The sequence below is a fragment of the Triticum aestivum genome, chromosome 3A, assembly GCF_018294505.1.
Source record: "Triticum aestivum cultivar Chinese Spring chromosome 3A, IWGSC CS RefSeq v2.1, whole genome shotgun sequence".
Taxonomy (NCBI): Eukaryota; Viridiplantae; Streptophyta; class Magnoliopsida; order Poales; family Poaceae; genus Triticum; species Triticum aestivum.
The window spans coordinates 25,496,525-25,568,613 of NC_057800.1; the positions used below are offsets into that span (position 1 = coordinate 25,496,525).

Genomic DNA, 72,089 nt, shown 5'->3' on the forward strand with positions numbered 1-72,089 from the left:
CGGTATGAATGGCATATTTTCTAATCTTTCCAATCTTCAAGCGCACTGCATCCATCTTGATCTTGTGATTATCGACGACATCCGCAACATGCAACTCCAATATCGTCTTCTCCTCCTTAATTTTTTTTCCTTCAACAAATTGTTTTCTTCTTCAACTAAATTTAGCCTCTCAACAATAGGGTCGGTTGGCATTTCCGATTCACATACATCCTACATAAATAAAATCTATGTCACGTTGGTCGGCATAATTTTCATAAACAATAAATGAACCAATAGTTATAAAGACAATATATATACCACATCCGAATCATAGACAGGACGAGGACCGACGGGGGCGGATACCAAAACCATCGCACTATATAAGATGCAATAATAAAAGTAAGAAAATAATACAAGTATCTATGTAAACATACAAGTAAGAATATTTTTCCTTTCAGAAAGAAGATAAGAACAAGAGGCTCACCACGGTGGTGCCGGCGATGAGCTCGGCGCGGGTGATCGACGGCGGTGAAGACGGGGACGGGGTATGACGGACCGCTAGATCTAGACAAATATTTAGGAAAATGGAGTTTGGAGGTCGAGCTTGGAGAGGAGAAAGCTTAAGTAGTGTGACTCGGGCATTCCATCGAACACCTTGTGTGCATAGGAGGTGAGCTAGAGCACCACCAAGCCCTCTCCCCATCGGCCAGAAAAAACAGAGCAGTGTGCTCTGCTCTTACGTGAGGGGGTATATATAGGCACCTCATTGGTCCCGGTTGGTGGCATGAACCGGGACTAAAGGGGAGCCTTTGGTCCCGGTTCAAGCCACCAACCGGGACCAATGGTGGTGGGCCAGGAGCGAGGCCTATTGGTCCCGGTTCGTCCCACCAATCGGGACCAAAAAGTCCAGATGAACCGGGACCGATGGCCCACGTGGCCCGGCCGGTCCCCTGCGCTCACGAACCAGGTCCAATGCCTCCATTGGTCCCGGTTCTGAACTGAATCGGGACTAATGGGCTAACCCGGCCCGGACCAAAGCCCTGTTTTCTACTAGTGCCACCTCATCATTGCCGCCAGCGAGGGAGGCACCGACCACCGCGAGGATGGAAGGCAAAGCCCAGCCAAGAGCGCCTCATCGCCCCCCTTGACTTCTCCGGAAACAAAGGAACAACATGTCCAAAGCCACTAGGGACGAACTACTAGTAGTTAACCTACAGCTATAGGCGGAAGGGGCCCTCCCCGCTCACCGCCGGCGAAGGCGGATCTGGGGCATGAGATTGGGCTGAAGGGGAGGGGGCGGAGAGAAGGAGGAAGAAGAAACTCCCTCTTGGCATCTAACGGCAATTGGGCCAATGAAACCTCCCTCCTCCTAGTGCTGCTGCTGCTGCTGCTTCTTCTTGGTATGTTCCTCGAAGCGCGAGGCGAAGTCTGCACATATACATGCACTGCGTGTAGTGCTAGGAGCCAAAGCATTCGGTTTGGCACTCTCCGATCGACCTCCCCGCAGCCGCCGTCACGGCGACGAGGACGAGCAGCAGGACGAAACACCGCACAGCAGCGCTGCGCTTCCAACCCATGGCTTAATTCTACTATGTGTGTACCAACTGGCTTCAAGCTGATTGAGATATGCTACCAGTACGTGTGTCTGGTATTGATAGAGGAGTGGCTGGAGCGGAAGAGTGGATGAGGCCGGCCAGAGGAGGGGAGACATGCATGTACGCATCGCATGTCATGTGCATGGCCAACACACACCACGTGTATCATCCATCGAGGCCGGCCGATCCGACATTTGCGCGCGCGCATGCATGTGCACGGGCATGGGCGTCAGCGCGCACAGAGCTCGGTCTCCTCCTCCTCCTCCTCCTCTCAACAACACAGTATCAACTCCCTCTGTAAACAACTATAAGACATTTTAGATCATGGAGTACTAATTAAGGAGGAGTATCAACTTGCTATAGGAAGAACAAAATAGTTTCCACTTTCATCAACTGGCTCGGTAGCTAGCAAGATAGATGTAGACAGGTCTTTTTCCTAGAGAAGGGTAGAGAGGAGATGGTCGTGAAGGCAGAGAAGATTTTGCAGGTGGCCGTGTGGAGCATTCACTCTTAATTTCCTTTCCACTCCGTGGCGGTGTGGAGCATTCGTGATGGTGGAGGAATTGCTCTGCTGTTCTTGCTCCCGCACAACCTTAATTTCCTTTCCTGTATGAAAGGTTTTCGGTTTGTATGACGTTGGTCCTTGTTGTAGATCTATACTTCTCTCTTTTTTCCGGAAAATTCCAATGTAGTACAGAGCACCCTAGAAGTAAAGAAAATTACATAAAGGTCCTCAGACCACACAACAACCACAGCTGCCGACCGAGCGAGTTGAAGGTGTGCCATGGCCGCCGCCACTGCTCCATAGCTGGAGCCAGCACCTTGTAAAGATGACCATGACGACCGTGAAATCTTCGGCCATAAGACCAACACCCCGATAAAATCATCGTTGCCTAGGAATCTTTGCCAGGAACCACATATCCAGCACCCCCTGTACACCAGTACCCCACCATCATTGGAGGGTCTTTCAGCGCAATGGCGAAGAGGAGGGGTAAAAATTTGAGATCGTTACGACAAAAACTTGATGCACATCGTGTACAAACATGACACTCTTCCACCACGTGTAACCGTTTCTAACAAAAAGAACCGCCACACACACAAATCATTTTTTAGAAATATTTAAACTTAAAACATTTTCCATGAGTAATAGACGCTACTGGAAGCTCTATGCTCAAAATTTGCAACTTTTTGAGCTGGTTTACTATTTTCGCGGCATTGATTGAATTTCCGGCTACTAAAAAGGGCAAAAAGATTTGGGCGTGCGAACAAGTTTCGGAATGGGATGAAAATTTGCATTGTGTCTTCATTGGACACCTTTAGGGTGTGGTAAAATTTTGAGATCATTACAACAAAAACTTGATGCACATCATGTACAAACAGGACACTTTCACGTCTGAAGTAGCAGCGTTAACTTATATATACTCTCTCCATTTTTGTATACAAGACCACTATCGAAATTACAATTTGCAGCTATACAAGGTGACTAACATCAATCAAGGTAAAATTGATAACGTTTGCCGGTATTTTTTGGTGGCAGGTGTAGAAAACGACCCGCCTCACAATATTGTGTTTATGCTCCGAGGTGGATGTGAACAATGATAAGTCTCGAATGTCTACCTGCTATTGAGATTACGAACCGCTCAAAACAAATCTATGGACATTACGTCCGAGTCTCTGTTGGTGGTAAAAATGTGGCCCATCTCGAATGTCACTATGTTTGAGTTGGATTAAGCTATCTAAGACGGGGGGGTTAGCCCCACCTTGATAACTTGCTTTGTAGTGATATCTTTTTTGTTTTGTGGGTTTTTTCTAGTGATATCACATGTCGTTACTTTTATATATTTCATAGACGAACGAAAAAAGATCGACGCTATTTACCATCGTATGTGAACATTGAGCATGCATCCTGCAAGTTACGAAGTGACAAGAATTTTCTTTTTCGTTTGGGTGCTGCTCAAACCTGCGCAGCTTTTCTATTTTCTCCTCCATCTTATTTCATGTGTAGCCACAGAACATATATAAACAAAAAGAAACGAAAGCACGGCGACGCGCGCTACACACGCGGCATCACACGCACACAACCATAGCTCGGCGCCACGGCGACAGTGACGGCCGTTATCATTGCATGAAAACTGAAAAAATCAAGCTAGTGAAAAATTTGGAGGAAGAAGTACGAGTGACGGGAGGGCACTAGGTAGCCAGCAAACCTAGCAAGTATTTCGCGGAAATACGGCGCCCCCAAGCTTGAATAGGCTTAGAAAGGCACTCAGCGTAGCAACGATCTTGTGCTGGCTTGGCCAGATTCCAGCAGCACTAGTAGAAAACAGGGCTATGGTTCAGGCCGGCTTAGCCCATTAGTCCCGGTTCAGTGTAGAACCGGGACCAATGTGGGCATTGGTCCCGGTTCGTGAGCCCAGGGGACCGGCCGGGCCACGTGGGTCATTGGTCCCGGTTCGTCTGGACCTTTTGGTCCCGGTTGGTGGGACGAACCGGGACCAATGGGCCTCGCTCCTGGCCAACCACCATTGGTCCCGGTTGGTGGTTTGAACCGGGACCAAAGGCTCCCCTTTAGTCCCGGTTCATGCCACCAACCGGGACCAATGAGGTGCCTATATATACCCCCTCGCGCAAGAGCAGAGCACAGTGCTCTGTTTTTTCTGGCCGAGGGAGAGAGGGCTTTGTGGTGCTCTAGCTCACCTCCTATGCACATGAGGTGTTCGATGGAATGCCCGAGCCACACTACTTAAGCTTTCTCCTCTCGAAGCTCGACCTCCAAGCTCCATTTTCCTCGAGATTTGTCTAGATTTAGCGGTCCGTCACGCCCCGTCCCTGTCTTCACCGTCGTCGATCACCCGCGCCGATCTCATCACCGACACCACCGTGGTGAGCCTCTTGTTCTTATCTTTTTTCTGAAAGGAAAAATATTCTTACTTGTATGTTTAGATAGATACTTGTATCATTTTCTTACATTTATTATTGCATCAATTATTACCGTGGTGAGGCTTAGTATCATTATGCCGTTGGATCAATTGTTACCTTGGTTGCGATAATGATCGCATTTGTTTTCGCATTGAAATGTTTTTCATAGTTTCAATGTATGGTTTAATTAATTAGATGCTCTGGAGAGCTATATGTTGTTAGATAAGAACTATGTATGCACTTTGGTTTTAATGTGATGATGAACTTCTATTAATTTGGACACTTAATTATATATAATGCACGCAGATGAACCGGCAATGGATGTACGGTGACAGAAACACCCGCGAGTACATTAAGGGCGTGCATGAGTTTCTCGATGCGGCTGAGGCAAACAAGCAGAATGGTTTTATGTGTTGTCCATGCACTGAATGTGGGAATACGAGGTCTTACTCTAACCGGAAAATCCTTCACTCCCACCTGCTTTACAAGGGTTTCATGCCACACTATAATGTTTGGACGAGGCATGGAGAAATAGGGGTTATGATGGAAGACGGCGAAGAAGAAGAGTACGATGACAACTATGTGCCCCCTGAATACGGTGATGCTGCAATGGGGGGAGCTGGTGAAGATCAAGAGGAACCAGACGATGTGCCCAATGATGCTGCCACGGGTGAAGCTGCTGAAGATCAAGAGGAACCAGACGATGTGCCCGATGATGATGATCTCCGCCGGGTCATTGTCGATGCAAGGACGCAATGCATTAGTCAAAAGGAGAAGCTGAAGTTCAATCGCATGTTAGAGGATCACAAAAAAGGGTTATACCCCAATTGTGAAGATGGCAACACAAAGCTCGGTACCGTACTGGAATTGCTGCAGTGGAAGGCAGAGAATGCTGTGGCTGACAAAGAATTTGAGAAGCTACTGAAAATATTGAAGAAGAAGCTTCCAAAGGATAACGAATTGCCCAACAGTACATACGCAGCAAAGAAGGTCGTATGCCCTCTAGGATTGGAGGTGGAGAAGATACATGCATGCCCTAATGACTGCATCCTCTACTGCGGTGCATACAAGGATCTGAATGCATGCCCGGTATGCGGTGCGTTGCGGTATAAGATCAGACGAGATGACCCTGATGATGTTGACGGAGAGCCCCTTAGGAAGAGGGTTCCTGCGAAGGTGATGTGGTATGCTCCTATAATACCACGGTTGAAACGTCTGTTCAGAAACGAAGAGCATGCCAAGTTGATGCGATGGCACAGTGAGAACCGAAAGAAAGATGGGAAGTTGAGAGCACCCGCTGACGGGTCGCAGTGGAGAAAAATCGAGAGAAAGTACTGGGATGAGTTTGCAAAGGACCCAAGGAATGTATGGTTTGCTTTAAGCGCGGATGGCATTAATCCTTTCGGGGAGCAAAGCAGCAATCACAGCACCTGGCCCGTGACTCTATGTATGTATAACCTTCCTCCTTGGATGTGCATGAAGCGGAAATTCATTATGATGTCAGTTCTCATCCAAGGCCCTAAGCAACCCGGCAACGAAATTGATGTGTACCTAAGGCCATTAGTTGAAGAACTTTTACAGCTGTGGAATGGAAACGGTGTACGTACGTGGGATGAGCACAGACAGGAGGAATTTAACCTTAAGGCGTTGTTGTTCGTGACCATCAACGATTGGCCCGCTCTCAATAACCTTTCAGGACAGACAAACAAAGGATACCACGCATGCACGCACTGTTTAGATGACACTGAAAGTATATACCTGGACAAATGCAGGAAGAATGTGTACCTGGGTCATCGTCAATTTCTTCCGACCAACCATCAATGTCGAAAGAAAGGCAAGCATTTCAAAGGCGAGGCAGATCACCGGAAGAAGCCCGCCATGCGCACCGGTGATCACGTGCTTGCTATGGTCAATGATTTACACTACGTAATCTTTGGAAAGGGTCCCGGTGGACTAGCTGTTCCGAATGACGCTGAGGGACACGCACCCATGTGGAAAAAGAAATCTATATTTTGGGACCTACCCTACTGGAAAGACCTAGAGGTCCGCTCCTCAATCGATGTGATGCACGTGACGAAGAACCTTTGCGTGAACCTGCTAGGCTTCTTGGGCGTGTATGGGAAGACAAAAGATACACCTGAGGCACGAGAGGACCTGCAACGTTTGCACGAAAAAGACGGCATGCCTCCGAAGCAGTATAAAGGTCCTGCCAGCTACGCTCTTACGAAAGAAGAGAAAGAAATCTTCTTTGAATGCCTGCTCAGTATGAAGGTCACGACTGGCTTCTCGTCGAATATAAAGGAAATGATAAATATGCCAGAGAAAAAGTTTCAGAACCTAAAGTCTCATGACTGCCACATGATTATGACACAACTGCTTCCGGTTGCATTGAGGGGGCTTCTACCGGAAAACGTTCGATTAGCCATTGTGAAGCTATGTGCATTCCTCAATGCAATCTCTCAGAAGATGATCGATCGAGAAATCGTACCAAGGCTAAGGAGTGATGTGGCGCAATGTCTTGTCAGTTTCGAGCTGGTGTTCCCACCATCCTTCTTCAATATCATGACGCACGTCCTAGTTCATCTAGTCGACGAGATTGTCATCCCGGGGCCCGTATTTCTACACAATATGTTCCCCTTTGAGAGGTTCATGGGAGTTCTAAAGAAATATGTCCGTAACCGCGCTAGGCCAGAAGGAAGCATCTCCATGGGCCATCAAACAGAGGATGCTATCGGGTTTTGTGTTGACTTCATTCCTGGCCTTAACAAGATAGGTCTCCCTAAATCGCGATATGAGGGGAGACTGACTGGAAAAGGCACTCTGGGAAGAGACTCAATAATATGCAGGGACGGATATTCTTGGTCTCAAGCACACTACACAGTTCTACAGAACTCTACCTTGGTGACCCCGTATGTTGATGAACACAAGAACAGTCTGCACTCCAAACACCCGGAGCAGTGCGACGACTGGATTACATGTGAACACATCAGGACTTTCAGCAGTTGGTTGGAAACATGTCTCAGAGGTGACAACACTGTTTGTGATGAGTTGTACTTGTTGTCCAGGGGACCATCTTTGACTGTATTGACTTACAAAGGATACGAGATAAATGGGAATACATTCTACACGATCACCCAAGATCAAAAGAGCACCAACCAAAACAGCAGTGTCCGCTTTAATGCAGCAACCGAGAGCAGAAATGACACATATTATGGTTACATAGTGGACATATGGGAACTTGACTACGGACCTGATTTTAAGGTCCCTTTGTTTAAGTGCAAATGGGTCAATCTGTTCGGCGGCGGGGTACAGGTAGACCCACAGTACGGAATGACAACAGTGGATCTGAAAAATCTTGGGTACACTGACGAACCGTTCGTCCTAGCCAATGATGTGGCACAGGTTATCTATGTGAAGGACATGTCTATCAAACCGAGAAAAAGAAAAGATAAGGAAGCGAATACATCATACGATGAGCCAAAGCGCCACATAGTTCTTTCAGGAAAAAGGGACATCCTGGGAGTGGACGGCAAGACAGACATGTCTAAAGATTATGAAAAGTTTCATGAAATTCCTCCCTTCAATGTCAAGGCTGACCCAAGCATCCTGATAAACAATGAAGATTATCCATGGTTACGGCACAATAAGCAAATGACACAAGTGAAGAAAAAGTGAAGACTTTCTCCCGCCTCCTCCTCCGGCGAGTGACGATCAGGGCCCTCGGCCGGCTCCTTCTCCGACGCGTGGCGGCACTCCGCCTCCTTCTCTGCCTGCGCCGACGCGCCCGAGCAGCCAGCTTCCTCCTTCTCCGCCTCGTCAGCAAGGGCGGAAGAGACCTGCCGCCGCTCCAGCTGCTCCGGCGCGTCGTAGTCCTTCTCCTCAGCCTCTTAAGCAAGTAAAGAAGACAACCGCTACGTCTGCTCGGTCGGCGTCTAGCAGTACAACCAGAGGCGGGAGGACATACAGATTCGGTCCTTCGCTGAAGACTCCAGAGAAGTTACCATACGAGAGGACCCAGGAGGAGAACGCCGAGATCGCGCGAGAAGAAGTGAAGAAATTCTTTGAAGGGGTGAAAGCAAAGAAACATCCACCTTCGGAGGAGAAGGTAGATCGGGTGAAAGTGAAGCGCACTCTGGCTGCCTTGACAAAACCACCGAAGTCTGATCCGCCGAAAGGAAACTATGACCGCATTATTGGAAAGGAATTTGCCGGAGCGGAGCGGTCGAGAAGTACTGTCAGTGATCAAAGGCTGAAAGAACGACGAGCTGGGAAACAAATTGCCCAACTCGGCGAACAAGCGAAGCAATCGTGCCCCCCGCTCAAGGTGCCTAGCCACAACGTCGATAATGATCCGAGGATGGTGCCCGGTTATAGCAATCTTGCAGATTACCTGCCCGACGAAGTACATTATGAACCCATGGAGGTGCAGATACAAAGATACGAGTACGGGAAGCCTCTCGTCAAAGATGAAAGATCTCTATCAACGATGATGCGAAGATTGCATGATTGGTACTTGAAAATCTGCAGAGACTCTGGGGGAGGAGTACTTTGTATGTGAAAGTTAAAAAGGAGCATGACCTCGTTGGAATTGATCTGTTGCCTGTTCCATTTGAGGAGTTCTATCAGTTTTTCAATCAATTGGCCCTCGATAAAACAACGGTCGCCTGCTACTGTCTGTAAGTAGTACTACTTCTGTCATTAAGTTTCTCTATATAGCTTAGCTCTTTCATTGCATGTATTTATAATCATCCTCACTATATTATGCAGATTGAAGATCGCCGAATTGAAGAAAAGACAAGTCGGTGATATTGGGTTCATTAACACATATCTCATAGATGCAACTCATGTTAAACTTGATGCCGCAGCTACCGAGGCCAACTTGCTACGATCGTTCGTAATAAATCAAAACAAAGATATAATGCTCTTTCCTTACAACTTCAGGTGAGTGTTACTGTCTTGTGCGTATTCGGTTTCCCTTATATATTAGTCAAGGTTATAGTAATGTAATTCATGAGTTATGCATGTGTGTGCAGTTTCCACTTTATTCTCCTAGAGATTAAGCTTGAGCAGGGAGTAGTAACCGTCTTGGACTCTAAACGAAAAGATCCCAAGGAGTATGCGGACATGACTGAAATCCTCAAGAAGTAAGTTAAATCGATCATTATCCACCATATCAGCAACTTTGTTCATTTCCTGATATCAAGTAATTGTTTTCTTTGTCCGGCAGGGTTTGGAGAAAATTCACCAAAATAGTTCCGGGACTGCCGAAGGAGCTGGAATTTAGACATCCGAAAGTAAGTACTATAGTAGCATGTTCCGCGCATCTCCTAGTGATTCAAGCGCTAGTTTCATCAATACCATTTAGCACTCTTGCTTATCAGTTTGATTGACCTCTATTTTTTGTAAAGTGGTTGTGGCAGGAATAAGGGAATGATTTCTGTGGATACTACATCTGCGAGTCCATCCGCCACACGACCTGTGAGCGGGGTGGGTACTCTAACGAACAATATGAAGTACGTAAATAACAACATTCACAATTTTATTTTATTACCATCATTTGTGTTGAGTTTCATTCATTCATATATATATGTATTGACCCCCTTCTTCAAATTAGATGTTTCGGAAGCGGGATGAACTCCTAGCACCAGCTCGCATGCGAGCAATTCAAGAGGAATTGGCGGCATTCTTTCTTGACCACGTGATCCCTGAAGACGGAGAATTCTATGTGGACCCTGAGTCCGTATGATTATATTTGTAAGAGATAATTATTGTATATATGTAGCCGGTAGTGTCAGATAGATATACGAGAACTTGTTGTTCGACCAATCTCTCGGAGAAGGAGAGGTGGTCGATATCACTTCTCTCTGTATATATGCATATATGTTCATGACGATCTTCTGTTTCCTTCGTTTGCTTACTAGCTAGCTAGCGTGTCTAGTCCTCTCTATATACGTATGTATAGTACGTAGCGTCGATCAAGCACGGACATAACAGAGGACACTTCTCTCTATTAATTATAACTAGCTAACACAATATATGAAACACCTAAATTAACCCCCCAAAACCCCCCAAACCCCCCGCCTTTAAAAAAATAAAAACCCCAGCCACAGAAGTGCTGACGTGTGGATGCCTATTGGTCCCGGTTGGTGCCACCAACCGGGACCAAAGGGTCTCCTGACTGGGCTCTGCGCACTGCCCACGTGGAGGGCCTTTAGTCCCGGTTCTGGATTGAACCAGGACTAAAGAGGGGAGGTATTAGTACCGACACTTTAGTCCCGGTTCCGGAACCGGGACTAAAGGCCCTTACGAACGGGGACTATAGGCCATTTTTCTACAAGTGCAGATCCGCCAGCACTCGGAGAACGACTTGGCCTCAGACGCCTTCGCGACGAGGAGGAGCAGGCCCAACACAACGGCGATGCGCTTCGATCCCATGGCTGGAGTATCAACTGGCTACGAACTGATTGAGATACACTAGCACAGGTACGTACCTACGTAGGACGTGTGGTATTTATAGAGGAGAGGTGGCCGGAACTACGGAAGAGTGGATGAGACCGGCCGGAGATAACAGGCATATGCAACATGCATGGCCACGTGCATCATCCATCGAGGCCGGCCGATCCGACATTTGCGCGCGGGCCGCATGCATGTGCTTGGACATGCATGGGAGCCAGCGCGCACGGCGCTGCATCTTCTGTGTCACGACTAGACCTGCCACGTCTCACCGCCGGCCGCTTAGAGCATCTACATCGGCAATGGACAAATCTAACCCTCAATATATATGTCCGCGTGTACGTCCGGACTTGTCCATGGACAAGAGCAGGCTGTCCCTAACTTGTCCTCGTCCGCAGCAGACATTTCGCTGATACTCAAACCCTTAAATTCATACACAAACATGCAACGTGAATCAGCACATGTAATTTCATAGTTCATACGGGACATAGGACGTTGTTCGTGCATGGCGTATGAGACTAGACATAGGAGTGACTAACATAGGGGAGTTCATCATATTTTTTTTGTAGAAAGGAGGCGATTGCCCGGCTTAGAGTTCATCATACATGACACTGAACTACCAAAGTTTTGCATCTTCTACTTCATAGGACTGTAGAGAATGTTCAACCACGGCCACCCTTGCCCTTGACCTAGTCCTCGTGGTCGAGGAAGTGACGGTCGAAGAAGCAATAAGGGTTGAGGCGGAACTACTCGATGCCGTAGCTGGATGTGTCGGACGTGGCACTGGGCATGTTCAGATCCTCCTCTTTGGTGGAAGTCCAGTGAAGGCACGAACGGCCCGGGATTGCTTGATCGCGAGGGCCCGAGCAGCCCGGGCTTTCCGTTGGACAGTATGCGGGCACGGTAATCCTCGTCGTCGGCCGCCACTACGCGACACACCTTCTCCCTATCATGACCGGCATGCCGAGCCTTGACCACGGACGCGCGTCCGCAACTTTCACCCCTGGAGCATCTATGGCACTGAGCATTGCTCCCACTGGCCTCAGAGTCCAAGCCCAACGTCGCGGGGACAAGTACCTAGAGCCTAGGATACACTGAGCTGGGGTGTCGGAGCCTTCTGCCGGAGACAAGCTCAGCCGCACTCGCCAGCTGCAGAGACAAAGCGTCCGCTCGACGCGCTGTCACCGTTGGATCCCACCTGGAGTGGAGATGGAGGTGACTGGCTAGTGGATCCGTGGTTGGGCGGCTCCCAGGCCAAAGCTCCGTTATCCTCCAGGGAACGGCGGACTCCAACCAGGAGGGCTCTCTCCTCCTCGTCTGAGCACGCCATGGTGGATGGATCCTAGTCAGTGGATCTGTACCAGTCAGACTCAGGTCTGCTATCAGAGCTGGCCATCATGGAGCGGAAGGGGGGACTAGAGAGTGGAGTGGAGTGTTCGAGAGTGAGGACTAGAACTTTGTCCAGGGTGTCGACGGGGTGGGGTATATGTAGCATCGAATTGGTCCAGCATGCGCCGGTTCGGTGTGACAAACGGGCCTAGACATCTCCAAGCCGCCCCATATCCACCCTACATATAGGCTGGACATGAGGGTTTCGGACAACCGATACATTTAGGAGGGAAGGCGGGAGGGTCCGTTAGGGTGGTCTTTTTGAGTCTGGGCGGTGTCAGAGGAGTCCGTCTCGACGTTTAGGAGAGAAGTTGGGAGTTCGATTTAATGCTCTTACTTCACGTACTACTCCCTAGAGGAGAAGTATAGGCTATCAAGTAATTAGCTAGCTAGCGAGCTAGATGCACACAAGGTATTGTGAACTATCCATTTGTAATACATGATAAGTCAATATTCTTGTTAAAACAAATACATAAATAGATGCTACAATCAACTATAACGTGTGCAAAATAAAATGTAAGCATGTTCTTCATTTACATTTTGAAAACAATAAAACATATGAATCATGTGCTAATGTAATGTTTAAAAAAGAGAAAAATTATTAGATTGAAGTCAAGAGAATGCCATTTTTAATAAAAGAAAGTGAAGCATGAATTATATAGATTTGCTCCAAGTGTCCAACACATATACCATTCATGCTCATGCAAAAAGTTTGCGTAGCCCAGAGACTGATAGGTACACATATTGTACTTATAGTTACCAGATTTCTATGCCAATTCATTGAGCTGTGAAAATTCCCACAAGATCATCAAAGCTACATCAATCACTTGTTTAGTAACCATATTCTATCTAATCATGCTAAGAGGATGCTTGGATACGTTTTAGTCCCATGACTAAAAGTAGTGGGACTAAAACTTGTTAGCATCACCCATGCTTGGATCCAAATACTAAAGAGACTAAAATCAAGTTATTGAGCATTTATTATCCTCCAAACCCTCCAATCCAGAACTCGCATGTGTTAAAGGAGAGGAATTAAATGAGGAGAGAGAGGGCTAATACATATTTTAGTAGGTTTCATATGACTAAAAAAATTTAGCCTCAAGACTAGTCCTAGCCTCTCTTTAGTCATGGGTGCTTGGAACTTTAGCCTCTAAAAAAGACTATTTTTACTCAGACTAAAAATAATACCTTGGATCCAAGCACCCTCTAAAGGTAACTCTTGACACTTTATTTAACAAAATGTAGAGAAGACACACAAACATAGGGAGACTCGACTTTTGTTTGACAAAAAAGAGATATCCCTCTCCGATTTCCATTATTAGAAATCTCGTTTCGGCTAGATCACCAAGGAAACAACAGAAAACTAAACAACCTACTATCTAATAATGAGACAGGGACTGAACTAAATAAAAAAACACAAGGTTGTGCAACGTGAGCGCTTTATTTATAGCCACATAACTTTGTAAGTCTTTCATTTCATTGCTTACCTAAGAGCATCTCCAACGGCCGTACAAAAATCTCGCGCCCAATAAAAATTATAGCACGCCACTTTAGCACTTTTAGTGTGCCGGGACCAACATTGCTTTAACATACGCCTAAAAATGCGCGTCTAAAAAGCATACAGTGCAAATTGTGAAGCGCGCGTAATCTGGAGCCCAAAATATGCTGCGCGCGATAGCATTTTTCAGCGCGCGCCCAAAAGTTTTTAGCGCTATAACATCTGCTGGAGTTGTTGGGCACCCAAAAAAAACTAATTTTTAGTCCGCGGAGCTTTTTTTGGGCGCCTGTTGGAGATGCTCTAAGCTATGGCTTTAGCTTTAGTACTGTTGGATAAATCATGTAAAGTTCTTAGGATTTCATATAATGAACGATTATCATATTTATAAAAAGAACTTTCAAAATAGAAGTGTGGTCCACAAAGTAAAGTATTTTAAGATCATCATCCTCTACTTCTCTAATGCATGGTATAAAATTGGGTAGGAGTATTAGCAAGAGTAGTTCATATCTGAACTTTTGAAGGAACACATGCATGAGCATTAAATGAAGAGTAATGAACTGGCTGTGATGGGATCAATTCAAACTTGTGAGGATTAGTTTGTGCGTCATACATATATAGTAGGTTTCAGTGTGCATATGCATAGTACAATAACAGGACTGTCTCTTACGGTACAGAAACCATCGACCGAAGTACAGTATATATAAACACCAGGTGATTACCGATCAACCGATGATATGACACCCTCCAAATTAAGTAGACGCACTGCTCGGCGTAGACAGGGTGAGCTCCAGGTTCAGTTCAGCGAGGAACCAGCTGCTGTCGGCGTCCGATGATGCGCAGGCTCTGCGGCTTCCGGCGTCCGACACTGCACTGTCGTCGTAAGGACGACCGGGGCGCTCGTCGCGTACTTGGTTTGGCACCGCCCTCCGCAGATGCTCGCCGGGTTGTGTTGGTTGATCATGTGACGAGGCTAGCAAAGCCTGCAGTAGCACACGATGGCTGTCGGGATCGGCGCCGCCGGCCGCGCGCCTCCTCATCGCCGGCGAACCCCAGTGGGCCTCCACCTCCTCGCCCGTCCTCCCAGGCAGCCTCCCGGCGATGATGGACCAGCTGGATAGATATATTCGTGATTCGTCATCAGCAGAACATATACAGAAGCTAGTACGTAGCTAGGATCGATATATGCATGAGTCTTAGGCACGTAGATATATACCGGTTTCCGAGCAAAGCGTGCAGCTTGATGAGGAGGTCCTCCTCGTCCTCGGAGAAGCTCGTCGTCGTCCCAGCGAGTAGTCCCCTGGTAGCCGTAGTCGGCTTCAGCGACCGCGCATCACTACTAGCAGTAGTCAGGCGCTCTGTGACAAGCTTCGGCCGGCGGCGGCGCCATTGCCGGCCGCGACTCGCCGTCATCGGCTGCCTGCTCGGACTGCGTCGTGGCTCCCTCATGGCTAGCTAGTAGCTGGTACGTGCTAGCTTGCGATGGTTAGGTCGACTTAGATATAGGGTTAGATAGCTAGGGTCGAAGGTGGAGAAGATGAGGTGTGTGTGGCAATGTTGGCATATAAAGCGTGCGTGCATGAGCTTATTTTTGGCAGTTGACCGGAAGTAACAGCAAGACCGGCCGGTTGGATCGCTGCAGCTGTACTAAGCTAGCTAGCTAGCTAGCCACGCCCACGCGCGTGCGCTGCCTCTTTTGTTAGTTGCGGCTTGTGGCATCGTGTGCTGCGTGCATGCGCGCACGTACGTACTGGTACTACTGTAGCATGCATGCCGCCTTACGGTCGGCAGCACCGTACCTACCCGCAAATATCACTCACAGGTCCCCTACCATATGCCTATAATATCTGGTACTGTGCAACCACAATGCCGCTTTATTTTCGGCCACATATGAGATAGCCCAAGTGAAAAAGGAAAAGAAATATATGTTTTTGTCTCTCAATTTATATTTTATTCTCTTTGAACTGAATATCTAGGAGTTGGTTCCTATAATATATTTTTCTAGTTTTTTAAATAAAGTCAGGTACAACACCAAAAGTATTCAGAACTAGCTAAAAAGTAAAGAAAAAGTTTGGTGGTTTCGGAACCTCGATTTAGTTTTGCTCGGCTGACACTCAAACGGATGATTTTGTACTAGATACATCCGTCTAAACGTCAACTAAATCCGGACGGAGGGAGTATTATGTTTGAGATGCTCTGTGTCTTCTGGTGGTGAACGTTGCTAATATATCTGGATACCTTTCACAAGAGAAGTAAGAAAGACAATTGTCAAAAAATAAGTAAAGAAAAATAAAGTGCCAAGTACTAAAACACCAAATTCCTTTCTAAAGGCACCCATGCCCATCCAGCCAATTACGCACGGCCACCTCACCCCGTATCCCTGATATAGCAGACAATTCGGTTTCCTGTTTGAGAATCTCTGGTATTTCTCTCACCTGGTCCCACCAACTTTTTGTCACACAAATGTACGCATTGCCCATGGTTGCACATTCTCTCTCATATATCCCTCTTTCATAGCATTTTATTTCTAACGGGCTTTTAGATGCTTCATCTATTTTAAATACAATTTTGTCTTCATTTGTTAATACATTTGTAATCCTAGCGACAAGACATTTCCAACAAGACCAATATTGGATATATTTTTTACAGTCTTGTAAATTTCACTATTCCAACCCCGCAAAAACAAAATTTTCACTGTTCCAATAAATTGATTGAAATAATGTCACAACCTAGCTAGTCATGCATTAGAGTGTTGCATCATGTCTATCTTTCATCAGAAACTTGGAATCGGGGTCCTGACAGCGTTGGCATCAGAGCCGGACTGCCTGCCTATAGGTTCGCTAAGCCAAACTGGTCGATGTCGAGTCTAGAAATGCTTTAGTTATATGTAGGGAAATTGATTGTGGGAGGGACGTAAGGCTCTTTTACTCCTTTACCTTATGCCCTCTGATCTGTGTCATTCTCTTCTCATTCTACGTGGGTTAAGGACTAGGCTCTCTTCTCTCTATCAGGTTCACGTGTTACTAATCCGTAGTAACTTATAGGATTGTTGATTACCAGCCTCAGTTTAGTTTCTACCACTTTAGTATGTTATCAGTTGAATCAGAACATTGACATGATGTTGTTGAGTAGTTTTGCAATCTGTTGTGAATGTCTCAAATCTGTTCCTGAGCATTTATAGTTGTTATGCTGTCCGATTTTCCCTAGAAATTCTAATGTCTTTGCATTGTGGTTGTGCTTTCAGATGGCCACTCGTGGTCAAAACCAAGTGGTTCGCCTGACCCGGTGCCTCGATGTGCCCGGTCATACGGCTATGTTAGTCCGGGTAATGATCGAGACCGGTTACCGTTGGTATCCTGAATACACTGTCGAAGAGCAATTCCGAGACTTTAATCAAAGCCAATATTTCTGCACTGTCAGGATATTTCCTTCTTATCCTGGATCTACCGAGCCCCTCCACTCTTCCTATGGACTCGGGGTTACTGTTGAGATGGCTGTGCAGGATGCTGCCTATTCCATGATGACCATCATGCGAGTCAGGACTGGCCTGCTTCGGAACACCGACTTCCGTTATATGCCAGCTTCACTTCCAGGAGCGCAAGGGTATCTCCAGGCTATCTATGCTGACTCCACTTAGGAGGACTCACTAACTCGCACCACTGCCGAGATGCTCGAGGATAAGGGCCGAGAGAATCGGGCCTTGAGACTGGAGCTTTTCAACACCCGTGCTGATCATTGGGCCACGTTGACTCGGTTTGCACCGGCTGTGCAAGCTGGATGTATGGATACGAGGGATCTGTATCCTGTGAGATCTGCTCTGCCACCCAGGTTCACTCCGAGGCCATCCTTTGAGGCGCCTCGCCCCAACCAGCAGTATACACCGCCCAAGACCTATGGTGCCCCGCTGCTAATGCTGCTCCACGCCCCAATGTGATAACTTGTTTCAAGTGTGGGGAGACGGGTCACTACATCTGCGAGTGTCCCCAAAACAACCCCAACCAGTTCGAAAAGTCTGTTGGCCGTGGCAAGCCAGTGGGAAAGGTGCTCTACGCCAAGCCAGCCACCACTGCTCGTGGCCATGTCAACTACGTTTCAGCTGAGGAGACTCATGAGGACCCCAACGTCGTTCTCGGTACGCTCCTTGTTAATTGCCATCCGGCAACTGTTCTCTTTGATACTGGAGCATCTCATTCATTTATTTCTGAGAGCTATGCTCGATTGCACAACACCACATTTAGTGACATGCCCACCTCCATGGAAATTCAAACTCCTGGTTCTAGATGGCAAACCTCTAGAATAAGTAATGGAAATGAAATTCTTGTCGACAGATTGGTCATCCTTGCATCACTAATAGCTCTCAAGTCCTCGGACATAAACATCATCTTGGGTATGGACTGGATGTCAGCCCATTACGCTAAGATTGATTGCTCCACTAGAACTGTTCAACTCACCCATCCATCGGGCAAGACAGTCAATGTTTTGACTTGAGTGTCTGAGCGTCAGCTTTACTCCTTAAATGCCAACCCCCTTCCAGACCTTGAAGATATTCCGGTAGTCCGTGACTTCCCGGATGTTTTTCCAGAGGAACTGCCAGGTGTTCCACCTGACAAAGATGTCGAGTTCGTAATAGACCTTGTTCCAGGAACCGTCCCAATCTTTAGAAGACCTTATAAAATGGCACCCCTAGAACTAGCCGAGCTTAAGAAACAACTCGATGAGTCCTTGCAAAAGGGTTTCATCCATCCTAGTTCTTCTCCATGGGCTTGCCCCATCCTCTTCGTCAAGAAGAAGGATGGAACGGATCGGATGGTTGTAGATTACCGACCTGTCAATTTGGTCACCATCAAGAACAAGTATCCGCTCCCCAGGATCAACGACCTGTATGATCAGCTCGCTAGATCCTCAGTCTTTTCCAAGATGGATTTGAGGTTGGGCTACCATCAAATCAAAATCAAGAACGGGGACATTCCTAAAACGGCCTTTGTTACTCGTTATGGCCAATACGAGTACACAGTCATGTCCTTCGGCCTAACCAATGCTCCAGCCACCTTCTCTCGGTTAATGAACTCGATCTTCATGGAGTATTTGGATAAATTCGTCGTGGTTTACCTCGATGATATACTCATCTACTCCAAGAATGAGGAGGAACATGCCGAACATCTAAGGCTAGTATTGATGAAACTTCGAGAGCATCGCCTTTATGCCAAATTCTCTAAGTGCGAATTCTGGCTGCCAGAAGTGACCTATCTAGGCCATGTAATCTCTGGTAAGGGCATTGCTATCAATCCTGAGCGAGTTCAAGCCGTCCTTGACTGGACTCCACCTAAAACGGTCAAGCAAGTTCGGAGTTTCCTTGGTTTAGTGAGCTATTGCCGCCGCTTCGTCGAGAATTTCTCCAAGGTTGCTAAGCCTCTAACTGAACTGCTCAAGAAAGATAAGAAGTTCGAGTGGACCCCCCAGTGCGAGTTCAGCTTTCAGGAACTGAAAAGACGCCTGACATCTGCTCCCGTACTTGTACCACCAGATTTCTCTAAGGACTTTGTTATCTATTGCGATGCCTCGCGACAAGAACTAGGTTGCATACTCATGCAAGATCGTCATGTGATTGCCTACGCTTCTCGACAGTTGCGTCCACATGAGGATAACTATCCCACACATGATCTAGAGCTTGCAGCAGTGGTCCATGCACTCAAAACCTGGCGACATTACCTTCTCGGTAATCGTTGCGAAATTTACACCGATCACCAAACTCTGAAATATATCTTCACCCAACCAGATTTGAATCTCAGGCAAAGACGTTGGGTCGAGTTGATTACGGATTACGATTTAGGAATAACTTACACCCCAGGCAAAGCCAATGTCATGGCTGATGCACTAAGTCGTAAATCCTATTGTAACAACCTGATGTTACAACAAAGTCAACCACTTCTCCACGAGGAATTTCGTAAGCTTAACCTTCACATTGTTCCTCGAGGATTCCTTTCCACCTTGGTGGCGAAACCTACCCTTACGGATCAGATCATCAAGGCACAGAAGGTAGATCCGGGAATCTCCCGCATCAAGAGAAACATCAAGAAAGGAGTCGCAGATTGTTTCTCCATTGATGACCAAGGTGTCGTGTTCTTTGGAGACCGTCTAGTGGTTCCCAAGGTACGCAACTTGAGGCGATTGATCCTTAAGGAAGCTCATGAATCCCCTCTCACCATTCATCCCGGTAGTACCAAAATGTATCAAGACCTACGCCAGAGGTTCTAGTGGACTAGGATGAAGAGAGAAATCGCTCAATACATTGCTAATTGCGACGTCTGTCATCGTGTTAAAGCAGAGCATCAACGGCCTGCTGGCACCCTTCAACCGTTGGCTATTCCGAATGGAAATGGGATAAAATTGGCATGGATTGCATTACCGGGTTTCCCAGGACCAAGAGAGGGAATAATGCTATGTTCATCGTTGTCGATCGTCTTTCCAAAGTAGCCCACTTCCTACCCGTTCGTGAGAGTATAACTACTAGCCAACTAGCTGACTTGTACATCTCCCGAATAGTGTCTCTTCATGGTGTTCCATTGGAGATTAACTCAGACCGTGGAAGTCTCTTCACCTCTCGATTTTGGGAAAGTTTCCAAAATGCTATGGGAACTCGTCTCTCCTTTATCACCGCTTTCCATCCTCAATCAAGTGGTCAAGTAGAACGAGTCAATCAAATTCTGGAGGATATGCTCCGAGCTTCTGTCATTGCTTTTGGTATGAATTGGGAGAAGTGCCTTCCATTCGCCAAGTTCGCTTATAACAATAGTTATCAAGCTAGCCTGGGCAAAGCTCCTTTCGAAGTTCTCTATGGACGAAAATGTCGAACGCCTCTTAACTGGTCAGAAACCGGGGAAAGACAACTCTTTGGCCCGGACATGATTCAGGAAGCAGAAGAGCAGGTTCACATTATTCGTGAGAAATTGAAAACAGCCCAATCTCGTCAAAAGAGCCAATATGACCGCAAGCATAAGCCTATGTCTTATGAAGTTGGCGAGAAGGCTTACCTTCGGGTTACTTCTTTGAAGGGAACCCATCGATTCGGTATCAAAGGCAAATTGGCTCCTCGTTACATTGGACCCTTTCGCATTCTTGCCAAACGAGGGGAAGTTGCCTACCAGTTGGAACTACCTCCGCATCTTTCCAGAGTTCATGATGTCTTCCACGTTTCTCAACTCAGGCGTTGCTTCTTGGATCCTATCCGTGGAGTGGACCACGAAACGCTTGGCCTCCAAGATAATCTCACATATCGAGAATATCCCGTTCGTATCCTTGATCAAGCCGAGCGTACCACTCGACGCTAGAATATCAAGTTTCTCAAGGTTCAATGGTCACACCATTCCGAGCAAGAAGCTACTTGGAAAAGGGAGGATTGTCTTCGACTTGAATACCCCACCTTCTTCCCGACGGATCCTAAATCTCGGGACGAGATTCTTTTGAGTGGGGGTGAGTTGTCACAACCTAGCTAGTCATGCATCAAAGTGTTGCATCATGTCTATCTTTCATCAGAAACTTGGAATCGGGTCCTGACAAATAAATTTGGAAAATACTAACAAATATTTTTTAAATCATTAAATTATTTTCAAAATGTATTGCTGTAAATTCAAATGATTTAAAAATACACATCAAAAGTGAACGAAAATATTGATTTCAATTAGTAACTATTAAAAAATGAATTCATATTTAAAATATGTTTTTTTATAAAAAAAGATTGCAAATAATTGAAACACTAATTTTAATTATCATTTTCCTAATTTGGAATATTTTTGAAACATATATCTTAGCAGTATTACCACATTTTTCCAATTTAACATACTTGAAATATTTCATAGCTCACATATTTGAAATATTTCTAAAAGATACTTCTCCATAACTTCAGTACATATTTAAATTTCACTTATATGAAATATTTCATCAGTCATATATTTCAGTACTTACAATATATGTCTCCTTAATTTCATTTATACTATTAGCTATCTCATTTTTCAATTAAAATGATCTCAAAATTCTAAAATGGGTTGATTCTACTATTGAGAAACAATAATTTTTATTATTTCCATCTAGTGATTTCAATTACTTCCATCCAGTGATTCCATTTGTTTGAAAAAGGGTGATTTCCAAATTATTTCACACCTGTGTTTCCATTATTTAAGACAAATGTGTATCAATAAGGTTAGAATGATTTTAATAAATGCATTTTAGTGAATTTACTTTTTTGGAATATTTAAACTATTTCACATCACTAAGATTTCACTTAATTTATTTATCAAAAAAGGTATATACTAATTTCAATACCTATTTTAGTTTCCCATCTTTAAATAATTACATAGATTGCATTTTTCACTTATTTGAAAATTTTCACATATTTCATATCTCCTTTTTTCAAATATCTCTAAAACACATATCTCAGTGATTTTAGTTCCTATTTCAATTTCAGTTATTTGAAATATTTTAACATACCAAATATTTAACTTATTTTGGAATATTTCATATATGTGAAATAAGTTTTTTTTGCATTATTATGAATTTGTTTACATATGTGAAATAAAATATTTTAAGTATTTCACTCCTTTAGATAGATCACTATTTCACCATATAACAAATTCACTTATTTTGAAATATTTCACATTGTGAAATAAGTTTGCCACTTCTTTCCTCTATTTTAATAGTTTACCAGATCATTATTTCACTAATTTGTTAATAGTTCACTTGTGTGAAATAAGTTACATCACATAGTTCATTATATCGCTAATTCCCATTCAAAATTTTGAAGTATTTAATATATCTGAAATAAGTGAAATATTTTTGTCTTATTACATCCATGTCCATTTATGAGTGAGATCTATTTCAGTATGTCACTTATTTCAATTATTTCATACCAGATATTTTAATTACTTCAAATGATTCCAACAAGACTTTCAGTTACTGATTTCTAGTTTCATTAACTTCACATATTCCATACATTAGTTTCAATGATTTTGGGATGGCTGACTAACTTCACACATTTTATGAACTTCCTTATGTCAAAGAATTTCATTTCTTGATCAATTTAATAATTGAAACATGTGTTCAATTTCATTTGAGATAATACAATGTATATGAAACTCATTTCAAATATTACTGAAACATAAAATTAAAATTAGTTCAAATGTATCCAAGATTGATCTTATTCTGAAGTTTTTTTGGTAAGAATTAAAATATAAAAAGGGGTTCAAAATCTAACTTTTGCTCAAAAAGATATCAATCAATCAAAAATATCCCAGGGTTGGGCTTTGGTTAGGGAGAAAGGAGAATGATTGTACATGCAAATCTCTCTCTCTCTCTCTCACACACACACACACTCACACACACACACACACACACGCACGCGCACAGACACACACACTTGCTGACAAAAGGAAGTGGTATGTGCATGCAACTGTACCCTTTGTGGGGCCTAGTAGTACCATTCTGCAAAAAAAATGGATACATGTGAGGACGAAAGTGTTCTTCTAATCCCGAGCTCAGATGCTCCAGGTATGAAAAGTAAAATCATAGAAAATAGAAAAACTACTCAAAAGGTTCTGATTTTTTTGCAAAAAATTGTTCAGTTTTCTACATGCATGTATGTTTTGGTGATGAAATTACATTTGTGGAGGTCTAGGCCAAAATAAAATAAAAACACTCCAAAATGCTTTCGAAAATAATCTTATTGGAGCATCGGATTCGCTTTTTCACACATGACATTAGGAATGCTTTTTATTCACGACAATTTGCACATATGTGCAATATTCAACAATGTTTGTGGCCAAAATAATTTTGAATGTTTTGGATTTTATACTTTTTTTATTTTACTGTACATGATGGTGCATCTGAGCTCGAGTGTAGAAATTCTATGTCCAATTCTCTTTGAACGTGGATATTGTGCTCTCGGGAGCACATGCTCCGTTTATTTCAGGAAAAAAAATGGAAGTTTAAAAAGTACAAAAAACTGGTATGTAGATTAGAATGGGTCATGTATCGTCAAGTTTTTTGTGATTTAAAAACATTACGTTTGTTGTCTAGATATAAAGTATGGCATTTTCCTGGTTTCAAAGAAGTGGTTGGTTTGTTAATTTTCTGCAGCGATCAATGAACAGTGATTTTCAAGAAATTTGAATGGAAACAAACTTGTGTCATTTGCATGTGAGATTTTATTGGGATCGTTTGGATTAGTGTTTCTATTAAAAAATGTAGTGCATGCTCCTTGAGCGCAGTCAGGAGTCGAAAGGTTTGTGCATAAAGGAAGCTTTGAGTTTCACAATGATGGCAGATTATTACTTTGCTCGCTGGTAAAATAAACAGTGTAAGTACAGTAGACCAGCTATATGCACTCATGATAGATGAAATTAACCCCCCAAACAAAACTCGGTATGTTCCGTTGGTGCACACATCTCAGTCAGGAGAATATCTTGTGCACCAATCCTTGTGGTGCTACTGGTGCACCAGTCATCGAAAATACACACTATAAGAGTCTGAAAAATCTAAAACTAATTTGGCACATACAAGAAACATATATCTACCGGGTCCTAAAATTTCAGATTCAAATCAGAACTAAAAATATAGAAACAAAAAAGTCAAATCATGTTATGAATAGTACCCATTTCAGATTGGGTCCTGAATTTGGCCCATTTACACAATCAATGTTGTATTTTTATTTTGTTTCTCAAGCTGTGACGTGGTTAATATATGTTATTGTGCACACTAAATTATTTTGAGATTTTTCTGAAACTTGTAGTTTGACATTTGAGAGTCCGGTGCACCGGTAGTACCACAAGGCTAGGTGCATCACATACCTTCCCCCTCTCAATCACCTACGCTCCCTTTTGCCTCCAGTATGCATGTGTTGCCAACAAGGGTTATTGCTACCACATGACACATGTGGTAAGCAATCCAAACAATTCAAAAAAAAACAAGGGTTGTTGCTATAGAGATGCTCACACGAGTGACTGTGTGTCAATCAAGGGCAAAAAAAAAACACCATGCATCCGTTGAACCACTTTCAAGGTTGAAGAGTGACAAAAAGTGTTTTGTTTTGCATATTAGGAGGTCAAGGCATCGAAGTTGGTGGACTGAAATTTGTGCCCAACAGAAACATGAAACAAGAGACCATGTTTTTTTTTCTGATTTCATTTCGCTATATTAAACTAGAATTACCTCTACCTGGGATGGGCACCTGTTCATGATTCGATTCACCAATTTAAACTACATCTTCAGGATCTGTTCTAACTAGAGTTGAACATTCCAGTGTCAGGCACTTTGAAAAACTCATAATGACTACATTTTAAAGCGATTGAGCCGAGCATGTGTGCCTGCCGAAAGAAATTCAGAGAGGAGCTGAAATGGACCCTCCACCGCGATCATAGAACGACCTTCTAATCTTTAGACGTCTCAGTGCAGGCATTCAAGATAGTTCGGTTGTGTTGTACTAGGGAAAATGTAAATCTAAAGGCAAGGATATGTACCGGGTAAGGATCCACCGTTCGTGTCTTCCCGGAGATTGGTGCAGCCAATTCGGGTATAAACCCGCAGATCCTTTTCCCCAAACAATACACCCTATACATCCTGACATACCAAAGTAATCCTCACAAGGGAGGTTGTTCATCCTGATAGCTTTTTGACCTTGACAAATTAAGTACCCAGTAGTAAATCGAAGTCCGGAGTAAATTAACTACTGAAAATAGCAGCTGCTGTACTCATGGGTCTTGTTTTTCTGAGAGTCAGGTTGTTCTTCCTGATACCAGCTGTTCTAACAAAGGTTGAAGGAACTTCAGGAAGGGCTGCCACCAACCCATCATCTAACTTGAAACTTCTAGAACCCAGAAAGAGGATATATATAACCACTGAAAAGCATAAGGTATGGTAATGACAAAAAAAATTGCTGAAAGAAGATCTTACTACTATTTACAGCCACAAAATCTGCTTGTGAAGTACAAATCAGGTAGATATGCACCAATGTCAACACAACAACCTAGCATAAACAAACATGCATCTGGCAAACAGCAAGTCATAAGCTGCACCTCATCAAAAGTTGAATGTCCAGTTTGATTGGTAGTTGGAGCAAGCAAGCAAAAGCAGCACCTACTCACTCTGGCAAACATGTGTATTCTGAGTAGATGCATATGTCACTCAACGCCAGACAGCAACATCAGAGAACCGACGATTTGAAAGCGCACAATGGCACATCAAGACATAAATGCTCTCAGAAATCAGCATAACACTTGTGTGGTGGAAGGAGAGCATCGCACCACCCCGTCTCAGAAACTGAAACAATTATTTGTTCTGAAAATGGCTTCGAGTACACATGCATCACTGCGTGTGTGTGCGTGTATGTCACGGGTGATGACGAGATAAATTTTATATATGTATGCTACGATTGTTGTGGAATATGTACCTGGGACTTCAAAATTTGCACGCTCCTATTTGTTAAAACTGATCTCTCCTGTACTAAATTGTCAAGCTAACTGGTGTACATATACTTTATCTTGCATTGGAGAAGAGGCATATGGCCGGCGACCAGAAGATCGGGCAGAATACAATCGTTGATGGCTCTTAAGATGATCAACTCCTTGTCTTCTTAGAGCATTTGGATTGATGCCTGCCTTGTGAGCAGCAATAACTCCAATAGCTTCCCAGTAGTTCTGGACATTGAGCTGGAGAGAAAACATTTGTCCATTGTCTAAGGATTTTTCAAATACAGATTGCATGGTATATCAGAAAGAAAATATAGAAGGACAGCAGATATATGCTACGTACCGCATCTATACTGAATTTATCAGGGGTGTCATCAAGCACCGTCTCATTTTCCTGAACGGTAATGATTAAGGGCTGCAGAATTAAAAGAAGAAAAAAAATCAAATTTAGATGACCTGATAAGTACAAAGGGTTGCATTGGGGTTCTATGATTAGCTTCACTAATCGCTTTGGCATACAGTGATGAACTAATCCAAACACTACATACATAATATACTGCATATGCAACTTAAATGGCAAGATACATCATGAGTAATATGAACAGGAGAAGTGTACCTTATTCTTTCTTGCAGTTCGAGAAAAGGCAAGTGCGCCATCACCTCCACAAGCATCTCTCGGAAGAATCACACTATCAACATCATTAGCCACTATGCAACCACTGTCAGAGGTTCCCTGCCTCCTTGTCACATACTGAGGAGCACTGCTTAACCCAGCAAGCACACATGGTAGAAAGGTATAACCAATCTGTTACAAAATAAGATCAAGAAGACAGGAGATGAAATTAATAAGCACTGCTTACTCCTTAGTATGAACAGGGATTCGCATATGTACTATAAAGTTGGTAAACTAGCTTATAACAATAGGGAACCATCTACAGTGATTGAGTTCTACCATTGTTATGCCATCAGCCTATCACTAAGCATATCACTTGTAATTATGTAACTCAATTATGCACAAACAATTCAGCATAACGGCATCAATACCTCTTCAGCAGCAGATCTTGGGGACACTGATGGGCTGAGTGGTGGGGACAACACCGCCGGAGCGTGGGCAGCAGGGATTTTGAATTCTTTCACAATTAGGTGACTGCTGATTGCCTCAACTCCTGCTAACAGATCAACTCCCTGCACGCATTGATATGGCCACATACAATCTGAGAAAGTTGGAGGTATATTTAAATTCTTGCTAGGAAACAAATCCATGATAGGTAGGAAGTGTTTCCCGCAAAATATAACCTCAGCAAGTCAGCATATATTTCAGCCAAATAAGCGGGTAACAACTTTGACATGTATGGAGAACATATGTACCAACATTATGAGTGTGTCTTAGGGTTCTAACCCGCAGGAGATATTTTAGATGAGTCAAACTATAAATTTACAAATCAAATCAATTCTCTAAGCAAGAAAAAAATGAGCAAAAGGATAATAATGCTGAACGCAAATATAAGATACTGCAAGGACAGTAAATATCATGAAAAGGAAATAAACGACTACTTGAGTAGACAAAAAATACCTTCCCTTCCCGATAGCAATCTGAATCTTCAGGATCATCGTCTGGAAAGCGCGCAACAACTGCCACAGCATTCACGCCAGCATGGTTCACTAGCGCGTCGACCGCTCTTAAAAGAGAATCAGAGTTCCCAACGCTCCCAGTTGATTTCCCACACTTTGGATCAAACCATGTCTTGATCTACACCATACATGAGTATTTCATCAAGCAACATTGAAGATTAGCAGATACCAAGGAATTAAGTTTGCCTTCTCAGCTACTACTTTCAGAACAGAATGTGCACCTCCAAAGGAGCGTCCGTGACAGTGTACTCTACAACAGGGAGGCCGAGCGAAGCCCTCGCCGCATCCGCGACCTGCAAGTGGCGGAGCTGGAGCTCTTCCTCGATCCCGGAGTCCAGCACCAAGCCTACCTAGGTTAAATGAGTTACAATGCGTCAATGTGCGAAGAAATTCATATCTCACACAGTTGCATCAACCTTGTTTCTGTACTCTTGTGGGTGTGTATGAGTTCAGTGTTCAGTAGTTCAGTGCCACTCACACTGACCTTGTTCTGGTGAACTGGCTGGAGAGCCCAGGCGCCCTCGGCGAACCGGTCGAGGGCGTATCCCTCCACGTAGAGCGTGTTGGGCATCGGCCAGTAAAGCATCGCGGCGTTGAGCACCTAGGGTGGGGTGGGGAGTGGAAGCAAAAAGCATCAGACTTTGAGCAGTGGAGCTCCGGCGGAGGAGCGATGGCAGGGTGTGGGAAGGGCCTGAACTTACGTTGGGGTGGGAGATGACGCAGTCGGAGACGGCGGCGAGGGCGCGCGCCACGGGGAGGGCGTCGCCGGCGAAGCCCCCGACGGCGGCGCCGACCCCCGTGGGGACCACCAGGACGGACGTGTAGGGCCTCCTGAAGCACGGGGGCCGCGCTTCGGCGGTGGGGCGGAGGGAATGTGGTCGGGCGCGAGCGCGGCGGCGCGGCGGCGGCGGGAGGCCGGCGGGGTGGAACGGTCGCGCGAGATGGAGCGCCATTGTTTTACCATGGCGAGTGAGGGGAGAGCGGGGAAATTGCAGGGGATAAGGTTGGACCGAACATGGCCCACCAGTTCGGCCCAGTAGTCGGCCTATCAGTCTTTACCTACACCACTCGGACCGTCAAACTAGGTGATTTCCCAGCGCGTTGCGGCGGGAATTTAAAGGTTAGTTTTCAGATATGAAGAAAATTATTTATCAAAAGCTACTTTTTTTAATGTAGAAATGTTTCATATTTGCACCGTGTGTAAACAAAGAGTATGAATGTGGTTTGCATGGGGCTGTAAAATAGTGTTAGCTTATGTTGACATGGCACAGTTGGTGAGATGGAAGGCCACATGTTGAGAGAATTAGAGTTAGCGATGATAAACTATTTAGGAATATTATATGATTCCGTGCTTGTTGCAGTGGAATACTATTACTGCATCCTAACATTTATTTTTTGAGTTAGCAACTCAACAGTTTCAGAAAATTTTAAAATAATTAAATTATTTTTGAATAAAAAACATCTCAAGTCAGACTGTCAGATTAATATCTGGTATTTTCCTTTTTTTCATTTCAATAAATTTATATTTAAAAAGTCTTGTAGCATTGTAGAGTTTTCAAGAAAAAAATGCTTTAGTATTTAATAATAGACAACACACAAGCCAATACTTGTATCCATGTAATGCCTTCTTCAATTCATTTTTTTACTCTTTAATAGTACATCCTCACGATGAATGTCTATAACCTATTTTAGTCATTTTTTCTTACCACATGAATAAGAGGACATGCTAATGACATGAGTTTGTTTAAGATGTATGACATGCATAATACGTGACTAATTATGATGTGGCAGACATGCATGACTCGGTGAGGTGAGAGAGTGCATGTTGTAATAACTACAGGTAGTGGATGTGGTGCATGGATGAAAAACAATGTTAGTGGATGCTGATATGGCACGCTTGTAGAGGTGAAAGGCTATATGTTGAGATAATCACTTGTAGTGGGGATGAACTATTTAAGAATAGTAGATTTTCTCCCATCTCTCCACCGCTCCATTGCCATGAGACTATCATCTTTTTTTTCCTCTTTTTTTAAGAAAACCAGATGATTCATCATCGGCCACTGGAGCCCTCGTTTCCTACAGTCGGCACCACGGCAACCAAGTGGACAACCGCCGAGTCAAACGCAAAGAATATAATTTTTTTTATAACAAATAATATATTTATCAAGTTGATTCAATACCTTCAGCCACACAAAGGCCTAGAGGCGATAACGAACTTTGTTCATGGCGTAATGTCGAGGGATGCAGGAGGAGGAAGATTGTTGTATGTATTTTTTCAATTTTTGTAAGGCTATTATTGTGACAGCTTGTGCTACTTAATGTATAGTCTTTTGCCTTCTTGAGAAAAAAAAATACCTTCAGCCAGTATCAAGCCAACTAAATACCTCCGACTAAAAATTTTACACCCCGGCCAGTGTCATTGTTTCTTCTGGTAATTTCTTTGCAAGTTCTATATGGCGTTAGTCCCCGGCCATATTTACCATTACAGTATGGACATCTGTTATGTAATTTATCACTGGTTGTTTCACCAGTACATAGCTTTGTGCTGAACGAAGAAGCATACAAACAAAGGGGGAGATGCCATGCATGCACAAGGCTAGTGAAGGATATGCCTCATGCACCTTGCACCATCGATCAATCATTAGCTCACGATCCAAAACTCTACAAGGAAAACTAACGCCTGCAAACCCTATATATGGCGCCAGTCCTCTATGACGTACGTACCAATTACTTGCAATATGGCTTCATCAGCAATTCTCTCTGTGCACTTCGGGCTCCTGCTTGTTCTTCTTGCTCCAAGTCTCGGCGGCTCTTCACTCCCTTCATCTGATATCAGGTCATCGCCCATACTCTCCGGTGAAATACCCTAACCCATGGTGTCTTAACTCTTAATCCCTACGTACAAAAGAAAATTGTACTTCCGTAGTATCTAAACCAAATTGCAATTGCAAATACGCATGCACAAGAGAAAACTAGAATGCTATATTGCTTATGCTAATGCAAGGGATGAATTATGTAGTCATTTGTTTTTTTAAGATGAATTATATGTAGTCATTTTTTTTGAAGGGGTGAATTATATGTAGTCATGGTTAGAAGTTCCTTTGCATTGACTAACATGTCTACATTTTTTAGGAGATGGCGGTGGAACAGCGAGACCGCTGTCAGGAGTAGTCAACCCGTCTACCCCTTCGGGTGAGGAACCTTGCGCTAATGCAAATGATATCGTTTTGTTCATGCTTACATGCTTACCTAGGCATTAATTTACTAACTTGCTATTTTGCAGGAGATGGCGGTGGAATAGCGAGACCTGGAGTGAATCCCTCCATTCCTTCAGGTGTAGGGCCTCCTGAAGGACAGGGGCCATGCGTCGGCGGTGGGGGAGAGGGAATGTGGTCGGGCACGAGCGTGGCGGCGTGGCGGCGGCGGGAGGCCGGCGGGGAGGAACGGTCGCGCGAGATGGAGCGCCATTGTTTTACCACGGCGAGTGAGGGAGAGCGGGGAAATTGCAGGGGATAAGGTTGGACCGAGAATGGCCTACCAGTGCGGCCCAATGGTCGGCCTATCAGTCTTTACCTGGGCCTCATTCAGCACTCGGGCCGTCTTCCATGTAAGTTTCAGTGGAAAGAGTTTTCTGGGAGCGGACATAGCATGCCACCTCAAAAAAAAATAGACATAGCATGCATAGAAGCAACAGCTAGCAGAGAAGGCCTATGTTTCACAAGATATTCAGGCAAATACTACAGTTGTGGCATTGGACCGCGCTGGATTTGTTCAAGAAATACAGGCTGCTAGGCTCATCCTGACGAACACTAGCCTCTCCTCACTCCCCATGCTTACCATGGGCATGTTCCTCCTAGCAGACGGCGCCCACACCAAGCTCGACACCCCCCGATCCAAGTTTTTTTGGGAAGGAACTGGATCCAAAAAGAAATACCACTTAGTTAAGTGGGCTGCGATTTGTAGGCCTAAGAAATATGGTGGCCTTGGGATTATAAAGTCCAAGCTCATGAACGTAGCTCTTCTCGCAAAGTGGCTCTGGAAACTTGCCCAAAACGAGCAGGGGCTCTAGGTGGATATCCTTCGAGCAAAATACTTCCCCGATGGGAATTTCCTCACCTCCACGACCAAAGGGGTGACATTCTGGAATGGGATCCAGGCTGTCAAACCGGCCTTCGCGCTCGGTGCAAAGCTATGCGTTAACAATGGCAGATCCACCCGGTTTTGGCTCGATCACTGGTTCGGTCAGGAGCCATTGTGGCATAGCCACACCTCCTTGTACCAACTAGCCACCAACATTGATATCCTTGTTGCGGATGCGCTTAGAACCACCCCGCCAGCCATAACATTCATAAGGCCTCTCTCCGACGCCGAACGAGCTGGCTGGGACAAGCTTCGTGGTGCCCTAGCAGTAGTGCTGTTGCGCCCCGAGGCTGACGTGGTCTCTTGGTCCCTCATGAGCCCGCGGAAATTTTCGGTGAAGTCTATGTACAATAAACTGACGTCGGGGCTGGCACTAGACATAGCTAGGGGGCTATGGAAAGTGTTCCTGTGACAAATGTTCCGCGACCGACTCCCGTCCTCTAACAATATAGCAAAACGGAATGGGCCGTCCAATGGCAATTGTGTGATGTGTGGCGTGCATGAGGATGCAAACCATATCTTCTTCAATTGCCATCTCGCCCATTTCGCTTGGAGTGCGGTTCGGGAGGCTTTTGACCAAAATTGGAACCCTCACTCGAGTAGTGACCTACGCGACATTCTTTTGGCTCATAGGGGAGGGTTCGGTAGAGTTCTTTGGAGATGCGTAGGGGCGCTGCTATGGGCTCTATGGACAACTAGGAACAAAATCACCATTGAGCATAAGTTTCCCTCTCACCTCGCTGACATTGTTTTCAAATGCCATATGTTCCTCCAGACTTGGATGCCGTTGGGGAAATGGCGTGACACCGAGCGGATGCAGAAGGCGATGGAGCGGATTCGACTGATCCAGACTGCGGCTCGCCACTAGTAGCTGAAGATCGCTCCTCTCCCAGTGCTAGCGTTGGCTTGTGTTATCTTTTGCCTTTTATCCCAGGCCTAGGCCGGTTGCATGTTAAACTTTGGCTTCGGCCCCTTCTTTTTTTATCCTGTTTATTAAGACTTGGTTGTATGTTGAATGCTGCCTGTTCGAGGGCTTTGTTAAGTTAAAGCCGGACGCTTCTTGCGTCTTCGTTTTAAGAAAAAAAAAAAGCAGTGCTCCGAATGCTTCTATCATCAAAGAAATCAAAACCTTGATGACTGTTGGAGGAAACATTTCTTTCTGTCATGAACGACGTGATGCTATGGATGCCCATAGTGAATTCTCTAGCCCTTGCACCAGGACACTATGTCTAGTTGGTTGAGCCTCCCGGCTATGAGCTCAGATTGTTTCGCTCAAAAAAAAAAACCCTACTCTCCACCTCTCAGGGCATCTTCAATGGGAGTCGCTTGTATACACGCTAATGAAGAAAAAAAATAAAGATTAAAAAAATTAAGAAGTCATCTAAGCGCCCGGGCTTACAACGACAGATGCTAATTACATGGGCTAGCTAATCAAACAGCCTGGGAAGAAAAAGTGCCTGGCGCTCGATGCACGCTTTTGCGTTGACGCTTCACCTGGCACCAGGATTAAAGAAAGCAACCGCTAATTGGCCAGGATTTAGACCCTGGTGCCTGTGTTTAAGTGCCGCGTTAGACATGCTCTCAGGCTAGTCATAGTGGGAGTAACTTAGATAGTAACATAGCGCACCTCGAGAATTTTTTGCTTATGTGGCAAGTAGTTAATGAGAAGTAGTAACATAATATGTTACTGTAACATAGCGCTTTTCAAGACAACATGAGTCTACAAGCTATTAGGCTGGTCATAGTGGGAGTAACATAGGTAGTAACATAGATGCCACATAAGCAAAAATGATGATGTGGCAAGTAGTTAATGAGGAGAGAGGCAAATAGAGTAACATAATATGTTACCATCACATAGCGGTTTCCAATGCATAATGAGTCTACAAAGTAATAAATGAAGGCAACTATGTTACCACACCTATGACACTACCCACTATGAAGATAGTAACATAGACTAGTAACATATGTATGTTACTAGTCTAAGTTACTCCCCACTATGACCAGCCTTAAATGAAGCTACATATGACACTAGTACTATGTTACTTTGCACTATGAAGGTAGTAACTTAGATTAGTGTCATGCATATGACACTAGTCTAAGTTACTCCCCACTATGACCAGCCTCATGTCTCTATTTTCTTTTACTATCCGCCTCTCCATTGCCACCAGACGATCATCTTGTCTAAAATAACAGACGATCATCCCGCGTTTCCCATGGTGGGCACCACGGCAACCACGTGGAGAATCGTCGAGTCAAAAGGAAAGAAAGTACAATAAAATATTAAAAATATATATTAATACTAGGTTGGTTCAATACCTTCAGCCATGCAAGGCCCAGAGGTGGTAACGAGCTTTGTTCGTGACGTAACATCGAGGGATGCCGAAGGAAGAAGACTCCAACGCCTGAGAGACTTGAATGCATTTTTTAATTTTTATAAGGCTATTGTTGTAACAGCTTATGCTACTTAATATATAGCCTTTTGCCTTTAGGAGAAAATAATACCTCCAGCCAGTATCTAAAATAACAAACAACAAATTAAATACCTCCGGCAGTATTCTGGGGAAAAATTTACACCCCTGCCACTGTTTGTGTTTCTTCTAGTAATTTCTTTGCAAATTCCTTACGACGTTAGGCTCCGGCCATATTTTCCGTATACACATCTGTTGTGTAATTTACCACGGTTGTTTCATCAGTACGTAGCTTTGTGCTGAACGATGAAGCATATAAACAAGCCAGAGATGCCATGCATGCACAAGGCTAGTGAAGAATATGCCGCATGCACCTTGCACCATGGATCAATCATCAGCTCACGATCCAGAACTCTACAAGGAAAACTAACGCTTGCAAACCCTACATGTGGCGCCAGTCCTCTACAACGGTACGTACCAATTAACTGTGCAGCACGATACAACGTACAACCAATAGGGCCAATAGCTCCTATGCGACACATTTGAGGTGAATTGGTAAGAGTGCGACGTTGTTCGAGGGAATGGCTGTGGTGCGACCGTTTTGAGCAGGTAAATAGCCCACGCACGACATGGCTGTTAAATGGCGTTAAATTGGTCGTCAACCAAGCCCGCCCGTTTATGTTAGGACATGTGGGTCCAACTTAATTGTTCGTCAAAACAGCTGACCGTGCCCTGCCGCCCGACCGTGCCGGGCCCGCCACTCTGCCCCCCTTCTTCTCCGGTGGCGGCGAATCTTGCGTTCTCGGTGGCGACGGCGGAGCCCTCGTTCTCAACGGCGGCGGAGCCTTCGTCCTCAGAAAATGGTGAGTGAATTCAAACCCTAGTCGCCCACCCGTTCCTCTCTCGGACCCGTAGATCTCAGCTCGTTTCCTCTGTTTTCGCTTGCGGAATCGATAGGTTGTGAGGGGAGCCCGTGGGCATACTGAGATGGAGCCGCCAGATTCAACTTCGAATAGGTAATGTGCCTCTCCCTGATCCAATTTTGCATGCAATTAGGGGGTGGCCTCGTCTGCTTTTTCTCATGGGCTCACACTGTCCGCCACTGACAGAGGGGATGCTGCCGCTCGGACCTTCGAATTGACAGTTAATTTCTTTCCATCAAAGGCAAAATTAGTTGATGGTAGCATACAGAACATTGAGAGAGACACAATTGTTAAATGGGAGGTTGAATTTATAGAGATTGATCCACAAGTTCTACAGAACATGGGAGAGACGGCAGTGAAGAAATGGGTGGAGAAAATTGGGGAGAATGTTGTTTGGGGTCCAGAGCAAGAAGTATCACTGTTGAGGTTTGATGATTGGAAAGGAGAGTATGTGAGAATAGAAGATGGTGAACAGATTATTGAAGAAATCGATCGGCAAAACGGCTGGACAAGCAAATGGGCTAATTTTTGTGCTGAGCTCGTTGATCTGAACATTTTTTCGAAGGTTGGATATGTGCCATCACAATTGGTTGCGCAGATGGTAGATGATGATTGGGCTACACAGAGGCCATTGATTCCCATGTGTACTGAACTTACAGTAATAGCCGAAGAGGGACATGTGACTGGAACTGAAACTGAAATTGCAGCAACTGTTGATTGGAATGTAGTTGAATTAGATGAGCCTACTGATTTGGTCATTGCACCAATGCCTGACATTGAGATGGCCAAACTTTTTGGCATTCCAGTCGATGACAGAGATAAGCAGGAGAGGGGTGAATCTAGTTTTCCTGCCAATGCTGATGAAGAAGTAGATGGACAGTTGATGGAACAAGCTGCAGATGAAGTAGATGATGCACATGATGATGACCTGGTGCATGTGTATGACAAAGAAAACCCTGCCATTGAAGTAGGCAAGTTGTTCCCAAGCATGAAGGAGTTTAGGATGTGTTTCAAAACTTATGCAGTGAAACATGAGTTTGATGCCAAGACTGTTTGGACTTATAGAAAGAAGTTTTATGCGAGGTGCAGAGGATTTGATGGTAGTGTGAAGCCTTGCAAGTGGTACATATCTGCTAGACTGCAACCTGATGGAAGTACTGTTAGGGTTAACCAAATCCCCAATCAACATACTTGTATTACAAGTTCACAGAGAGTATCAACCATGACATCACAACTTTGGGTTGCAGAAAAGATCACCCCAATTTTAGCCAAAACACCAAACACTACTGCGAAGAAACTCAAAGTAGACTTGGAAAAGATGTACCCCATTAAATTGAAATATACCACAGTGTGGAAGGCAAAACAAAGGGAAATGAAAATTTTATATGGTGACTGGGCAAATACATTTAGGATGCTTTACAACTTCAAAGTAGAGGTGGAAAAGAGGTCACCTGGCAGTGTTGTGGAGATAGATACAGAGGTATCAGCCAAAGGTGAAGTCAAGTTCTCCAAGTTTTTTATGGCTTTGAAGCCTTGCATTGATGGGTTCAAAGCAGGGTGCCGTCCATATTTGAGCATAGACTCATCATTTTTGACAGGCAAGTGGAATGGTCAGTTGGCAGCATGCAATGCTCTAGATGGACACAACTGGATGTTTCCTATTGCTGTTGGCTTGTTTCAGTCAGAAATAGAGGCTTCATGGACATGGTTCATGATCCAGTTGAAAAGATGCCTAGGGCCAGTGTCACCTTTGGCTATACACACAGATGCATGTAAGGGGCTTGAAAATTCAGTGAAAAATGTTTTCCCACATGCTGAGTAGAGGGAGTGCTTCGGTCATTTGTGGATGAATTTGATCAAAAAATTTAGAGGAGAAGAATTTGGGCGTATGTGGCCAGCAACAAGATCTTACACTAGACAGACACACAAATGTCATCTTGATAAGATAATGGCAGCATGTGATGAGTTTGGTCCATGGCTGAACACCTACCATTCTTTGTTATGGTACAGGTCTGCATTCAACACTACCATCAAGTGTGACCACATCAACAATGATTTGGCAGAGAGTTTCAACAACAAGGTGAAGGAGTTAAAAGATTTGCCTGTGCATGACATGGTTGACCAAATCAGGATCATGCTCATGCGGTTGTGGGAATTGAGAAGAAGGATAGGTGATTGTCTGCAAGGTGATAAGCTTCCAGCAGTGGTACAACAGGTGGTCAATAGGAGCAGATGTCTTTCACATTTGTTTGTTGAAAAATCTTCACCTTGGGGTGCTGAAGTTAGAGATAACAAAACTGGAAGGAGACATGTTGTTAACACTGAATTGCATGATTGCACTTGCCTCGAGTGGCAACACACTGGTAAACCATGTGAGCATGCCATTCTCTTCTTAGCATCCCAACTGAAGATAAACATGCACCCATATTTGCATGAATATTATTCGGTAGCAAGATTCAAAGCTGCATATGCTACTCCAATTCCAGCACTTACAGATCAGTCTCAGTGGCCTAAAGTGGACATTGAATTTTCCATGTGTCCTCCCTTGACGAAAAGAAAGGCTGGCAGGCCTAAACAGAGTAGATTCAAGGCATGGTTTGAGAAAGGTGGGAGTAGTAAGAAGGGAAATAAAGATGGAAAGCCAAAAAGGGCCCAAAAAGGTAACAAAAACAGATGCAAGTTGTGCCAGGAACTTGGGCACAGAGTGGGATCTGTCAAATGCCGTTACACTCCTGATAAGCCAAAGTATGTTCTTGTTTATTTGTCTGTGTTTTGATTTGGTGCTTTTTTCCAATTACTATATCTATAACATTTTCCCAATTGCCAGGAGGAAGCGAGCAAGTCAGCCCCTTGTTGTTGAACAGTGTTGGCCAACAAAAAAAGCAAGAGTCAATGGCGGTAGAAAGAAGAGAAGTGTGCCTCAGCCTGAGCAGAGTGAAGAAAATCCTGGTGCAGTCAACATTTAGACTGAAGAAACTGCTCTCGAGGTTGAAACTGAACCTGAGCGTGTCGAGGTTCAGACTGAAGAAACTGCTCTCTAGGTTGAAACTGAACCTGAGCGTGTCGAGGTTCAGACTGAAGAAACCCATGTTGAGGTACACACCGAAGAAACTGAAACTGCTGTCAACATTGAGACTGAAGACACTGATCACGAGGGTGTTGGCGAGGTGTTGAAAAGACCGGTGAAAAAAACCAAGATGATCAGTGAACTTGTGTGTGTAGTTGAACCAAAAACAAGAAGTGCTAAGGCAAAGAAGGGCACGCGACGTGGTAGGAAGAGGTAGAACAGAGAACAGTTTGGAAATTTGGGGCATGTAATAATATTTGTAACTTGGTGCGTACTAGTAGTCACTATGTATCCCGTATTTCTATTTGAACTTGTTTGTTGGTACCTTGTCTATACCAGCCAAATAAAATTCAAATTTAAATTCAAATTTGGGCTCAAATTTGAATTAGGGATGGGGTATTGATGTTTTAATGCTATCTAAAGTACCTCAACTGAAATATGTTTGTTTGCTGATCATTCCCAACCCTTTTGGTAAGTTGAACTCATAGTCATGAAAAGTGTGTCTCAAATGACCTCCAAAGGTAGGGTAAACGACCTCATATTTAAGCAAGTTTTTTTGCACCTTGTCTAAACCAGACAAATAATTTTTCTACACATCTATTCTACCTATATAGTGTAAATCTAAAGTCTCACTATTTATTGAATTAATTTTCTATTATTTTCTTTTTTTTGGAAAAACAAGGTTTAATAGAAAATTATATATAAAACAAGTTTAAAACATGAAAATGAGAAAAGTAAGTTAAGATCTTTCTTAGTCAATCCAAAATGAAGTTTTGGTGAGGTTTTCACACTTTTCATTTTCAAAACCCCACCTATACTCTCGGGTGCCCACTACTCTCTCCCTTGAACTCCATACTACATTGTTCGAGGAATGACAATTTTGTGAAGGATTTTTCGTAAAAATGTATGTAAATCATATTTATATTTTTTCTCGTTACTATACAACATAAGAAGACTATGTGCGCAAGTTTTATATTTTTTTGATTTTTTTTTTGAATTAGTTATGCTCAACCCTAATCAGCCAAAACCCCTCAAAACCCCGCACACTACTGGGTCGTCGATCGTTGTGCGTGGACGGTTGAGATCACGCGCTAGGGTTAGCTACAGTGTGCATCGATCCGCATGAGACGCCCTGATTGATTGAATCGGTGGGGTTTGGATCAGCCTCTCTCGTTGGGGCATCAGGACCTTCATTTGAATCCAACGACAAGAGTTGACGCGGTGCATGGACCAAGCCTACGAAGTGCCCTTTCCATCGTTGCATGCGTGCCCGTGCCTACCCGCAGCATGCATGCTCACCCGCAGAACTGCGCTCGTGCTTGCATGCATGGCCTCGACGTAGCCCTGCTCCGCCACCCCTATGGACGCAGTAAGCTATCGCATGCCTACCATTACAAACCGATGCATCGTCGCATCAAAGCATGCACCCGGCCACAATGCAGCAGCCCGATGAAGACAACCAAAAAGCCAACGCTGCATGGCGTGCTGTACATGGCGTGCTCCTCTTTGAGGATGCAATACTGGCATGGGGTATCGATGTGGGTATCGATGTAGTTCAAATGGCGTGCTTCCCGTTACAAGATGGGCAAATGAAGGTGTCCATTATTGTCATGTCTCCCGTCGACCGAACGTTGCCCTCTAGCCAGACCCTAGCAAGATGTGCAAATTAATGGGCTACGGCATGAATGCACGGGCGGCACACGCAGAGAACCCGGGGCAGGCGTGTCCCCTTAACCCACGACGGCACAGACGCATGCGTGAACCCGTCCCCCTTGACCCGCGACCGGTGGCACAGAAGGATCGCAGCCCGTTTCCCACGCTCGTGTACACACTTTCATGGGGCGCCACCAAACGCCGCCCACCCATTAATTCTAGGGCGCCACCAAACGCCGCCCGCCCATCTTCACCGATGAAAACACGTCGCACTTGGGCTACTTAAGCCGGGCACTATCGTCTTCCTCTCCCTCCTCATCCACACCCCATCCTCTGCCTCCTCGGCCCTCCTTCTTCCTTCTTCTCCATCAAACCCGATCGAGCCCTCGAGCCACCCCGCCACCATGCAGTACAATGGCCCCACCTACCGCTTCCCCCCAACCACGCCAGAAAGGCTCTACCCGGCCGGAGTGTATGTAGAGAGAACCCTTAGGGTTTGGGCGATCTCGAGGTGGAGGGGCGCAAGGGAGTTAACGGAGTTCTTCCTTGCGGCCGGCTTCCGCCACCTCCCCCGCGACTCTCCTTGGATGTACCATCTTGAGGAGGTCAACCACAATGGCGTTGTGGTTGGGCTCCTCGCCATGTTCACTAACCATTTCGATGCTTTCCATCTCCTCGGGCGAGCGTATTGGGTTGGTTGTGAGTTCATAGCTTTCACAACCTACAGTATCTTCACCGACTTCAACGGCATCTTCCCCAACAACGGCGTTATGCACATGCTCCCGTACCCCATCAACAACAGGGAGGGGGAGGAGTGAAGGGCGGCGCCCGGAGGAGCGAGGGCGCCCGAGGAGCGAGGTGGCCCCGGAGGAGGAGGAGAAGAAGAACCCAAAGAACCCGCGTTTGGTGCCCCCCCTATCTATCTAGCTTAGATCTATCGTATTAGTTTTTTAAGTTGTAATCGTTATGCTACTATTATTAAGTTTTATTAGTACTTTAAGTATGTAAAGCTATCATGGAGTTGTAAGGCTATCGTGGAACTATGGGTTGCAATCGTTATGCTTCTATATAATCGTTGGGTATGCTACTATATATATTGTGTGTTTTGTGCTATTATTTGTGGATTGCTATGGGTTGTTTTTGCTTATTATTCGTGTATTGCTATGGGTTGCTACGGGCCCGGGTTTCTACACCCCAATCACCACACACAACATCTTCAAAATATTGGCCAAACCATGGACATGCAACTAGGAGCCCCATGCAAACCCACTATGGACATGGGTGCAACTAGGAAATGCAGACTAATTTACTTCGGGCACTTCATGCAAGCATGCAACTCATTTAGTTCATGGAACCGTAGACATGCATAAAAACAATTAACATTTAGCTTTAGTGCATCAAAAAATGATCCATCACAAAATTTAGTGCAAGAAAAAGGCAAAATAAAAGGACAAGTAACATTTTATTGGGCCCCATTTTATTTGCCGAAGTTAGAGGTGGGTTGGTGCCCCTACGCGGGTGGGCTGGTCTTGGGCATGTTTATTTTCTCAGGGCCCATTTTCTCACGGCCCAACATCTATTCGGTAGCCTAGTTTTGTTTTTACTAGAAACTGAATTTGGGTGTGTACTCTGTTAACTGAAGAACAAAAACAGCGGAAACAGAGCATGAACACTGAATAGGGCCCCTGAGAATATCATTACAATAATTCAAGCAAGTTTTGCTTCACACTAATTCAAATTCATCTAACAAATGGTCCCTGGCTAACTCAAACTACTGGGCACCCCTGAAACTAGTTGACACACTAACTGAAACTCTAACAAATTCTAGCGATTGATGAACATAAAGTAAAATAAACCCATAGCAATGACACAACCATAAAATGCTCCAGCCATCATATTTGCTTGCTGCTTCAAATCGATCAGATGCTTTAGTTGCTTGCCAATTTTCTTCAATTCACACTTCTGTTCTGCACTGTGCATCATCGGATCGGCTCTGTCCGCCAAATTGGGGGCTTGTTCCACGGAAAGCCGCCCCCCAAAATTGAGCTCTTGGGTTCCGGTTGATCCCTCCAATTTCAACCTTTCAACATAGTCATCGAGCCACTCAAAATGCCCACATTTCTTCAGAACCTGAAAAACAGTGCGCCGGAGGCGCATGAATCCTAGATCCACCACCCAGATCCACCGCCCTAATTCGAGGAAAAAAGAAAGAAATCGGGAGAAATTAGACCATAGGATTGGTCAAGAACACAGATCTAACCTGCCCCGGCTGTGGCTTGCTCAAGCATTTCACAAACTCGCGCCCACGGTTGCCATTTTCTTCCCTCACACAAGTCAAACGCTTCAGAGGCTCCATGCGCGGGCAATCGGGGCATCTTGTCAACGGGAGTGGACCATACTGCGTCCATGATTGGCGGGAGGCCGAAGTCGAGCTAGACATCACTCGCCGGCGGCGCGCTTCGTTGCCGGAGTAGAGGAAGAAGAAGGTGGGAAAGGAAAGGGGCAGGGCAAGCAATGGAGGGCGGGGGGGGGGGGGGCTGGCTCGGGTCGAGGCACGCTGATGAGCACGGGCATGCTTGCGTGGATAAGTTGTGGGTCCCACCCGCATGCGAGTAACTGCTAGGTCCCGCGTGTCATAACTCGAATCGCTAACCCCTCGTGTTTTTCATTTCATGGTTAAACAGAGCCATGTCGCATTGGAGCTATTGTTTGCTTCTAAAACGTCACATCGCAGCCATTCATTCCAACAACGTCGCACTCCTTCCAATTCACATGAAAAACGTCGCACAGGAGCTATTGGCCCCAACCAATATGGCTTCATCAGCAATTCTCTCGATGCACTTCTGCCTCCTCCTACTTGTCCTTCTTGCTCCAAGTCCCGTCGGCTCTTCACTCCCTTCGTCCCATGTCCGGCCATCGCCCATACCCTCTGGTGAAGTACCCTCCTACGGTGTCTTAACTCACTACCAGAAAATCCGCTTACGCCGACGGCCTCATCTATGCCGACGGCCTAGGGCAGGCCGTAGGCGTAGAAAAGCCGTCGGCATACGTCTATCTATGCCGACGGGGCTCGTCGGCATAGATGAGGCTGTCGGGACAGCTCGAGATACGCCTACAGGGCCCGTCGGCATAGGCCAGGCCGTCGGCATACCAGGGGCCCACCTACCCGGTCAGCGACGACCGTTTGACGGCGTCCAAACTACGCCGATGGGAGGTAACGGCGGCCGTAGACATATATATGCCATCGGCAAAGAATTGCTGACATCATCGATCCGCGTCGTCGATCTGAGGGAGGGGGTGGCAGGCGTGGGAGATCGCCCATACGCGGAAGGACTCCAAGCCTGGCGAGCCCAAGTACTACGGCAAGAAGACCGCGCAGAGGAAGAAGGCCTACTCCGATGGGTATCCGAGGTTACATCCTGACACACCGGACCCCATTGCGGCGGATCTGGACGAGAGGGTGGTGGTGGGCATGGGGCCCAAGGAGCACAGTCGGGAGGCGGTTCTCGATGTTGTGATCACTCCTACTATCTCCTACACACAGCTCCGCCGGATCGACCCGAGCCTGAGCCAGCGCACTAGCACGCCCATGACCAGTGCACAACCACAGTCCCTCTTTCAGGAGCGGCAATCTGTAAGAGCAACTCTAGTAGACCCCGCAAAACGCCCCGCCCGTAAAATAACCGCCAAAATGCGGGTCGGGGCCAAAAAATCTGCACGACCAGACCCCGCATCCGGCACCGGCACGTAAATTATTTTGCGGGGCGCGACAAATCTTCTCCCCCAACCTCTATCTTCACGGGCTGGGAGGCCGACTGATAACCCACAAGTATATGGGATCGCAACAGTTTTCGATGGTAGAGTATTCAACCCAAATTTATTGATTCGACACAAGGGGAGCCAAAGAATATTCTCAAGTATTAGCAGCTGAGTTGTCAATTCAACCACACCTGGAAACTTAGTATCTGCAGCAAAGTGTTTAGTAGCAAAGTAATATGATAGTGGTGGTAACGGTAACAAAAGAGTAAAGAAAGCAAAGTAATATTTTTGGTATTTTGTAGTGATTGTAACAGTAGCAGCGGGAAGTAAATAAGCGTAAACCAGTATATGGAAAGCTCGTAGGCACCGGATCAGTGATGGATAATTATGTCGGATGCGGTTCATCATGTAACAGTCATAACATAGGGTGACACAAAACTAGCTCCAATTCATCAATGTAATGTAGGCATGTATTCCAAATATAGTCATACGTGCTTATGGAAAAGAACTTGCATGACATCTTTTGTCCTACCCTCCCGTGGCAGTGGGGTCCTATTGGAAACTAAGGGATATTAAGGCCTCCTTTTAATAGAGAACCGGAACAAAGCATTAGCACATAGTGAATACATGAACTCCTCAAACTATGTTCATCACCGGGAGTGGTCCCGATTATTGTCACTTCGGGGTTGCCGGATCATAACACATAGTAGGTGACTATAGACTTGCAAGATAGGATCAAGAACTCACATATATTCATGAAAGCATAATAGGTTCAGATCTAAAATCATGGCACTCGGGCCCTAGTGACAAGCATTAAGCATAGCAAAGTCATAGCAACATCAATCTCAGAACATAATGGATACTAGGGATCAAACCCTAACAAAACTAACTCGATTACATGATAAATCTCATTCAACCCATCACCGTCCAGCAAGCCTATGATGGAATTACTCACGCACGGTGGTGAGCATCATGAAATTGGTGATGGAGGATGGTTGATGATGACGACGGCAACGAATCCCCCTCTCCGGAGCCCCAAACGGACTCCAGATCAGCCCTCCCGAGAGGTTTTAGGGCTTGGCGGTGGCTCCGTATCGTAAAACGCGATGATTTCTTCTCTCCTATTTTTTCTCCCCGAAAGCCAATATATAGAGTTGGAGTTGGCGTCGGAAGGTGTCCAGGGGGCCCACGAGGTAGGGGGCGCGCCCTAGGGGAGGCGCCCCCCACCCTCGTGGACAGGGTGTGGGCCCCTTGGTCTTCATCTTTGGCGAGGATTTTTTATTATTTATTGCAAGGTATTCCGTGGAGTTTCAGGTCATTCCGAGAACTTTTGTTTTCTGCACATAAAACAACATCATGGCAATTCTGCTGAAAACAGCGTCAATCCGGGTTAGTTCCATTCAAATCATACAAGTTAGAGTCCAAAACAAGGGCAAAAGTGTTTGGAAAAGTAGATACGACGCAGACGTATCAACTCCCCCAAGCTTAAACCCTTGCTTGTCCTCAAGCAATTCAGTTGACAAACTGAAAGAGAAAAAGAAAGACTTTTACAAACTCTGTTTGCTCTTGTTGTTGTAAACATATCAAGCTGGCATTCAAGCTTTCATCAAAGATTATAACTAACCATATTTGCAATAATTCTCAGGTCTCACAATTACTCATATCAATAGCATAATCAACTAGCGAGCCATAAGAATAAATCTCGGATGACAACACTTTCTCAAAACAATCATAATATGGTATAAGAAGATGGTATCTCGCTAGCCCTTTCTGAGACCACAAAACATAAATGCAGAGCACCTTTAAAGATCAAGGACTGACTAGACATTGTAATTCATGGTAAAAGAGATCCAATCATAGTCACACCCAATATAAATTAACAGTGATGGATGCAAATGACAGCTGTGCTCTTCAGCTAGTGCTTTTTAATAAGAGGGTGATGATTCAACATAAAAGTAAATAGATAGGCCCTTCGCAGAGGGAAGCAGGGATTTGTAGAGGTGCCAGAGCTCGGTTTTGAAATAGAGATAAATAATATTTTGAGCGGTATACTTTCATTGTCAACATAACAACTAAGAGATGACAATATCTTCCATGCTAAACACATTATAGGCGGTTCCCAAACAGAATGGTAAAGTTTATACTCCCCCTCCACCAACAAGCATCAATCCATGTCTTGGTCGAAACAATGAGTGCCTCCAACATACATCAGGTCCCAGGGGGAGTTTTGTTTGCAATTAATTTTGATTTAGTTTGCATAAAGCATGGGACTGGGCATCCCGGTGACCAGCCATTTTCTCGTGAATGAGGAGCGGAGTCCACTCCTCTTGAGAATAACCCGCCTAACATGGAAGATAAGGGCAGCCTTGGTTGATACATGAGCTATTCGAGCATACAAAACAGAATGTTTATTTGAAGATTTGGAGTTTGGCACATACAAATTTACTTGGAACGGCAGGTAGATACCGCATATAGGAAGGTATAGTGGACTCATCTGGAATAACTTTGGGGTTTAAGGGATTGGATGCACAAGCAGTATTCCCGCTTAGTACAGGTGAAGGCTAGCAAAAGACTGGGAAGCGACCAACTAGAGAGCGACAACAGCCATGTACATGCATTAAAATTAATAAATATTGGATGCAAGCATGAGTAGGATATAATCCACCATGAACATAAATATCGTGAAGGCTATGTTGATTTGTTTCAACTACATGCGTGAACATGTGCCAAGTCAAGTCACTTAAATCATTCAAAGGAGGATACCACCCCATCATACCACATCATAACCATCTCAATAGCATGTTGGCACGCAAGGTAAACCATTATAACTCATAGCTAATCAAGCATGGAATGAGAAACTATGATCTCTAATTGTCATTGCAAACATGTTTATTCATAACAAGCTGAATCAAGAATAATGAACTTATCATATTTACAAAAACAAAACAAGTCGAGTTCATACCAGCTTTTCTCATCTCAGTCAGTCCATCATATATCATCATAATTGCCTTTCACTTGCACGACCGAACGATGTGAATAATAATAAGAGTGCACGTGCATTGGACTAAGCTGGAATCTGCGAGCATTCAATAAACAGGAGAAGACAAGGTAATATGGGCTCTTGGTTAATTCAACAATAATGCATATAAGAGCCACTTCAACAATTTAATCATGGTCTTCTCCTACTGACCCCCAAAGAAAGGAAAAGAAATAAAACTATTTACACGGGAAAGCTCCCAACAAGCAAAAGAAGAACAAGAAATATTTTTGGGTTTTTCTTTTTAATTACTATTACTACATCAGAAAAGTAAACTACTACTATTTTTTTGTTTTTCTGAAGGTTTAACAAGCACACAAGAAGAAAGCAGGAAAAAGAAAATAAACTAGCATGGATATTACAGTGAAAGAGTATGAGCACCGACATCTAGCAATGAGTGTGTGTGAACATAAATGTAATGTCGGTGAGAAATACGTACTCCCCCAAGCTTAGGCTTTTGGCCTAATTAAGTTGGTTTATTGCCAGGGGTAGCCTGACGGATACCCGTAGGTGTAGCTGGGGTCGTACTGCGATGAAGAATAGTTGGAGTTGTACTGTGATGCAGCGGCTATCGCATCCTGAGCTGCAGCGTGGAGTCAGGCTGCCTCCGCTCTCCCCTCGTACTCATCTGCCTCCTCTCTGGTAATAGTATACCTTCCTTTTGTCTGAGAATCAAAGAAGGCAGGAGCAGGGAGAGTAATACGGACCACATGCCGTTTGTTAAAGATTAGTCGATATAAAAGAGGTGATTCATGTTGGAAATATGCCCTAGAGGCAATAATAAAAGCATTATTATTATATTTCCTTGTTCATGATAATTGTCTTTATTCATGCTATAATTGTGTTATCCGGAAATCGTAATACATGTGTGAATAACAGACATCAACATGTCCCTAGTGAGCCTCTAGTTGACTAGCTCGTTGATCAACAGATAGTCATGGTTTCCTGACTATGGACACTGGATGTCATTGATAACGAGATCACATCATTAGGAGAATGATGTGATGGACAAGACCCAATCCTAAACATAGCACAAGATCGTATAGTTCGTTTGCTAGAGTTTTCCAATGTCAAGTATCTTTTCCTTAGACCATGAGATCGTGTAACTCCCGGATACCGTAGGAGTGCTTTGGGTATGCCAAATGTCACAACGTAACTGGGTGACTATAAAGGTAGACTACGGGTATCTCCGAAAGTGTCTGTTGGGTGACATGGATCAAGACTGGGATTTGTCACTCCGTATGACGGAGAGGTATCACTAGGCCCACTCGGTAATGCATCATCATAATGAGCTCAGAGTGACCAAGTGTCTGGTCACGGGATCAGGCATTAAGGTACGAGTAAAGTGACTTGCCGGTAACGAGATTGAACGAGGTATTGGGATACCGACGATCGAATCTCGGGCAAGTAACATATCGATAGACAAAGGGAATAGTGTACGGGGTTGATAGAATCCTCGACATCGTGGTTCATCCGATGAGATCATCGTGGAGCATGTGGGAGCCAACATGGGTATCCAGATCCCGCTGTTGGTTATTGACCGGAGAGTCATCTCGGTCATGTCTGCTTGTCTCCCGAACCCGTAGGGTCTACACACTTAAGGTTCAGTTACGCTAGGGTTGTAGGGATATGTATATGCAGTAACCCGAATATTGTTCGGAGTCCCGGATGAGATCCCGGACGTCACGAGGAGTTCCGGAATGGTCCGGAGGTAAAGATTTATATATGGGAAGTCCTATTTCGGGCATCGGGACAAGTTTCGGGGTTATCGGTATTGTACCGGGACCACCGGAAGGGTCCCGGGGGTCCACCGGGTGGGTCCACCTGTCCCGGGGGGCCACATGGGCTGTAGGGGGTGCGCCTTGGCCTAATGGGCCAAGGGCACCAGCCCCACATAGGCCCATGCGCCTAGGGTTTGAAAGGGGAAGAGTCCTAGGAGGGGAAGGCACCTCCTAGGTGCCTTGGGGGGGAGGGAAACCCCCCTTGGCCGCTGCACCCCCTAGGAGATTGGATCTCCTAGGGCCGGCCACCCCCCCTTGGCCCTCCTATATATAGTGGGGGAGAGGAGGGACTTCATACCTGAACGCCTTGGCCTTTGGTTGCCTCCTTCTCCCTCCCCAACACCTCCTCCACCTCCATAGTGCTTAGCGAAGCTCTGCCGGAGTACTGCAGCTCCATCAACACCACGCCGTCGTGCTGCTGCTGGTGCCATCTCCCTCAACCTCTCCTCCCTCCCTTGCTAGATCAAGAAGGAGGAGACGTGGCTGTTCCGTACGTGTGTTGAACGCGGAGGTGCCGTCCGTTCGGCGCTGGTCATCGGTGATTTGGATCACGTCGAGTACGACTACATCATCACCGTTCTTTTGAACGCTTCCGCTCGCGATCTACAAAGGTATGTAGATGTATCTAATCACTCGTTGCTAGATGAACTCCTAGATGATCTTGGTGAAACGAGTAGGAAAATTTTTGTTTTCTGCAACGTTCCCCAACAGTGGCATCATGAGCTAGGTCTATGCGTAGTTCTTCTTGCGCGAGTAGAACACAATTTGTTGTGGGCGTAGATTTGTCAACTTTCTTGCCGTTACTAGTCCTTTCTTGCTTCAGCGGTATTGTGGGATGAAGCGGCCCGGACCAACCTTACACGTACGCTTACGTGAGACCGGTTCCACCGACTAACATGCACTAGTTGCATAAGGTGGCTGGCGGGTGTCTGTCTCTCCCACTTTAGTTGGAGCGGAATCGATGAACAGGGTCCTTATGAAGGGTAAATAGAAGTTGACAAATCACGTTGTGGCTTTAACGTAGGTAAGAAGACGTTCTTGCTAGAACCCTAATTCAGCCACGTAAAACTTGCAACAACAAGTAGAGGACGTCTAACTTGTTTTTGCAGCAAGTGGTTTGTGATATGATATGGTCAAAGTTGTGATGAATGATGAATGATCTATATGTGATGTATGAGATGTTCATGCTATTGTAATAGGATTCACGACTTGCATGTCGATGAGTATGACAACCGGCAGGAGCCATAGGAGTTGTCTTTATTCTTTTAATGACCTGCGTGTCATCGAGAAACGCCATGTAAATTACTTTACTTTATTGCTAAACGCGTTAGCCATAGTAGTAGAAGTAATAGTTGGCGAGCAACTTCATGGAGACACGATGATGGAGATCATGATGATGGAGATCATGGTGTCAAGCCGGTGACAAGATGATCATGGAGCCCCAAGATGGTGATCAAAGGAGCTATGTGATATTGGCCATATCATGTCACGTTTATTATTTGATTGCATGTGATGTTTATCATGTTTTGCATCTTGTTTACTTAGAACGACGGTAGTAAATAAGATGATCCCTCACAATAAATTCAAGAAGTGTTCCCCCTAACTGTGCACCGTTGCGACAGTTCGCTGTTTCAAAACACCACGTGATGATCGGGTGTTTTATTCAGACGTTCACATACAACGGGTGTAAGACAGATTTACACATGCAAACACTTAGGTTGACTTGACGAGCCTAGCATGTACAGACATGGCCTCGGAACACAGAAGACCGAAAGGTCGAGCATGAGTCGTATAGAAGATACGATCAACATGAAGATGTTCACCGATGTTGACTAGTCCGTCTCACGTGATGATCGGACACGGCCTAGTTAACTCGGATCATGTAATACTTAGATGACTAGAGGGATGTCTATCTAAGTGGGAGTTCATTGAATAATTTGATTAGTTGAACTTAATTATCATGAACTTAGTCTAAATTTTTACAATATGTCTTGTAGATCAAATGGCCAACGTAGTCCTCAACTTCAACGCGTTCCTAGAGAAAACCAAGCTGAAAGACGATGGCAGCAACTATACGGACTGGGTCCGGAACCTGAGGATCATCCTCATAGCTGCCAAGAAAGATTATGTCCTACAAGCACCGCTTGGTGACGCACCCGTTCTCCCTGCAGAACAAGATGTTATGAACGCTTGGCAGGCACGTTTCGATGACTACTCCCTCGTTCAGTGCGGCATGCTTTACAGCCTAGAGCCGGGGCTCCAAAAGCGTTTTGATAGACATGGAGCATATGAGATGTTCGAAGAGCTGAAAATGGTTTTCCAAGCTCATGCCCGGGTCGAGAGATATGAAGTCTCCGACAAATTCTTCAGCTGTAAGATGGAGGAAAACAGTTCTGTCAGTGAGCACATACTCACTATGTCTGGGTTGCATAACCGCTTGACTCAGCTGGGAGTTAATCTCCCGGATGATGCGGTCATTGACAGAATCCTCCAGTCGCTTCCACCAAGCTACAAGAGCTTTGTGATGAACTTCAATATGCAGGGGATGGAAAAGACCATTCCTGAAGTATTTGCTATGCTGAAATCAGCAGAGGTAGAAGTCAGGAAGGAACATCAAGTGTTGATGGTCAATAAAACCACTAAGTTCAAGAAAGGCAACGGTAAAAAGAACTTCAAGAAGGACGGCAAGGAGGTTGCCACGCCCGGCAAGCAAGCTGCCGGGAAGAAGCCAAAGAATGGACCCAAGCCCGAGACTGAGTGCTTTTATTGCAAGGGAAGCGGTCACTGGAAGCGGAACTGCCCTAAGTACTTAGCGGATAAGAAGGCCGGCAAAACGAAAGGTATATGTGATATACATGTAATTGATGTGTACCTTACTAGTGCCCGTAGTGGCTCCTGGGTATTTGATACCGGTGCAGTTGCTCACATTTGTAACTCAAAGCAGGGGCTGCGGAATAAACGGAAACTGGCAAAGGACGAGGTGACGATGCGCGTCGGGAATGGTTCCAAGGTCAATGTGATCGCCGTCGGCACGCTACCTCTGCATCTCCCTTCGGGATTAGTTTTAAACCTTAATAATTGTTATTTAGTGCCAGCTTTGAGCATGAACATTGTATCGGGATCTCGTTTAATTCGAGATGGCTACTCTTTTAAATCTGAGAATAATGGTTGTTCCATTTTTATGAGAGATATGTTTTATGGTCATGCTCCTATGGTGAATGGTTTATTCTTTATGAATCTCGAACGTGATGCTACACATGTTCATAATGTGAGTACCAAAAGAAGTAAGGTTGATAATGATAGTCCCACATACTTGTGGCACTGCCGCCTTGGTCACATAGGTGTCAAACGCATGAAGAAGCTCCATGCTGATGGACTTTTAGAGTCTCTTGATTATGAATCATTTGACACGTGCGAACCATGCCTTATGGGTAAAATGACCAAGACTCCGTTCTCAGGAACAATGGAGCGAGCAACCGACTTATTGGAAATCATACATACTGATGTGTGCGGTCCGATGAGTGTTGAGGCTCGCGGTGGCTATCGTTATGTTCTCACCCTCACTGATGATTTAAGTAGGTATGGGTATATCTACTTAATGAAACACAAGTCTGAAACCTTTGAAAAGTTCAAGGAATTTCAGAGTGAGGTTGAAAATCAACGTGACAGGAAAATCAAGTTTCTACGATCAGATCGTGGAGGAGAATACTTGAGTCACGAGTTTGGGGCACACTTAAGAAAATGTGGAATAGTTTCACAACTCACGCCGCCTGGAACACCTCAGCGTAATGGTGTGTCCGAACGTCGTAATCGCACTCTGTTAGATATGGTGCGATCTATGATGTCTCTTACCGATTTACCGCTTTCTTTTTGGGGCTATGCTTTAGAGACTGCCGCATTCACTTTAAATAGGGCTCCGTCGAAATCCGTTGAGACGACACCGTATGAATTATGGTTTGGGAAGAAACCTAAGCTGTCGTTTCTAAAAGTTTGGGGATGCGATGCTTATGTCAAGAAACTTCAACCTGAAAAGCTCGAACCCAAGTCGGAAAAATGCGTCTTCATAGGATACCCAAAAGAAACTATTGGGTACACCTTCTACCTCAGATCCGAAGGCAAGATCTTTGTTGCCAAGAATGGGTCCTTTCTAGAGAAAGAGTTTCTCTCGAAAGAAGTAAGTGGGAGGAAAGTAGAGCTTGATGAAGTATTACCTCTTGAACCGGAAAATGGCGCAACTCAAGAAAATGTTCCTGAGGTGCCTGCACCGACTAGAGAGGAAGTTAATGAAAATGATCAAGATACTTCTGATCAAGCCCCTACTGAAATTCGAAGGTCCACAAGGACACGTTCCACACCAGAGTGGTACGGCAACCCTGTCTTGGAAATCATGCTGTTAGACAATGGTGAACCTTCGAACTATGAAGAAGCGATGGCGGGCCCGGATTCCGACAAATGGCTGGAAGCCATGAAATCCGAGATAGGATCCATGTATGAAAACAAAGTATGGACTTTGACTGACTTGCCCGTTGAGCGGCGAGCCATAGAAAATAAATGGATCTTTAAGAGGAAGACAGACGCGGATGGTAATGTGACCATCTATAAAGCTCGGCTTGTCGCTAAGGGTTATCGACAAGTTCAAGGGGTTGACTACGATGAGACTTTCTCACCGGTAGCGAAGCTGAAGTCCGTCCGAATCATGTTAGCAATTGCCGCATTCTATGATTACGAAATATGGCAAATGGACGTCAAAACGGCATTCCTTAATGGTTTCCTTAAGGAAGAATTGTATATGATGCAGCCGGAAGGTTTTGTCGATCCTAAGAATGCTGACAAAGTGTGCAAGCTCCAACGCTCGATTTATGGGCTGGTGCAAGCATCTCGGAGTTGGAACATTCGCTTTGATGAGATGATCAAAGCGTTTGGGTTTACACAGACTTATGGAGAAGCCTGCGTTTACAAGAAAGTGAGTGGGAGCTCTGTAGCATTTCTCATATTATATGTAGATGGCATACTTTTGATGGGAAATGATATAGAACTCTTGGACAGCATCAAGGCCTACTTGAATAAAAGTTTTTCAATGAAGGACCTTGGAGAAGCTGCTTATATATTAGGCATCAAAATCTATAGAGATAGATCGAGACGCCTCATAGGTCTTTCACAAAGCACATACCTTGATAAGATATTGAAGAAGTTCAATATGGATCAATCCAAGAAGGGGTTCTTGCCTGTGTTACAAGGTGTGAAATTGAGCTCAGCTCAATGTCCGACCACGGCAGAAGATATAGAAGAGATGAGCGTCATCCCCTATGTCTCAGCCATAGGTTCTATTATGTATGCCATGCTGTGTACCAGACCTGATGTTAACCTTGCCGTCAGTTTGGTAGGAAGGTACCAAAGTAATCCCGGCAAGGAACACTGGACAGCGGTCAAGAATATCCTGAAGTACCTGAAAAGGACTAAGGAAATGTTTCTCGTTTATGGAGGTGACGAAGAGCTCGTCGTAAAGGGTTACGTCGACGCTAGCTTCGACACAGATCTGGATGACTCCAAGTCACAAACCGGATACGTGTATATTTTGAATGGTGGGGCAGTAAGCTGGTGCAGTTGCAAGCAAAGCGTCGTGGCGGGATCTACATGTGAAGCGGAGTACATGGCAGCCTCGGAGGCAGCACATGAAGCAATATGGGTGAAGGAGTTCATCACCGACCTAGGAGTCATACCCAATGCGTCGGGGCCAATCAAGCTCTTCTGTGACAACACTGGAGCTATTGCACTTGCCAAGGAGCCCAGGTTTCACAAGAAGACAAGGCACATCAAGCGTCGCTTCAACTCCATTCGTGAAAATGTTCAAGATGGAGACATAGAGATTTGTAAAGTACATACGGACCTGAATGTAGCAGATCCGTTGACTAAACCTCTCCCTAGAGCAAAACATGATCAACACCAGAATTCCATGGGTGTTCGATTAATCACAATGTAACAAGATTATTGACTCTAGTGCAAGTGGGAGACTGTTGGAAATATGCCCTAGAGGCAATAATAAAAGCATTATTATTATATTTCCTTGTTCATGATAATTGTCTTTATTCATGCTATAATTGTGTTATCCAGAAATCGTAATACATGTGTGAATAATAGACATCAACATGTCCCTAGTGAGCCTCTAGTTTACTAGCTCGTTGATCAACAGATAGTCATGGTTTCCTGACTATGGACACTGGATGTCATTGATAACGAGATCACATCATTAGGAGAATGATGTGATGGACAAGACCCAATCCTAAACATAGCACAAGATCGTATAGTTCGTTTGCTAGAGTTTTCCAATGTCAAGTATCTTTTCCTTAGACCATGAGATCGTGTAACTCCCGGATACCGTAGGAGTGCTTTGGGTATGCCAAACGTCACAACATAACTGGGTGACTATAAAGGTAGACTACGGGTATCTCCGAAAGTGTCTGTTGGGTGACATGGATCAAGACTGGGATTTGTCACTCCGTATGACGGAGAGGTATCACTGGGCCCACTCGGTAATGCATCATCATAATGAGCTCAGAGTGACCAAGTGTCTGGTCACAGGATCATGCATTACGGTACGAGTAAAGTGACTTGCCGGTAACGAGATTGAACGAGGTATTGGGATACCGACGATCGAATCTCGGGCAAGTAACATATCGATAGACAAAGGGAATAGTGTACGGGGTTGATAGAATCCTCGACATCGTGGTTCATCCGATGAGATCATCATGGAGCATGTGGGAGCCAACATGGGTATCCAGATACCGCTGTTGGTTATTGACCGGAGAGTCGTCTCGGTCATGTCTGCTTGTCTCCCGAACCCGTAGGGTCTACACACTTAAGGTTCAGTTACGCTAGGGTTGTAGGGATATATATATGCAGTAACCCGAATATTGTTCGGAGTCCCGGATGAGATCCCGGACGTCACGAGGAGTTCCGGAATGGTCCGGAGGTAAAGATTTATATATGGGAAGTCCTGTTTCGGGCATCGGGACAAGTTTCGGGGTTATCGGTATTGTACCGGGACCACCGGAAGGGTCCCGGGGGTCCACCGGGTGGGTCCACCTGTCCCGGGGGAGAGGAGGGACTTCATACCTGAACGCCTTGGCCTTTGGTTGCCTCCTTCTCCCTCCCCAACACCTCCTCCACCTCCATAGTGCTTAGCGAAGCTCTGCCGGAGTACTGCAGCTCCATCAACACCACGCCGTCGTGCTGCTGCTGGTGCCATCTCCCTCAACCTCTCCTCCCTCCCTTGCTGGATCAAGAAGGAGGAGACGTGGCTGTTCCGTACGTGTGTTGAACGCGGAGGTGCCGTCCGTTCGGCGCTGGTCATCGGTGATTTGGATCACGTCGAGTACGACTACATCATCACCGTTCTTTTGAACGCTTCCGCTCGCGATCTACAAAGGTATGTAGATGCATCTAATCACTCGTTGCTAGATGAACTCCTAGATGATCTTGGTGAAACGAGTAGGAAAATTTTTGTTTTCTGCAACGTTCCCCAACAATTCAGGGCTCTCGACAAACTAGTGCGAAGCCATAGAGTTATAATCTAGATATGCAGGAGGCAACTCCGTATCACCCTCACGAATGTCTATCTCAAGAAAATTAGCTAAGCGGTTTGCATAAATTCCTCCAAAGAAATCTCCATTATATCTATCGTGATGCAACGTACGAGCTACAATGGCTCCCATATGATAAGATTGGTCTTCTAACACAGCACTCCTGAGAATGCTAAGGTTAGGGACACACATGTGACATGTTTCATCCTTAGCATTTATGCATCTACCTATGAAGAGAGCAAAATAATGTATAGCAGGAAAGTGGATGCTCCCTATGGTAGCTTGCGTTTTATCTCTAGATTCCCCTACAGATATACTAGCAAGAAAGTTTCTAAATTCAGATTTAGGGGGATCCCTAACACTAACCCATTGTGAAAGTTTGCAAGAAAAAGTGAAACCCCCTAAGTCCATGGTATAAGATTTGTCATAAAGATCAAACATGACTGAAGGAGAATTACGCGAAGATGAATATTCAAACCTCCTCACAAACGAGCTTGTGAGATCATGATACTGGAGACATTTGTCTGCCTCAAAATCCTCAAGACCGGCATTACACAAATATGCATTAAATTCTTCTTTAATTCCTGCATGATCCATAAAATTTTCTGACGGCCATTCACAAGGCCGCACTAGAGCGTCTCTTGGTGGTTCCTCGTCAGCATCACGCATAGCAAGCCTGGGTCCTTGCTTCTTAGAAGAACCACCTTGGAACATCTTCCTAAGCATATTGCTTTTCTCTGGAAAATTTCTGAAATTTTTAGTAACTTCAAACAAAAGTGAACCAACTTCAATAAAACTGATAGCAACTACTCCTACAAGTACCTAGAGCCTATATCAAGCATTAGAACTACTTGGAACCATATAAATTTGACATGCAAGCTCAAGAACATGGTCACCTATGCAGCACAAATTTGCAAAGAATAAAGCACTAGAACAAAAACTAATTGGACCAATGGAGGAGTCACATACCAAGGAACAATCTCCCCAAGCAGTTTTGCGAGAGGTGCTTTGAGCAAGGAGATCGAAAATCACAGCAAAGAGGGCTGGAACTCGTGCTTGAGTTGGTTTTTCGTGTTTGTGGGAGGAAGAAGAAGAAGATGGGTGCAGGACTAAGTGGAGGAGGGCCACCATGGGCCCACGAGGCAGGGGGCGCGCCTAGGGGGGTAGGGCGCGCCCTCCACCCTCGTGGCCAGTTGGCAGCTCCCCCCGCGGTAATTTTTGCACAGTAAATCCTCAAATATTCCCGAAAAAATCATATTAAATTGGCATGTCATTCTGAGGACTTTTATTTTCGAGATATTTTTATATTGCACGGATAAATCAGGAAAGAGACAGAAAATACTATTTTTTACTTTATTTCTACAAAATAACAGGAAGTATAGAGAGGGTACAGAAGGTTGTGCATCTAGTTTCATCCATCTCATGCTCATCAAAAGAAATCCACTAACAAGGTTGATCAAGTCTTGTTAACAAACTCATTTCGATAATCATGAAACCGGAGAAATTTTGAATAACACTAAGTTACCTCAATGGGGATATGCACATCCCCAATAATAAGTATATCATATTTCTTTTTGACAGTAGGAAGGGGAAATTCAAAACCTCCAAATATAATCGATGGAATTTTTCCAATAGAGTTGATACTATGAACTTGAGGTTGTTTCCTCGGAAAGTGTACCGTATGCTCATTACCATTAACATGAAAAGTGACATTGCCTTTGTTGCAATCAATAACAGCCCCTGCAGTGTTAAGGAAAGGTCTTCCAAGAATAATAGACATACTATCATCCTCGGGAATATCAAGAATAACAAAGTCCGTTAAAATAGTAACATTTGGAACCACAACAGGCACATCCTCACAAATACCGACAGGTATAGCAGTTGATTTATCAGCCATTTGCAAAGATATTTCAGTAGGTGTCAACTTATTCAAGTCAAGTCTACGATATAAAGAGAGAGGCATAACACTAACACCGGCTCCAAGATCACATAAAGCAATTTTAACATAATTTCTTTTAATGGAGCATGGTATAGTAGGTACTCCTGGATCTCCAAGTTTCTTTGGTATTCCACCCTTAAAAGTATAATTAGCAAGCATGGTGGAAATTTCAGCTTCCGGTATCTTTCTTTTGTTTGTAACAATATCTTTCATGTACTTAGCATAAGGATTCATTTTGAGCATATCAGTCAATCACATACGTAAAAAGATAGGTCTAATCATTTCAGCAAAGTGCTCAAAATCCTCATCATCCTTTTTCTTGAATGGTTTCAGAGGAAAAGGCATGGATTTCTGAACCCAAGGTTCTCTTTCTTTACCATGTTTCCTAGCAAAAAAGTCTCTTTTATCATAACATTGATTCTTTGATTGTGGGTTATCAAGATCAACAGCAGGTTCAATTTCTACATCATTATCATTACTAGGTTGAGCATCACCATGAACGTCATAATTAACATTCTCACTAGGTTCATGTTCATTACCAGATTGTGTTTCAGCATCAAACATAGATATATCATTTGGATTATCAGGTGGTTCAGCAATAGGTTCACTAGAAGTTTGCATAGTTCTATCATTTTTCTTTTTATTCTTTTTAGAAGAACTAGGAACATCAATATTATTTCTCTGAGAATCTTGCTCGATTCTCTTAGGGTGGCCTTCAGGATACAAAGGTTCCTGAGTCATTCTACCAGTTCTAGTAGCCACTCTAACAGCATAATCATTTTTCTTATGATTCATTTCATTGAGCACTTCTTTTTGAGCTTTAAGTACTTGTTCTACTTGAGTGGTAACCATGGAAGCATGTTTGCTAACAAGTTTAAGTTCACCTCTAATATTAGCCATATACTCACCCAAGCGTTTAATCATATAAGCATTCTGTTTTAATTGTCTGCCAAAATAAGCATTAAAATTTTCTTGTTTGACAATAAAATTATCAAACTCCTCAAAGCATTGTCTAGCAGACTTGTAATTAGGGATATCACCTTCATCAAATCTATAGAGAGAATTTACCTTTAATACCTGTGTCGGGTTATCGGGATCAGGAGGTTCTTCAATAAATAAAGGATTAAGATCATATGTTATTTCAACAGGCAGTAAATTAAGACCATGTATTTTTTCAATAGGAGGTAAATTCTTAACATCTTCAGCTTTAATACCCTTTTCTTTCATAGATTTCTTTGCCTCTTGCATATCTTCGGGACTGAGAAATAGAATACCTCTCTTCTTCGGAGTTGGTTTAGGAATAGGCTCATTAATTGGAGCAGGAGCTCGCTCAGGAGGTGCCCAATTATTTTCATTTGTCAACATATTATTCAATAGAATTTCAGCTTCATCCGGTGTTCTTTCCCTGAAAAGAGAACCAACACAACTATCCAGGTAATCTCTGGAAGCATCGGTTAGTCCATTATAAAAGATATCAAGTATTTCATGTTTCTTAAGAGGATAATCAGGCAAAGCATTAAGTAACTTGAGAAGCCTCCCCCAAGCTTGTGGGAGACTCTCTTCTTTAATTTGCACAAAGTTGTATATTTCCTTTAAAGCAGCTTGTTTCTTATGAGGAGGGAAATATTTAGCAGAGAAGTAATAAATCATATCCTGGGGACTACGCACACAACCAGGATCAAGAGAATTAAACCATATCTTAGCATCACCATTTAATGAGAACGGAAATATTTTAAGGATATAAAAGTAACGAGATCTCTCATCATTAGTAAACAGGGTGGCTATATCATTTAACTTAGTAAGATGTGCCACAACAGTTTCAGATTCATAGCCATGAAAAGGATCAGATTCAACCAAAGTAATTATACCAGGATCAATAGTGAATTCATAATCCTTATCAGGAACACAAATAGGTGAAGTAGCAAAAGCAGGATCAGGCCTCATTTTATCTCTAAGTGATTCTTTGTGCCATTTAGCTATTAACCTTCTAAGCTCATCATTATCATTGCAAGCTAAAATAGCAGCAGAAGCTTCTCTATCAAAAATATAACCTTCAGGAATAATAGGCCTATCCTCATCATCATTTTCATCAATATTATCAGATTTAATAATTTCTTTCTCTCTAGCCGTAGCAATTTTTTCATCAAGAAACTCGCTAAGGGGCACAGTAGTATCAGGCATAGAAGTAGTTTCATCATAAGTATCATGCATAGCAGAAGTGGCATCATCAATAACATGAGACATATCGGAACGAATAGCAGAAGCAGGTTTAGGTGTCGCTAGCTTACTCATAACAGAAGGTGAATCAAGTGCAGAGCTAGATGACAGTTCCTTACCTCCCCTCGTAGTTGAGGGATAAATTGTTATCTTAGCGTCTTTCAAGTTCTTCATAGTGTACAGCAGATATAAATCCCAAGTGACTCAAAGAATAGAGCTATGCTCCCCGGCAACGGCGCCAGAAAAAGGTCTTGATAACCCACAAGTATAGGGGATCGCAACAGTTTTCGAGGGTAGAGTATTCAACCCAAATTTATTGATTCGACACAAGGGGAGCCAAAGAATATTCTCAAGTATTAGCAGCTGAGTTGTCAATTCAACCACACCTGGAAACTTAGTATCCGCAGCAAAGTGTTTAGTAGCAAAGTAATATGATAGTGGTGGTAACGGTAACAAAAGAGTAAAGAAAGTAAAGTAATATTTTTGGTATTTTGTAGTGATTGTAACAGTAGCAACGGGAAAGTAAATAAGCGTAAACCAGTATATGGAAAGCTCGTAGGCATCGGATCAGTGATGGATAATTATGCCGGATGCGGTTCATCATGTAACAATCATAACATAGGGTGACACAAAACTAGCTCCAATTCATCAATGTAATGTAGGCATGTATTCCGAATATAGTCATACGTGCTTATGGAAAAGAACTTGCATGACATCTTTTGTCCTACCCTCCGGTGGCAGCGGGGTCCTATGGGAAACTAAGGGATATTAAGGCCTCCTTTTAATAGAGAACCGAAACAAAGCATTAGCAGATAGTGAATACATGAACTCCTCAAACTATGGTCATCACCGGGAGTGGTCCCGATTATTGTCACTTCGGGGTTGCCGGATCATAACACATAGTAGGTGACTATAGACTTGCAAGATAGGATCAAGAACTCACATATATTCATGAAAACATAATAGGTTCAGATCTGAAATCATGGCACTCGGGCCCTAGTGACAAGCATTAAGCATAGCAAAGTCACAGAAACATCAATCTCAGAACATAATGGATACTAGGGATCAAACCCTAACAAAACTAACTCGATTACATGATAAATCTCATCCAACCCATCACCGTCCAGCAAGCCTACGATGGAATTACTCACGCACGGCGGTGAGCATCATGAAATTGGTGATGGAGGATGGTTGATGATGACGACGGTGACGAATCCCCCTCTCCGGAGCCCCGAACGGACTACAAATCAGCCCTCCCGAGAGGTTTTAGGGCTTGGCGGCGGCTCCGTATCGTAAAACGCGATGATTTCTTCTCTCCTATTTTTTTCTCCCCGAAAGCCAATATATAGAGTTGGAGTTGGCGTCGGAAGGTGTCCAGGGGGCCCATGAGGTAGGGGGCGCGCCCTAGGGGGGGCGCCCCCCACCCTCGTGGACAGGGTGTGGGCCCCTGGTCTTCATCTTTGGCGAGGATTTTTTATTATTTATTGCAAGGTATTCCATGGAGTTTCAGGTCATTCCGAGAACTTTTGTTTTCTGCACATAAAACAACATCATGGCAATTCTGCTGAAAACAGCGTCAGTCCGGGTTAGTTCCATTCAAATCATACAAGTTAGAGTCCAAAACAAGGGGAAAAGTGTTTGGAAAAGCAGATACGACACAGACGTATCATCGACCCGAGCTCAACCCCCATCCGGCGCGAGATTTGGCGGGAAGGACATTTCCGTGCGCCCTTTCCCGCTCCCCGCACCCTCCGCTACCATTTCCCCCCTCCAAAAGCTCCGGCTGCTCCTTCCCCTCCGTCCCTTGCTGCCATGGACGACCCCATGCTGTCCCCCGTTGTCGTCGAGGTCGCGCACGCCCCTTCCCCTCGGGCGGATCTCGTTGTCGGCCATGTTGGCCCCGCCGGCGTCGCCCAAGCACACGCCGCGCCTGCCTGCAAGCGGCAGGGCAACATGCTTGTGCAGGGCGGGAATCCGGCTGCCCCCGCCGCGATGGACCGTGCTCCGGGCGCCAATGCCGCTGTGCGATCCCGGCCGGCGACGGAGAAGGCCGGCAAGGCCGCGGGCGCAAAGCGGAGGAAGGTTCCGACTTCAAGGAAGCCATCTTCTTCAACCTCTCACTCCATCCCCCAGCAAGGAGGTGCTCCGGAGCGAGGTGTTTGACGAAATGGCCGGAAGGTATATCTCTTCGGACTTTGATGATTCTCTTTCATTTTCACCATTGTTTTCGATAGCTCGTGACTTGTTATCATTCGCTATAGCGGTGGTTTGAACAATGCAACAACCGAGTTCGTGAACTTATTGGACACGAACGCGGTTGACATTGATCAAGCCCCTTTCGAACCTTTCGACTACAATGAAATGGAGGGCGGCATGGACGATCATGGTTGTGCGGACGAGTTGGCGGAGATTGAAGCAGAAGCGTTTGAAAATTCACAATCAAAAGCTGGGAAAAGCCAAAGATCAAAGAACTACACTATCTTGGAAGATCAAGCTTTGATCAAAGCATGGAGTGCGGTGTCTCTTGATGCATGCATGGGTACTAATCAAACCGCCAAGAGATATTGGCAAAGGATTAAAGATCAATACTTCCGTATTATGAAAAACTACCCCAACAAGACTCCATGCACATTTCGATCGCTTCAAGGTCGTTGGGAGAACATCAAGCCTATGTGCAGCCGTTGGGCAGCTTGCTTGGAGCAAGTACGCAATGCACCTCCAAGTGGCACCGTGGAGTCCGACTATGGGAGCATACCTTTGCATGCCCTCTTTTGCGTAATGAACTTCGCTTTTATTCGCGCGCAAACTGTTTATGTCATTTGAATTTGAACTTGTTTGTGAAACCCTATGACAAATTTCAGATTTGCAGTTTTTCTGTTTGCGGGTCGTTGCGTTGTTGCCCGAGCAAAACCCGCATAGCCGACCCGTAAAAAAGCATATTCCGCGAATATAATTTTTTACGGGTCCGTTCGGGGTGTCTGCATCTGTGCTAGCCCTCGCCGGCCCGCAAATGCGGTTTTGCGCGAACTGCAAACGCGTTTTGCGGGCCGACATTTTGCGGGGTCTGCTAGAGTTGCTCTAAGTATTTTCCCTCTTATCTTCATTGCTCACTTTATTGTCCGCATTTAGTAGTTTTATGAGTTCCATCATGTCATACTGTAGGCCTACATGGAGTACACATGCCAGGAGACCATGGCGTGGCACGCGGCCCTCCACGCATACCATGAGCAGAACAGTCGCCAGATGCAGTATGCTCTTCAAGAAATGGCGGCCGGCAGGGTTCCTCAATTACAACCAGCAGCATCTCCTCCACCACAACCAAGGTTGCTTACCTTTGAGGAGTTTGTGGCACAGAACGATGGCCCCTCGCCGGTTAATTCATCCCCAATCTATTCACTCAAAGCATATCATGCCTTTCAACACAGTCATATATCCCGTTAATATGTCTTTTCAACATCCAGGGAACCGGTGGATCAACCGTTGGCGGTGGTCTTCGCAGCACTCCCGAGTCACGGATCCCGACCACTCCGATCCATGGAGGCGGAGGCGGAGGTGGAGGCGGTCTTGGCGGTAGCGCTGCCGCTAGCAGTGATGACCTGGGCTTCGGCGGTCTTGGCGGTGACGACCTCCGCAGTGCTCGACGTCCTGGCGCTTAAGCCTTTCACTTATGTTTCTTTAGATGACTTGTGTGTGGTGATGATGATGATAAACTTGTGGTCTTTGATGGTCCTTTAGATGACTTGTGTGCTTCTTTATATGCTTATGCTTATGTTTATGTTCATTGTGATGATGCTTATGCATATATTGTTGTGACGGTGCCGGATGATACTTAGATGTGTTCTATATGTCTATTTCCATCATATATATCTGTTGTATATTTGAATTCAATGGATCTGAAAACAAACAGAAAAAACAAAAAGGAAATCAAATATAATCTATGCCGACCGTCGGCATAGTGCTGGCGTGAGCACCCGGTTGCTGCCACGTGGCGGCTCTGCCGATGGCCTAGCCGTCGGCATAGTTTCAAACTAAACTATGCCGACGGCTAAGCCGTCGGCATAGCCCTGCCCCAGGAGTGCCCAGTTGCCGCCACGTGGCATAGTTTCAAACTAAGCCGACGGCTAAGCCGTCGGCATAGACCTCCCCAGGAGTGACGTCTGCTCGCCACGTGGCACGTGTATGCTGACGGCCTAGCTGTCGGCTTAGCTTGAAACTATGTCGTCGGCTAGACCGTCGGCATAGACGTGCCACGTGGCGAGCAGCCGTTGGTTAGCACTTGACGGCGGCCGCCGTTAGGCGGGAATGTTGACGACGGCAAGGCCGTCGGCATAGATGTACGGACACCGTCGGGATAGGACCTATGCCGACGGCCCCCCGGGCTACGCCGACGAATATGTTGCTGACGGCCCTATGCCGACGGGGGCCGTCGGACGGGAATCAAGGCTATGCCGACGTGACTCTTAATCCCTACGTACTCCTACAAAAGAAAACCATATTTCCATATTATCTAAATAAGCCACATTGCAATTGCAAATGTATGTACGCATGCGCAAGAGGAAACTAGAAGCTATGCTGCTTATACTAACACAAGGGATGGAATTATGTAGTCTTTTTTTCCAAAAAGATAAATTATACAATCATATGGTTGGAAGTTTCTTTGCGTTGACTAACATGTCTACATTTTTTAAGAGATGGTGTTGGAATAGCGAGACCGCTGCTGGGGCAGTCAACCCATCCACTACTAGGAAAAGGGCTATAGATGATATGACCACTAATGGCGCACCAGACATGTGGTGCGCCACTACTATAATACGTAATATGACTGGGAAGTTTGAAATATTTTTTCAAAATTTCATCATACTCATGAACATGAACAAAGTCCTAGACATCAACAAGGTTTAATAGGATTGATATGATAGATATATCAACAAGTGCCTGTGAAGTGAGCTGGTGCTGGGGTTGGATAGAACTGCGAAGTTAAGCGTGCTCGAGCTGGAGTAGTGTGAGGATGGGTGATCTTTCGGGAAGTTTGACCACAGCATGCGATTTGACTTGAGATTAAGCATATTGACCCGAGATTAAGCCATAGTGACCTGAGATTAAAAAAATGAAAAAAAAATTAAAAAAATTCTGAATTTTTTATAAAAAAAATTGTTACTAATGGCGCACTTCTATGTGGTGCGCCATTAGTATACCAGATACTAATGGCGCACCATGGGCTATACTAATGGCGCACCTGTGATGCGTTATTAGTATACCAGATACTAATGGCGCACCAGTGGTGCGCCATTAGTAAAAAATTCTAATGACATGGTGCTAGTGGCGCACCTGTAGTGCGCCATTAGTAGCGAAAATAGGTGCGCCACTAGCAGCCCTTTTCCTAATAGTGGTCTATCCCTTCTGGTGAGGAACCTTGCGCTAATATGTATGATATCATTTTGTTGATGCTTACATGTTTCCCTAGACATCAACTTACTAACTCGCTATTCTGGAGGAGATGGCGGTGGAATAGCAAGACCTGGAGTGAATCCATCCATCCCTTCAGGTAAGCAAAACACACCTCATAAATAATGTCTTAACCACATGCACAATTGTCACATCTGCCCACAATTATTATATTAACACTTACTATATATAAGTGCAACATTTGTACACTTCTTTCCCACCATGTTTAGGCTAACTTGTTCATATTTTGCAGGAGATGGGGGTGGAATACCAAGACCACTGCCTGGAGTGAATTCGTCCACCCCTTCTGGTGAGTTGTCTGCATTAGTTCCTATAAAGAAAACATATCCCTAATTGTCTTAACCACTTTCACTGTTTACATGTATATGTGTGTGATGAATAGATCGGAAGTTTTCTCGCAAAAAATAGTGTCCATTTATATTTTGAGATGAAGGTGAGTTTTATTTTCTTTATGAGGGAGAAATACGCGCACAACTTTCTCTCAAGAGTCCCGCAATGGCAGGCCCCAACCACTCGCTACTTATCATTGTGCTGATAAGATGAGGCTGTAAGTTAATTCTCCTCATATTAACTAACATGTCTTTATTGTTTTCAGGTGACGGGGGTGGAATAGCAAGACCATTACCTGCAGTGAACTCGTCAATCCCTTCACGTGAAATTATCTCCCATAGTGACTGAACCACATTGCACAATTACGCACAGGTGTTGTTGCCTGTGCATATAGTTGGTCAGGACGAGGCAATGATTTGGCTCATGGGAGCATATCCGCCTGGGTGAATAGTAAAATTGTAAGAATATTTTAAAAGTTTTAATTAAAGTGATCTTTTTTACAATGTGTATATATTTGTATCTTTTATTTGCATGCAAAGTTGCATGAAGAATAGACATATATTGTTCCACACATGCAACGAAACTTGTCTTTTTTCCATGAAAATTTACATGTGCACATTGGACACTGAGACATACATCCATAACTGTTTTCACAATTTTTGACATTAAGAACATCATTTGCCGATTTGAATTACCAGTTGTATTCTATTTTCTTATAGACATATATGCAATTGGTTTGCTTATGTTTTATGTTCCCCGTGCGGTTGCTAACTTGTCTATATTTTATTAGGAGATGGGGGTGGAATAGCAAGGCCACTACCTGATGTGAATTCGACCATCCCTTCTGGTGAAGTACATTTATTATTAGTACCAAAAAGATTGCTTCCTAGTGTGTTATCTCTAAGCATCATTGCACATATATATGGAACAATATTGCTTGTTTTATACAGTATATTTTATAAGCCCATTTATTCTTAATCATATGTATTGACTTATTTGTTTATATATTTAGGAGACGGTGGAGGAATAGCAAGACCTCTGCCAGGATCATCCATCCCTATAGGTAAGAGTCTTTTTATAGAAAAAGATGACATGGTCTACTTTTTAGTGCCCCCTCTTTAAGTATCTTGACCACATGCACAATTAAAAAGAATTGCTTATTATTATACGTATGTAATGAGTACCTTCTTGCACAGGAGGCAACTAAAGTGGTTTATGAAGCGTGCAAAGAAGATTGGTTTCATCCTCAACCGCCGTTGATCAATCCACAAGGGCCAATTCTTCAGACATACCTATGCATGTCATATAATTGTTTACTAAAAACTTTGTATCTTCTTTTACTTGTGGTAAATTTTTTGGTGTAATAATAGAACTCTCGGCAGAGTGGCAGTTTTGAAGTGTAGAGTGGAGTTATGCCTGCATGAATAAATGAAATATGGTTTTGCTAAATTTTAGTTGCCTAAGTATTTCTAAATCATAGTCACCTAAATTGAGAATTACATAGCATGTTTTAGATAGCAAACATATTTTAATAACAAAATTACATAGTATAGAAATAAAATTGGAAATGCACCAATTGTAGCAATAAATCAAATCAACGTTTTTGTCAGGGAATATTTTAAATATTAGACGCCTCGCTGCCGCACCCTGACACTATTCTAATCCTGGGATCAAAATAGCTATTTGGATCACGATCTGCCCTATAAAGGCCCGACGAGGTGTTCCCGAACCCGTTAAGAAAAACCCGAGCCTAAAACTACACGGTCCTCTCGGCCTCCACACCTCCTGCACGACCCACCTCCCCCGACTGATCTGCACCACCTGCCCCCGATCGATCCCCCACCCCAACCGGTGCCGCCGGCCCCGCGCCACCCGAACCCCGTCCCAACCGGCGCCTCCGCCACCGCGCCGCCCGCACCCTGCCCCAACCGGCGCCGGCGCCGGCGCCCCGCGGGCCCTGCCACCTCTGCTGGCTCCCGCTTGGATCCGGTGATGCCATCGACCACGGGAACAGGCGCCGCTCGCACCCCGGTCACCTCTGCTGCTAGCACACCGCCGTTGGGCGCCACCGATGCAGGACACCTCCTGATGCTCTGCCGTCGTGCCGCGGATGACCACGAGCGACCTTCTTCCACCTCCACAAAAGCCACCACTCGGGACACCCCGCACTCAGGCCCTCCCCTTGCCGCCGTGAAACTTCTCCCCCTGCCACTGCGACCTTCTTCCCCTTGCGCCGCGACCTTCTTCCACCTTCCTCCACCACCCCTCGGCCGTGAGGCAACGCTCCAACTAGGCAAATGGGTCACCGCCCACCACCTGCGCGCCACCCAACACAGATCGATACCGGACAAATGTTGAGCTCTCCCTCCTCCCGACGCCTCTCTACCATCCTGCAGGTATTGACCCTCCCTGTCTTCTCTGAACTCTCACTTCGGGAGTGTTTGACCTTTTCTAAACATTTGTTTTTGAGTTTGTTCTCTGAAAAACTGAACTTGGAAGACCCCTTTTATATATCTGATGGTGGTTTGAGGTTTGAGCATAGTTGAAATGCACTTTAACAAAAAATGTGAAAAAAATGCAGGTCTGTCCCGTTCGTTTGGTCACGACGGTGCTCCATTTGAGCAGCCATAGCATCACAGAAGCTCTTCAAAAAATGGACCTGATGGTGGTCCATGTGAGCAGCCGTTGAAAACAATCTCTACCATATATCTAATTCTTCAAACATAGCATTGTGTTGTCGTATTTTTCGTTTGTAGGCTGCTCTGTAGAATTTGTAATAGTAGAATGGTCAGATTCAGATTATAATGTGCCATTTTGTAACACACAGTGTGCCATTTTTAGTTCAAAGTCTAGCAGAGATTTCAGTTTAGGAAAAGGTTTTTGTAAATTACAGTATGAGCCATTTCCAGCTCATGTTCAACAGAGTTTTCAGTTTCATGAAGATTTTGTAGAAAAGAAACTATGAGCCATTTTAAGTTCAAGTAACATGACATGTGCAGCATTAAACCTAGTTGCCACAAAATGAAATGTGCGACATATATTCCAGTATGTGGACAAAAAGAGAACAGTTTACTTAGTCATGCAATTGCCCGAGTCATGATGGTAGAAAGTTCAAACAAAAATAATACAGTAGTTCAAAAATAAAAGAGCACTTAGAAGTGGATATTCCACAGTTTCTAAAAATAAAAAACAGGAAGTTCGAATTTTAAAAATAGAGAAGTTCAAAAATCATAAAAAATGACGTTTCATCGTTTCTAGAATTTAAAAAAACTCTAAAAGTTCAAATTAAATTAACGGGCGATCCAATATTTATTACAAAACTAGGATATTTCTGTTACTAAAAGAAATAATCAAGAAGTACAAATTACAAAAAAAATAGAGAAGTTCTATATATAAAAACTTTGATTTTCCTCGTTACTAAATAATAAACCAAGAAGTTCAATTTCAAAAAATGGAGCAGTTCAATATTTATTACAAAAACTCAAATTTTTCCCGTTACTAATGAATAAACCAAGAAGATCAGTTCGAAATAACCAAGAAGTTGTGTAATGTTTCTTACATTTCTAAAAAAATACACAATGAAGTTCAAATAAAAAAGGTAGAGCGGTTCAATGCTTATAAAAAACTCAGATATTTTCACGTAACCGAGAGAAGCTCAGTTTGATAACTGCCAGAAGTTCACGTACTACACGGTGTGCATTTTGTATGAAAAAAAATAATGAAAAAACAAAGGCTAAAAAATTTGTTGCTAGAAGTTCAAGTGCCCTGTCCTGGGGAGTTCAAAATTTTTTGCGAGAGAGGTTCACCTTGTATTTCCATGTTTGATTTTTTCCGTATAAAAATCAAATACAATTCTTTACTCAAAAATATAAAAAAGGTGAAGTTCAAATTGAAATAACAAAGAAGTTCGGGGTTTATTAAAACCTAGGATTTACCTGTTCAAAAAATAACACAAGGCCATTTTTTGCACTTTTAAAAACAACCCATAAATGAAAAAAAAGTTGCTAGAAGTTCAAGTGCACGGTGAGGAAAAGTTAAAAAAATTCTTGTGTGAGAAGTTTACCGTGTATTTAGATGTCCAAAATACATAAAAAATTTGTTTTTTGTGTTTTAAAATAACTATCTCAAACCAGAGAGAAGTTCAAAGTGATAACAACCGGAAGTTCACGTACTACACGGTGCATATTTCATATAAGAAAAATACAATAAGTTGAAACAGAGTGAAGTTCAAACGGACATGCCCAGAAGTTCAACTACTTCAAGCAGTGCAAAAAACAGCACGTCAAAAACAGAGTGAAGTTCAAACAGACATGCCCGAGAAGTCCAATTACTTCATGCAGTGCTTTTCCATTCACGATGAAAGCAGAAATCATGATCTCCTCATTTTTTAATTTACTTCAAAACAGCATGAATATTATTTGTGTAATTTCAAGTCCTCGATCGGAGAAAGTTAAAAAAAATATTGTGAGAGAGATTTCTACAAAAGGAATATCATTTGTGTAACACTGACGAATGGATGAGAAAATTACAAACGAAAATACGTCACAGAAGTTCAACGTGAAAACAGCAGGAAGTTCGACTATTATAGTGAATGAATTTGAGATGAAAAACTTTTAAAATAGTCGCGAGTATGAAAAAACGATCAACACGGGAAAGTTGCGTGTTTACATCAGCTTTCCACCAGTATATTACTTGCTCAATTCCGGTGAGTGGATGGAGAGCTACGAGCAGTGGATGGAGAGCTGCGGGGAAAAGAAGCACGTGAAAAACAGAGTGAAGTTCAGGTACACATGCCGAGAAGGCTAGGTTCTTCACGCGGTGCATATTCGAAGAATCTATTTCGAAATAAAGGCAGAACGAGTGATCTCGCCGTTTTCGAACTTACATAAAAACGGCTAGTAATCATAGAAAACCATCAACATGAAAAAGTTTCACATTTTTCGTAGCTTTTCAGCGGTATATCATTTGCCTCATTCTGATAAAGTTTGTAGAAATTACGGCAAAAATACGTTTTTAGGCATTTTCAAAACTAACATAAAACAATACTGAATTAGGAGAAACAATATATACAAAAAAGTTTCGCATTTCTTCAAGCTTTCCAACGCCATATTATTTGCTGCATTTGGATGTACGATTAAAAAATTAGCTCGAAAATATAAACTCGGTGGAACTTGTACCATTTTCTAAATTACTTTTAAACCGTTTAGAATTAGAAAAAACTTTTAACATGAAAAATTCGCGCATTTTCATAAGCTTTCCAACGCCATATCATTTTCCTCAATTGGATTGGCCATTTGGAAATGAAATCGAAAATACCAACTCGGGTGTTTCATTTGCGAAATTCTACGATTTTCCAAATTACGTTTTAACCATAGGGAATTAGAGAAAACTTTCAACATGTGGAAGGAGCGATTTTGCAGCAGCTTTGCAGTGCCATATTATTTGCCTCATTCCGATGAACGGTTTAAAAATGCGATCGAAAATACAATTCACGTTTTATGTACAAGGAAAAAACAGTTTTCAAAACTGCTCTTAAACCGCTTACATTTTGCCAAAAATTTAACTTGGGTCACGATACTAGTGTCCATAGCTTTCCAACGATATATCGCAAGCCCCATTTGGACACCTTTTAGCTGAAGTTCAACCTAGTACTCGGGGAAGGTCAGACGTGTTACTCGAGAAGTTCATGTTGTGATCAGAATATTATTCTGATCCCTGATCAGAATAGTGTTTATATATATATATATATAATATATATATATATATATATATATATATATAGGGAAAATACATCCTACCACTAGGTGGTAGTTACCTCTGCTCCTGTTGCCATCAGATCTAGTCTCGAAGTGGGTATTGATTAACGGGTTTG

At 44.3% G+C, this 72,089-nt stretch overlaps 2 protein-coding genes across 4 annotated transcripts; both read right to left on the reverse strand.

The window, feature by feature from the left end:
* Positions 1-14,489: 14,489 nt before the first annotated feature.
* LOC123057676 (transcription repressor MYB6-like) lies at positions 14,490-15,286 on the reverse strand. The gene is made up of 2 exons (XM_044480599.1): positions 15,047-15,286; positions 14,490-14,943 (listed from the first exon to the last, which is right to left on the reverse strand). Exons 1-2 carry the CDS (start codon positions 15,277-15,279, stop codon positions 14,583-14,585), a joined length of 594 nt encoding a protein of 197 aa, XP_044336534.1. The 5' UTR covers positions 15,280-15,286; the 3' UTR covers positions 14,490-14,582.
* A 10,771-nt stretch (positions 15,287-26,057) lies between these two features.
* Positions 26,058-28,912, reverse strand: LOC123057677 (uncharacterized lipoprotein syc1174_c). Of its 3 annotated transcripts, none has more exons than XR_006426912.1 (9): positions 28,619-28,912; positions 28,402-28,518; positions 28,139-28,267; positions 27,859-28,035; positions 27,330-27,470; positions 26,902-27,090; positions 26,629-26,700; positions 26,267-26,525; positions 26,058-26,136 (listed from the first exon to the last, which is right to left on the reverse strand). XR_006426912.1 is itself a non-coding variant. In XM_044480600.1 (8 exons), the coding sequence occupies exons 1-8, from the start codon at positions 28,868-28,870 to the stop codon at positions 26,328-26,330; spliced, it is 1,275 nt and encodes a 424-aa protein (XP_044336535.1). In that variant the 5' UTR covers positions 28,871-28,912; the 3' UTR covers positions 26,058-26,327. The 3 variants fall into 3 exon arrangements, 1 of the variants encoding a protein (XP_044336535.1); XR_006426911.1 differs by having other exon boundaries at positions 26,058-26,184; XM_044480600.1 differs by having other exon boundaries at positions 26,058-26,525.
* Positions 28,913-72,089: the final 43,177 nt, after the last annotated feature.

What these genes read in the sequence shown, in the direction of transcription:
- LOC123057677 (XM_044480600.1), bottom strand. Translation starts at nt 28,870, where the DNA reads ATGGCGCTCCATCTCGCGCGACCGTTCCACCCCGCCGGCCTCCCGCCG. An exon ending in TCACGGACGCTCCTTTGGAG is followed by an intron (nt 28,036 to 28,138) that starts GTGCACATTCTG and finishes TGTATGGTGTAG; the next exon opens with ATCAAGACATGGTTTGATCC. An exon ending in GAACTGCAAGAAAGAATAAG is followed by an intron (nt 26,701 to 26,901) that starts GTACACTTCTCC and finishes TTAATTCTGCAG; the next exon opens with CCCTTAATCATTACCGTTCA.
- LOC123057676 (XM_044480599.1), bottom strand. Translation starts at nt 15,279, where the DNA reads ATGAGGGAGCCACGACGCAGTCCGAGCAGGCAGCCGATGACGGCGAGT. An exon ending in CACGCTTTGCTCGGAAACCG is followed by an intron (nt 14,944 to 15,046) that starts GTATATATCTAC and finishes ATATCTATCCAG; the next exon opens with CTGGTCCATCATCGCCGGGA.